The sequence below is a fragment of the Adiantum capillus-veneris genome, chromosome 26 (assembly GCF_014529385.1).
Source record: "Adiantum capillus-veneris isolate H3 chromosome 26, ASM1452938v2, whole genome shotgun sequence".
NCBI classification, from domain to species: Eukaryota; Viridiplantae; Streptophyta; class Polypodiopsida; order Polypodiales; family Pteridaceae; genus Adiantum; species Adiantum capillus-veneris.
In genome coordinates this window covers 46,655,306-46,727,394 of record NC_140956.1, presented here as the reverse complement: position 1 = coordinate 46,727,394, position 72,089 = coordinate 46,655,306, and the positions used below count along the sequence as shown (strand labels likewise).

General features: G+C 42.1%; 3 protein-coding genes across 4 annotated transcripts; 2 read left to right on the top strand and 1 right to left on the bottom strand.

Moving 5' to 3' along the window:
• The first annotated feature begins 40,422 nt into the window (after positions 1-40,422).
• Positions 40,423-44,014, top strand: LOC147423374 (uncharacterized). Its single transcript, XM_086501421.1, has one exon. It carries the CDS (start codon positions 42,450-42,452, stop codon positions 43,710-43,712), a length of 1,263 nt encoding a protein of 420 aa, XP_086357547.1. The 5' UTR covers positions 40,423-42,449; the 3' UTR covers positions 43,713-44,014.
• Positions 44,015-56,507: 12,493 nt separating this feature from the next.
• LOC147423373 (splicing factor-like protein 1) lies at positions 56,508-60,211 on the top strand. Its single transcript, XM_086501422.1, has one exon. The coding sequence runs from the start codon at positions 58,187-58,189 to the stop codon at positions 58,844-58,846; it is 660 nt and encodes a 219-aa protein (XP_086357548.1). The 5' UTR covers positions 56,508-58,186; the 3' UTR covers positions 58,847-60,211.
• A 13-nt stretch (positions 60,212-60,224) lies between these two features.
• Positions 60,225-61,869, bottom strand: LOC147423372 (DNA polymerase delta small subunit-like). 2 transcript variants are annotated; one of them, XM_086501423.1, is made up of 4 exons: positions 61,675-61,869; positions 60,905-61,018; positions 60,648-60,824; positions 60,225-60,491 (listed from the first exon to the last, which is right to left on the bottom strand). In XM_086501423.1, the coding sequence occupies exons 1-3, from the start codon at positions 61,709-61,711 to the stop codon at positions 60,667-60,669; spliced, it is 309 nt and encodes a 102-aa protein (XP_086357549.1). In that variant the 5' UTR covers positions 61,712-61,869; the 3' UTR covers positions 60,225-60,491; positions 60,648-60,666. The 2 variants fall into 2 exon arrangements, with proteins under 2 accessions (XP_086357549.1, XP_086357550.1); XM_086501424.1 differs by having other exon boundaries at positions 60,648-60,821; positions 61,675-61,866.
• Between the last annotated feature and the right edge of the window lie 10,220 nt (positions 61,870-72,089).

The window sequence follows — 72,089 nt, the reverse complement described above, 5'->3', positions numbered from 1 at the left end:
GACCATATCCCAAGAGGTTTCTTGCTCTTCTGCTCTATCCTCTGATGTCACTTCAACCTGTATAGCATTCCCAAACACTTCTCTATCTTTTATTTGTGAATCTTGAAGATTCATAGCTTCATCTGCAGAACCCCAATCCTCATGCAGAGAATGTGCATCTGTCATTCCTTTTGTTGGCTCTTTCTTCTTTCCTATTGTAGACTCCTCCATGAGTACTTCAGGTGGAGATGCTCCTTTTGTTGAGGGTGTTTGAGAAGGCATTGAGTCGCTTCTTCCCCCACTTCTAGAAGCTCTTTTTGATGGTCCTTCATCAGCATTCTCACGTCTGCGCTTCTCTTCTACAATTGCCTCATTTTGTTGGCATTTTTTAATGTAGGCATGCACTGACAATGAGTCCACTGGATCATTCCATCCTGTTTCTAGACGAATGCAATCACCTGCTTCATGTAGAATCTCTTTTGTAAGCTTTCCCTTTTTAGCTAATTGCATGACATTTGGCCAAATTTGACCATGATGGTTACTCACCTCTTCATCACAAAAATGTTCAATTTTTACTCCATAAGTAGCTGCCTCAACTGAAGAGGTGGCATGCTTGGTTGCCATATCTTCAACTAAGGTTTGCATTCCCCCCTTCCCAAAGTTAGTTCTCAAGGGTAGACCTGTCTCTCTTAAGTGGATTTTACCATCCTTAAAAAAGACAACATCTTTTGACAAAGCATCACTAAAATCATCACAATCCCTTCTTACATGGTTTGTACTATCACACCAAATACATCTATTAACAAACCCTTCTTTGGGCTGTTGTCTTTGCCTAGGAAGTGGCCCTGATGGTTGGCCTTTTTCTTCAAGCTTTGCAAACTTCACCTTCAAGTCACGCATTCCCTTCACAAGCTCATCTAGCATGGACTCATCAAACTTAGGAGCGATAAAAGTAGGCTTTACCATTTTGTCAGAAGTTGAGGTGGAAGGACTTGTAGTGTTTACTACCATCTTGTCCCTTCTTCTTTGTCGTTTGGCAAGCAGTGAGACAACACCTTCAACCTCATTCCAGTCGGTCTTTAGTCCTTTCTCAGCATCTTTATCTTCAAGAAGAAGCTCCAAATTTTCTTGAAACTCTTTACCTGTAGCTTGTAAGAAAAGATCTGTCTTCTTTGCATCTAGTGTGGCCCTTTCTGTCCTAGTGAGTTGTGCATAGCGCCGCTCAAATTCCCTAAGTAGCTCTGTTATTGATAGTCCTTGCTTTGGCTTGACTACCCATTCTAAGAATGTCCTTTTGGTCACTCTCTCAGAGTCCTCCATGAAATATTCCTCCTTTAAAGCTACTTTGAGTTCTTCCCAATTTCTCCCATGCCCATCTTTAATTGCCCTAACATGCTCCCTAATTTCTGGAGCAACAACTAGCTCAAAGCTTTGAATCATCTCACCTTCTGACACGCGATGCAGCTCCATCTCCTTCACATACTCGCGTAAGTACTTGGTTACATCTTTGCCATTGAACTGATCCATTCTGTTGACGACCGCTTGTATGGCCTTCGTTGCTGAAATCTCCCTTCTTTCAGTAGCATGTTGTTGTTGCATGAACATTGCAAATGCTTGAAACATTTGCATTGTTGCTGGGTCAAAATGCATACCCTGTTGCTCAACATGATCACCCATGGTTACCCACAAACTCTCACCCTAGCAGATTCGCGTCGGGTTCACCAAAAATGTGTCGAGAAATTTGCGGTCTTGCCAGGAAAGCACCGGGCTTATGGCTGTGAGAGTTTGTGAGAGAACTCAACAAAAACTATATGAAGGAGTTAAACCATAGATGCCATGAAGACTAGGGTTTGGAAAGAAGTGCAATCAAAGAAGACTCACTCTTTCTCTCTTGCATTCACACACACAAAGAAAGAACGCAAAAGAGAATGTCAAAACAATACGAAGATGAAAACATCAAGGCTATGGTCATATCGTATCATGGGTAATTAATATGAAAGGGTTAATGGATGCGTTAATGGCATTCAATCTTGGCTGACCAAATAGGCTACGAATCGTTCTTTGGAATTGTAGTTTTGTGCTTACCATAATATATATATTTTGTCTAGTGATTGGGATTAATTGTGTGTACAAATCCTCTTGGTTCATAGCAAGATAACTACGCTTACATCAAAAGAAAAATTATAGTCTATGAGAGGTAGTATGATGGGATCCGGTGATAGAAGTATTTCATTGAGCCTTTCAGGGCCAAAGAGAAACACTATACGTTGTTGAAAGTGTATTTTACGGCTAATCCATACGTTAATTCTAATAGATTGTACAGAGTGAAAGCGATAGAAATGATCATCATGTGGGTTATTCATCTAGGATAGTATGTGAGAAATGTAGATATGAGAGAAGTGAAGAGAAGTTTCCCTCCCAAGCCCTATTCTTGCCCGTAGGCAATAAGGATACTGCGGGGAGAGATGTACCTGTAGAAAAGAGAACCTAGAATTTGCAGAGAGGATGAATTACTAAGAATGAGAGAGATAGGTTTGCTTTAGGAGATGATATTAGATACATATATATATGTTGGATTAGAGATGAAAAAGGAAACAACAACAAATCAAGAAAACATAAATGTAGAACACATCTTACTTGACAAACCCTTTGGCACCATTATTGATGGAGAGAGAAGAAGAGTGGATAATTCCACTTTGATTGATACACCAAGTGCAAGACCTTCTTTGATTAGAGTTGATCTTCCAAGGTTAGCTTGTTGCAAGAATGGCTAGTCTCCCTCTAGGAGAAAGTGTAGGCTTGGGCTTATGTTAATGGCTAAGTACAATTAGGCATTACTACTCACTCCTTCAAGAATTCCTCTCATCAATGGCTTGAATGCTTGAGTTCTCCAAGGAAGAAGAGGTCCCCTTTTATAGGTGAAGGGAACCCACAAGGGTTTACACAAGAAGAGAGGAGCCAGTGTGAACAGGAATTGGAAAAGTTGGAAATGAGCTGTCCCTGCATGATGTGGGCAGACTGGGGTCCAGTATTTTTATCATATCTCCTCAACCGTAGCTCCAAATAAAAAAGTAAAAATATGGGCAGAAACTTCAGCTCATTAGCTACGATTTTCATTTTAAAATCATTCTCCAATTCGGATTGGAACCTTGTGTAAAAAATTCATCAAAATAGGGTCCATTTATGGCAGCAAAAGTCTTCATGTGGTCTCCTTAGCCTTGACTTTCATTTAATTCCCAAGGACACCTCATGCCATATGAAAGCATGACATTTCTCCTTGACAAAGTTTTGTAACCATGCTTGTAATAATGCATTAAAATAAGTGTATCTTTGAAATCATGCCACCTAGTGTCCCACTAGGATTTGATTCTCTCCTAGTAGCTATTTAAAAAGAAATATAAGAAAAATATAAAAAATACATAGAATATATATATATTGGAAATTACCATAGATATAGGATCTAGATAGGGTGTGAGATAATAATGAGATGGTAGAAATAAAGAATCAATGCTTTTTGCCCCAAGGTAAAGAGGCGGAGCTATTGATGCTTTTCCCATAGTATTTTCTGATGGTAAAGTAAGAATAGGTTACCCTTGAGAAAAATAATAGGATGAGATAGAAAGCTTATTATTATACTTAAATATGCATATGTACTCTATAGGAAATATAATTATGTATCTAAAAAAATACAAGATAACTCTTGTAGCATGCGTTCCCACTATGTACGTGTCACAGCACGACATCCACCCCCTCTAAACCTGCACATCCTCCGGCATGTGCCAACCTCATGGTAACTTGTGAAAGCAATTGTATCCCCTGTCATCCCATGACCTCCTCCAGGATCATATGGGTAACTAAAAAACTTATATTGTACTAAGCATTGAGATTCTCCGCATCTTTTAATTGCTCTCGGATCAGAAGAAATTGTTATATACATCTGTCTCCAAAACATCTGTAACAAATCTCCATTATGCGCAAAATCTTCATGACGTAGAGACATAAGTTCCTCATCCTCCTCTTCAAAAAACACTTCCAGGCTTCCTGTAATATACTTGAAAGATTTTTGAAACTGCACTTCAACCTTCTGACCAACCTGTAAATCCATATGTACCTCTTTCGCATAGAAGTCTGAATCTGCATCTTCATTCTCAAAAGAATCCTCTAGATAGCCTTTCTCAACATCGAGAGAAACCTCAGAAATGTGCATGGTAAACCTCTCATCAATTCTCTCACCTTTTACCAAATACCTCTCCAACTTTATAGCATAAAACTTTGCATACCTCTCAAATATGGTGTCTAATTCCCTTTCCAAATCATCCTGGTAGGTATGCTCCCGGTCACTTGTAACCGACTGCTCAAAAACCTCCTTGGAGTTAGTCTCTGACACAATATCTTCACCCCTTCTTCGTTTTTGACTCATCGCTAAATTATCTTCAATTGAATCATGTCTCCACTCTTCTGGGAAGAACCCTTCTTCATTACATGGCTCTGGTGTCAGCGTAGAGCTAGCATCCTCTTCTTGCTTCAAGGAATCACCATGTATACCCTTCCTATCCATAGCAGATAGATGCTCACAAACCTGCTTGCAATTTATACCGTGTGACACAAGACCTAAATCCCTTTTATACCTCAGATATTGTTTGCATACCTGCAGGCAACCCTGTATAGCAGGCACTTTATGGCAAGCATCTTTATTTGCATCTTCACACAGATAAGAAATATCACCCCAATCACAGACCATATCCCAAGAGGTTTCTTGCTCTTCTGCTCTATCCTCTGATGTCACTTCAACCTGTATAGCATTCCCAAACACTTCTCTATCTTTTATTTGTGAATCTTGAAGATTCATAGCTTCATCTGCAGAACCCCAATCCTCATGCAGAGAATGTGCATCTGTCATTCCTTTTGTTGGCTCTTTCTTCTTTCCTATTGTAGACTCCTCCATGAGTACTTCAGGTGGAGATGCTCCTTTTGTTGAGGGTGTTTGAGAAGGCATTGAGTCGCTTCTTCCCCCACTTCTAGAAGCTCTTTTTGATGGTCCTTCATCAGCATTCTCACGTCTGCGCTTCTCTTCTACAATTGCCTCATTTTGTTGGCATTTTTTAATGTAGGCATGCACTGACAATGAGTCCACTGGATCATTCCATCCTGTTTCTAGACGAATGCAATCACCTGCTTCATGTAGAATCTCTTTTGTAAGCTTTCCCTTTTTAGCTAATTGCATGACATTTGGCCAAATTTGACCATGATGGTTACTCACCTCTTCATCACAAAAATGTTCAATTTTTACTCCATAAGTAGCTGCCTCAACTGAAGAGGTGGCATGCTTGGTTGCCATATCTTCAACTAAGGTTTGCATTCCCCCCTTCCCAAAGTTAGTTCTCAAGGGTAGACCTGTCTCTCTTAAGTGGATTTTACCATCCTTAAAAAAGACAACATCTTTTGACAAAGCATCACTAAAATCATCACAATCCCTTCTTACATGGTTTGTACTATCACACCAAATACATCTATTAACAAACCCTTCTTTGGGCTGTTGTCTTTGCCTAGGAAGTGGCCCTGATGGTTGGCCTTTTTCTTCAAGCTTTGCAAACTTCACCTTCAAGTCACGCATTCCCTTCACAAGCTCATCTAGCATGGACTCATCAAACTTAGGAGCGATAAAAGTAGGCTTTACCATTTTGTCAGAAGTTGAGGTGGAAGGACTTGTAGTGTTTACTACCATCTTGTCCCTTCTTCTTTGTCGTTTGGCAAGCAGTGAGACAACACCTTCAACCTCATTCCAGTCGGTCTTTAGTCCTTTCTCAGCATCTTTATCTTCAAGAAGAAGCTCCAAATTTTCTTGAAACTCTTTACCTGTAGCTTGTAAGAAAAGATCTGTCTTCTCTGCATCTAGTGTGGCCCTTTCTGTCCTAGTGAGTTGTGCATAGCGCCGCTCAAATTCCCTAAGTAGCTCTGTTATTGATAGTCCTTGCTTTGGCTTGACTACCCATTCTAAGAATGTCCTTTTGGTCACTCTCTCAGAGTCCTCCATGAAATATTCCTCCTTTAAAGCTACTTTGAGTTCTTCCCAATTTCTCCCATGCCCATCTTTAATTGCCCTAACATGCTCCCTAATTTCTGGAGCAACAACTAGCTCAAAGCTTTGAATCATCTCACCTTCTGACACGCGATGCAGCTCCATCTCCTTCACATACTCGCGTAAGTACTTGGTTACATCTTTGCCATTGAACTGATCCATTCTGTTGACGACCGCTTGTATGGCCTTCGTTGCTGAAATCTCCCTTCTTTCAGTAGCATGTTGTTGTTGCATGAACATTGCAAATGCTTGAAACATTTGCATTGTTGCTGGGTCAAAATGCATACCCTGTTGCTCAACATGATCACCCATGGTTACCCACAAACTCTCACCCTAGCAGATTCGCGTCGGGTTCACCAAAAATGTGTCGAGAAATTTGCGGTCTTGCCAGGAAAGCACCGGGCTTATGGCTGTGAGAGTTTGTGAGAGAACTCAACAAAAACTATATGAAGGAGTTAAACCATAGATGCCATGAAGACTAGGGTTTGGAAAGAAGTGCAATCAAAGAAGACTCACTCTTTCTCTCTTGCATTCACACACACAAAGAAAGAACGCAAAAGAGAATGTCAAAACAATACGAAGATGAAAACATCAAGGCTATGGTCATATCGTATCATGGGTAATTAATATGAAAGGGTTAATGGATGCGTTAATGGCATTCAATCTTGGCTGACCAAATAGGCTACGAATCGTTCTTTGGAATTGTAGTTTTGTGCTTACCATAATATATATATTTTGTCTAGTGATTGGGATTAATTGTGTGTACAAATCCTCTTGGTTCATAGCAAGATAACTACGCTTACATCAAAAGAAAAATTATAGTCTATGAGAGGTAGTATGATGGGATCCGGTGATAGAAGTATTTCATTGAGCCTTTCAGGGCCAAAGAGAAACACTATACGTTGTTGAAAGTGTATTTTACGGCTAATCCATACGTTAATTCTAATAGATTGTACAGAGTGAAAGCGATAGAAATGATCATCATGTGGGTTATTCATCTAGGATAGTATGTGAGAAATGTAGATATGAGAGAAGTGAAGAGAAGTTTCCCTCCCAAGCCCTATTCTTGCCCGTAGGCAATAAGGATACTGCGGGGAGAGATGTACCTGTAGAAAAGAGAACCTAGAATTTGCAGAGAGGATGAATTACTAAGAATGAGAGAGATAGGTTTGCTTTAGGAGATGATATTAGATACATATATATATGTTGGATTAGAGATGAAAAAGGAAACAACAACAAATCAAGAAAACATAAATGTAGAACACATCTTACTTGACAAACCCTTTGGCACCATTATTGATGGAGAGAGAAGAAGAGTGGATAATTCCACTTTGATTGATACACCAAGTGCAAGACCTTCTTTGATTAGAGTTGATCTTCCAAGGTTAGCTTGTTGCAAGAATGGCTAGTCTCCCTCTAGGAGAAAGTGTAGGCTTGGGCTTATGTTAATGGCTAAGTACAATTAGGCATTACTACTCACTCCTTCAAGAATTCCTCTCATCAATGGCTTGAATGCTTGAGTTCTCCAAGGAAGAAGAGGTCCCCTTTTATAGGTGAAGGGAACCCACAAGGGTTTACACAAGAAGAGAGGAGCCAGTGTGAACAGGAATTGGAAAAGTTGGAAATGAGCTGTCCCTGCATGATGTGGGCAGACTGGGGTCCAGTATTTTTATCATATCTCCTCAACCGTAGCTCCAAATAAAAAAGTAAAAATATGGGCAGAAACTTCAGCTCATTAGCTACGATTTTCATTTTAAAATCATTCTCCAATTCGGATTGGAACCTTGTGTAAAAAATTCATCAAAATAGGGTCCATTTATGGCAGCAAAAGTCTTCATGTGGTCTCCTTAGCCTTGACTTTCATTTAATTCCCAAGGACACCTCATGCCATATGAAAGCATGACATTTCTCCTTGACAAAGTTTTGTAACCATGCTTGTAATAATGCATTAAAATAAGTGTATCTTTGAAATCATGCCACCTAGTGTCCCACTAGGATTTGATTCTCTCCTAGTAGCTATTTAAAAAGAAATATAAGAAAAATATAAAAAATACATAGAATATATATATATTGGAAATTACCATAGATATAGGATCTAGATAGGGTGTGAGATAATAATGAGATGGTAGAAATAAAGAATCAATGCTTTTTGCCCCAAGGTAAAGAGGCGGAGCTATTGATGCTTTTCCCATAGTATTTTCTGATGGTAAAGTAAGAATAGGTTACCCTTGAGAAAAATAATAGGATGAGATAGAAAGCTTATTATTATACTTAAATATGCATATGTACTCTATAGGAAATATAATTATGTATCTAAAAAAATACAAGATAACTCTTGTAGCATGCGTTCCCACTATGTACGTGTCACAGCACGACATCCACCCCCTCTAAACCTGCACATCCTCCGGCATGTGCCAACCTCATGGTAACTTGTGAAAGCAATTGTATCCCCTGTCATCCCATGACCTCCTCCAGGATCATATGGGTAACTAAAAAACTTATATTGTACTAAGCATTGAGATTCTCCGCATCTTTTAATTGCTCTCGGATCAGAAGAAATTGTTATATACATCTGTCTCCAAAACATCTGTAACAAATCTCCATTATGCGCAAAATCTTCATGACGTAGAGACATAAGTTCCTCATCCTCCTCTTCAAAAAACACTTCCAGGCTTCCTGTAATATACTTGAAAGATTTTTGAAACTGCACTTCAACCTTCTGACCAACCTGTAAATCCATATGTACCTCTTTCGCATAGAAGTCTGAATCTGCATCTTCATTCTCAAAAGAATCCTCTAGATAGCCTTTCTCAACATCGAGAGAAACCTCAGAAATGTGCATGGTAAACCTCTCATCAATTCTCTCACCTTTTACCAAATACCTCTCCAACTTTATAGCATAAAACTTTGCATACCTCTCAAATATGGTGTCTAATTCCCTTTCCAAATCATCCTGGTAGGTATGCTCCCGGTCACTTGTAACCGACTGCTCAAAAACCTCCTTGGAGTTAGTCTCTGACACAATATCTTCACCCCTTCTTCGTTTTTGACTCATCGCTAAATTATCTTCAATTGAATCATGTCTCCACTCTTCTGGGAAGAACCCTTCTTCATTACATGGCTCTGGTGTCAGCGTAGAGCTAGCATCCTCTTCTTGCTTCAAGGAATCACCATGTATACCCTTCCTATCCATAGCAGATAGATGCTCACAAACCTGCTTGCAATTTATACCGTGTGACACAAGACCTAAATCCCTTTTATACCTCAGATATTGTTTGCATACCTGCAGGCAACCCTGTATAGTAGGCACTTTATGGCAAGCATCTTTATTTGCATCTTCACACAGATAAGAAATATCACCCCAATCACAGACCATATCCCAAGAGGTTTCTTGCTCTTCTGCTCTATCCTCTGATGTCACTTCAACCTGTATAGCATTCCCAAACACTTCTCTATCTTTTATTTGTGAATCTTGAAGATTCATAGCTTCATCTGCAGAACCCCAATCCTCATGCAGAGAATGTGCATCTGTCATTCCTTTTGTTGGCTCTTTCTTCTTTCCTATTGTAGACTCCTCCATGAGTACTTCAGGTGGAGATGCTCCTTTTGTTGAGGGTGTTTGAGAAGGCATTGAGTCGCTTCTTCCCCCACTTCTAGAAGCTCTTTTTGATGGTCCTTCATCAGCATTCTCACGTCTGCGCTTCTCTTCTACAATTGCCTCATTTTGTTGGCATTTTTTAATGTAGGCATGCACTGACAATGAGTCCACTGGATCATTCCATCCTGTTTCTAGACGAATGCAATCACCTGCTTCATGTAGAATCTCTTTTGTAAGCTTTCCCTTTTTAGCTAATTGCATGACATTTGGCCAAATTTGACCATGATGGTTACTCACCTCTTCATCACAAAAATGTTCAATTTTTACTCCATAAGTAGCTGCCTCAACTGAAGAGGTGGCATGCTTGGTTGCCATATCTTCAACTAAGGTTTGCATTCCCCCCTTCCCAAAGTTAGTTCTCAAGGGTAGACCTGTCTCTCTTAAGTGGATTTTACCATCCTTAAAAAAGACAACATCTTTTGACAAAGCATCACTAAAATCATCACAATCCCTTCTTACATGGTTTGTACTATCACACCAAATACATCTATTAACAAACCCTTCTTTGGGCTGTTGTCTTTGCCTAGGAAGTGGCCCTGATGGTTGGCCTTTTTCTTCAAGCTTTGCAAACTTCACCTTCAAGTCACGCATTCCCTTCACAAGCTCATCTAGCATGGACTCATCAAACTTAGGAGCGATAAAAGTAGGCTTTACCATTTTGTCAGAAGTTGAGGTGGAAGGACTTGTAGTGTTTACTACCATCTTGTCCCTTCTTCTTTGTCGTTTGGCAAGCAGTGAGACAACACCTTCAACCTCATTCCAGTCGGTCTTTAGTCCTTTCTCAGCATCTTTATCTTCAAGAAGAAGCTCCAAATTTTCTTGAAACTCTTTACCTGTAGCTTGTAAGAAAAGATCTGTCTTCTCTGCATCTAGTGTGGCCCTTTCTGTCCTAGTGAGTTGTGCATAGCGCCGCTCAAATTCCCTAAGTAGCTCTGTTATTGATAGTCCTTGCTTTGGCTTGACTACCCATTCTAAGAATGTCCTTTTGGTCACTCTCTCAGAGTCCTCCATGAAATATTCCTCCTTTAAAGCTACTTTGAGTTCTTCCCAATTTCTCCCATGCCCATCTTTAATTGCCCTAACATGCTCCCTAATTTCTGGAGCAACAACTAGCTCAAAGCTTTGAATCATCTCACCTTCTGACACGCGATGCAGCTCCATCTCCTTCACATACTCGCGTAAGTACTTGGTTACATCTTTGCCATTGAACTGATCCATTCTGTTGACGACCGCTTGTATGGCCTTCGTTGCTGAAATCTCCCTTCTTTCAGTAGCATGTTGTTGTTGCATGAACATTGCAAATGCTTGAAACATTTGCATTGTTGCTGGGTCAAAATGCATACCCTGTTGCTCAACATGATCACCCATGGTTACCCACAAACTCTCACCCTAGCAGATTCGCGTCGGGTTCACCAAAAATGTGTCGAGAAATTTGCGGTCTTGCCAGGAAAGCACCGGGCTTATGGCTGTGAGAGTTTGTGAGAGAACTCAACAAAAACTATATGAAGGAGTTAAACCATAGATGCCATGAAGACTAGGGTTTGGAAAGAAGTGCAATCAAAGAAGACTCACTCTTTCTCTCTTGCATTCACACACACAAAGAAAGAACGCAAAAGAGAATGTCAAAACAATACGAAGATGAAAACATCAAGGCTATGGTCATATCGTATCATGGGTAATTAATATGAAAGGGTTAATGGATGCGTTAATGGCATTCAATCTTGGCTGACCAAATAGGCTACGAATCGTTCTTTGGAATTGTAGTTTTGTGCTTACCATAATATATATATTTTGTCTAGTGATTGGGATTAATTGTGTGTACAAATCCTCTTGGTTCATAGCAAGATAACTACGCTTACATCAAAAGAAAAATTATAGTCTATGAGAGGTAGTATGATGGGATCCGGTGATAGAAGTATTTCATTGAGCCTTTCAGGGCCAAAGAGAAACACTATACGTTGTTGAAAGTGTATTTTACGGCTAATCCATACGTTAATTCTAATAGATTGTACAGAGTGAAAGCGATAGAAATGATCATCATGTGGGTTATTCATCTAGGATAGTATGTGAGAAATGTAGATATGAGAGAAGTGAAGAGAAGTTTCCCTCCCAAGCCCTATTCTTGCCCGTAGGCAATAAGGATACTGCGGGGAGAGATGTACCTGTAGAAAAGAGAACCTAGAATTTGCAGAGAGGATGAATTACTAAGAATGAGAGAGATAGGTTTGCTTTAGGAGATGATATTAGATACATATATATATGTTGGATTAGAGATGAAAAAGGAAACAACAACAAATCAAGAAAACATAAATGTAGAACACATCTTACTTGACAAACCCTTTGGCACCATTATTGATGGAGAGAGAAGAAGAGTGGATAATTCCACTTTGATTGATACACCAAGTGCAAGACCTTCTTTGATTAGAGTTGATCTTCCAAGGTTAGCTTGTTGCAAGAATGGCTAGTCTCCCTCTAGGAGAAAGTGTAGGCTTGGGCTTATGTTAATGGCTAAGTACAATTAGGCATTACTACTCACTCCTTCAAGAATTCCTCTCATCAATGGCTTGAATGCTTGAGTTCTCCAAGGAAGAAGAGGTCCCCTTTTATAGGTGAAGGGAACCCACAAGGGTTTACACAAGAAGAGAGGAGCCAGTGTGAACAGGAATTGGAAAAGTTGGAAATGAGCTGTCCCTGCATGATGTGGGCAGACTGGGGTCCAGTATTTTTATCATATCTCCTCAACCGTAGCTCCAAATAAAAAAGTAAAAATATGGGCAGAAACTTCAGCTCATTAGCTACGATTTTCATTTTAAAATCATTCTCCAATTCGGATTGGAACCTTGTGTAAAAAATTCATCAAAATAGGGTCCATTTATGGCAGCAAAAGTCTTCATGTGGTCTCCTTAGCCTTGACTTTCATTTAATTCCCAAGGACACCTCATGCCATATGAAAGCATGACATTTCTCCTTGACAAAGTTTTGTAACCATGCTTGTAATAATGCATTAAAATAAGTGTATCTTTGAAATCATGCCACCTAGTGTCCCACTAGGATTTGATTCTCTCCTAGTAGCTATTTAAAAAGAAATATAAGAAAAATATAAAAAATACATAGAATATATATATATTGGAAATTACCATAGATATAGGATCTAGATAGGGTGTGAGATAATAATGAGATGGTAGAAATAAAGAATCAATGCTTTTTGCCCCAAGGTAAAGAGGCGGAGCTATTGATGCTTTTCCCATAGTATTTTCTGATGGTAAAGTAAGAATAGGTTACCCTTGAGAAAAATAATAGGATGAGATAGAAAGCTTATTATTATACTTAAATATGCATATGTACTCTATAGGAAATATAATTATGTATCTAAAAAAATACAAGATAACTCTTGTAGCATGCGTTCCCACTATGTACGTGTCACAGCACGACAACGGGACATCAAAAGAACTATGCTAAGTTAGCAAAAAGGTACTATGGTCCCTTCCAGATTCTTAGACCAATCAATGACATGGCCTATTACCTCAAGTTGCCCAGTCATTGGCTCATACACAATGCTTTTCATGTGAGCCTACTAAAGCCTTACAAAGGAGAGCCTTACTAAAGCCACATCAAGAACCAACTATTGAAGACCCACCGGAGATCGAGGACCAAGAAGAGATGTTGTAGCCCGAGTCCATTCTCCGACATGAAGACAAGGTATTAAGAGGCGGTAAGACTATCCGATGGTATCTTATTAAGTTTGTTAAGAATTATCCTTTTGAAGATGCTAGATGGATGAAAGGCATACAATTAAAGGATAACCTAAACCTTGTCAATGGGATCCTCTACCCGCTAGAAAAAGGACTAATGAATAGACTTTATCTTCTCTACCCCATAGTCGAGGAAGATTATGATTTCAAGAGAGAGGTAATGTCATAATAACTAATATCTAATTCTCCTAAATGATTTTCTCATGTTAAACTAATCATAAAATATGGGGAAGTACAAGGGGAGAAAAAGCTAGATTATTGGTATGGCTAGCAGACTGGTCACAGTAGGGATCCAAAGAAGGGAAAATAGAGATCCAAAGGGGGACCATCTGCAGAAGAGCAATGTGCAAGCAATGGGCTTCGAAGACCTAAGGTTCAGCCCATTAAGACTTCCAAAATGCTAAGGTTCCAAAATTCAAAGGTTAAGTCCATGGTCAATGCTTAGGAAAATTGGATGCTTGATAGTGTACAAAAAGTCTTTGTTGCAAGCTCCTAAAGAGGAGGGGGCGAACCCTTTTAGTAGGGGATGAGAGAGAAACACACACATACTCACTCATGCAAGCCCCTTTACACAAAGGGCATAGTGGACACATGTCAGCTCCCTAGCCCAATTGCTCACAAGGTGCATTCAAATCCTATTGGATGGCCATTGAGCTGGACCAATGAGAATTAGGCTAGAGTAATCTAGTTTAATTCATTTAAAAACACTTAATAAAAGAACCAATAGAATTTAAGCTTTCTAGAAGACTGTATGATAGTCTCCCAAGGGGTTCAATGAGCATTCAGCAGCCCAATGACTTGCCTAATTCCTATTGGACAAAAGAAAAACGGGTCCTTAACTGCATTAATTAAATGCCTAAAGCTCTCACAAAAGGGGAAAGGGGGACACATGTCAAAAGGCAATCACTTATGCTTCTCAATCATCATTGGCTAAGCTTTGAAGGATCCAAAGAGGGGCCAGCATGAGTAAAATCCAAGAGGGGTCGACCAAGAGAGAGAGAGAGAGTGGGCTGCTTTTTGCAAGGCATTATCACACACACTCTCACACAAGCTCATGTGTGAAGCAAGAAGACTCTGTATCTCCTTCTCAAGCTTTAATGGAAAGCTCATAATCTACTCCAAGCTTGTGAGAAGGGAAGCCTACACCAACAACTCTTGGCTTTGTGATGCAAATCCAACCAAGAGCCAAACTTCAATGCATGTTCATCTCCTCTACCATGCTCATCGCCTCCATCCCTCCAAAGTGAAGTGCAACGGCAGCTTCGTGATAAATGGGATTCTCCAAACTTCCCACCAAGAAGAGAGAGTACCTAGGAAGCCTCCTTGGGAGACTTCCAAAAGAGGCCTCTCTCCGATTCGAGAAGAAGAAGAGGATCCGTATGAAGGGCCCAAAAATCTACTACTTGATGACGCATCTCCTTCCCAAAGGAGAACTCAAGAACCCCGACCAAAAGAATGAGAAAGAAGTGAGTCTCCTTCCACCTCGGTGGAGATGGCTCCACGAAGACGGCAGGCAAAATGCTCTCCAACACCCCCCCAAACGGAGAAGACCATCACACACTTCTCCACACCATAATATAAAGAGGGATGACAAAAAACAAGAGAAGAAAAAGGCGAGAAAGAGGTCACCCTCTTCTCCATCTTCTTCATCATCTTCCTCTTATGAAGAAAGTGATGGTGCAGACAAGGAGGACCAAGGCAAGAAAAAGGCGAGAAAGAGGTCACCCTCTTCTCCATCTTCCTCAAATTCTTTATCTTTTGAAGAAAGTGATGGTGCAACTTTTGAACCACAAAAAAGAAGAGGCCATAGGAAATCCTATGCCGGGTGGAAGAGGTCGTCCAAGCTCAAGAAGTTCAAAGAGGGAGGAAAGAACATCTCTTTCCTTACCTACGATGGCACCTTTGGTACTACGGACAAAGTCTTGGCTTTCATCCAACAATTCGATGCGGCGTTTGGAGATGAGGGCTTCACGGAGTCCTCCAAGCTATACACCATGTAGCTATGCATTTCCAAAAGTCCACCAGGCAATGTTGGTCTAGTCTACGGGCAAACGATGAAGCCCCACGAACATGGAAAGCTTTAAGAGTTTCCATCATGAAGCAGTTTTTTTCTACTGATGCCAAAGACAAAGTACTCACCGAATGGCGAAGCTTGAAGCTCTCTCCTTACGAATCTATCCACAAATATGTAGACAAGTTTTGGGACTTACATCTCAAAGCCACTGTCTTCAAAAAGATGGATTTTGGAGAGCAAAAACAACAATTTTGTGCGGGCTTAATTGAAGATATGGCAGAATATGTCAACTCCCAAAGGCCACGCACCATATATGTGGTCATACACCATACCATAGTGGCTTCACAAATCAATTGCCAAACAGGGGCTAAGAGAAATCTTAAGCCCATGGAGAACAAGGACTGTAACAATGAGCCTAAGGGGAAGGACAATGTCCAAAACTCTCCTAAGGGCAACGCCAACAACAACAAAGCTAACGAGAAGGGATTTTATAAAGGCAAAAATAAACTCTCTCCTGAAGAGCTTGAATGTTATCGTAAAGATAACCGTTGTTTCAAATGCGGCGAGCAAGGGCATGTGTACCGTGCTTGCCCCCAAAAGAACAACCACCATGAGCCTCCTAGAGCTACCTTGATCAAAATCCAAGAAGAGGAAACTCACCACAAAGGATCTCCTCTATGCCATGCTTGGGGAAAGGTAAGAGAATATGATGCTTTTATTCTATTTGACCCTGGTTCTACTCACAATTTTCATATCCACAGAGTTGGCCACCAAGCTAGGCATCCAAGCCTATGAGATGGGAGATGTCCTACCCGCCAATGGTGCTTTCAAGGAGCAAGAAGCTTTAGTGACTCCCTTAAGCGGGAAATTGAGGCTCCATGTACAAAGCTATGTGGACAAAGAGGACTTCTTTATCTCTCCTCTCAAGCATGAGGATGTAATCCTAGGGGCACCATGGTTTGATTGCATGGTTGCCAATGTTAAATTCACTGAAAGGAAAATCTACTTTAGGTTCAGGGAAAAAGATATGTACATAGATGCCAAAGAGTTGGGTAATACCATACCCATTGTACATACACAAGCTTTCAATAAGTCAATAAAGAGCTCTATTTCCGTGTACATGATTTTTGTTAAAGAATCTCAAAATGAACCTAATGCTTTAGCAATAGAAAATATAAACAACGACGATATGCAAGGCACTTTGCTGAGTATTTCAACAATAATAGGATATTCAAGTATTTCAGTTTATTTATGTGGGTTTCTAAATCCATACATAAACTAACCTTACAGGATTCTAAAGAGGGATCTTCGAAAGATGAAATTTGATGCAACAACAAGGTTTCCTATCAATAATGGCATGCATGTACAGGCAAGATCTATGGCATGTAAGGCAAAGATGCTCAGCATTGTTGACTAGTTGTTTCTATTTATGAAGCTAACATAAATTATTATCTCTAGTTCAAAGTTTTGGATTTGCTAAAGCACGGCTCTTAGGCAAGTTTTCCAAACTCAAAGCGGTCATGTTCAACCCATTATCTACAAGGCAAATTCAACATGATTCAAGGATAATCGGCAAGAAATATTGGACAACACAGGTATAGCTTGTCTGTGTAATTACTATAGATATTTTTATGCTTTGAATACGATACTCTACTCAACAAGGTCAAGTATCGACGGGGTAACTCTATCTCGACTTTGACAAGGTAACATATGGGTGTTTTGACAATGCACGGGTCATCAGTTGGGAGTACAACTCCGTATGACCAACGTACATTGATCATGTTTTGACTATGGAGTACGACTCCATATGAGGCTAACCATGATGATTATGGGGTACGATTCCATATGAAGGCTCGTGTAGACCTCTGGTGTTGACCAATAGGCTAGAACAACGTTCTGATACATGCAAGGCATGTCATTATGTCCTAATTAAGGAGCAAGGCTCCATATTTATATATGCATTAGATGCATAATCATGCATAATCACTTCAAAGCCATTGTACCTTGCCAATAGGTACGGGAAGTACATTGAAAAAGCAATCATGCCACAAGATTTTCCAACTTACGATGCCAAGGATATTGGTTACAGAGTAGAGATTGGCCATAAGATGAAGTTTGATAGCTAAGCTTCCTGAGCTATATATTTCAAGATTGGGCAATCTAAGAATTCTCAATAAGATCTAAGAATTCTCAATAAGATATATGTTTTGGCAAGGCCGATTTATGAAATCTCAACAAGGTCGATTATCTTTTTGGTTTTAATACATGTGTGTCACCAGGAGCACTTGTTAGCTATGAGCACTCATGCTGCGTTCTGTCTCATCTTTTTTATGAACTTATGTGAATCAAGGCTTCACTTTTGGGCATTTTGCATAGACGCTTCCAAAGTTTGGAATATGCTATTAGCATATGGACTTCAAGAAACTTAGCACTATGTCTATCTGATTTTCTCTTGGAGGTCAATATGATCCAAACCACGATGGCATGTTGGCCGGTACATCGACAACTCTAAATTTCACAGCATATATGGCTACAAGCCAGCTCAAGCGAAGATAACCACTCTCAAAGAGGCAACAAGGTTAGCAAATTTTAAGTTATGCTTGTTTTCGATGTAATTTAATCTTTTATTTGCAAAGGATTTCTCTATTGAGCAAAGCAAAGTGCTTTGCCAGCTTTCATGCAAAGCAAGGCTTCTATCCTATACCACCGTACTATCCATTGACTTCAGATCAAGGATAATGGTACGCATATTTTACACTAAGTGGATATAAGCTCACAGTTTGCGTTTGCCAACGACGCACTGTGATGTATCCATGCTAGTGCCATTGTGCAAGGCACGTATAGCAGTAGCTCACAAGGTTGAGACTATCATTGAAGTCAAGGGCTTATCAATCTATTTTTCTAAGATGCATGCATTCAAAATAGGATGGTAGTACGTCTACTCCATCATTATTTATTCTTTTGCAATAACATTAGATACTCTATCCAAGAAGATTTGAGACTGGTAGATGGGCTTCCGATCGTTGTATACGTATACAACTGTGAGCACTACACATCATTGGATCTATGCACAAGGTGAAACTCTATGGGTAGCAAGTAGGCATGGCCTAGCTATCAAGTAATTGATTCATGGGAAGACATAAATAGATTAAGAGAGCCTCCGTGCAGGTAAACTCTTGTGTAAACACCTGAGGAAATTTAGTATGACTATTTATTGTTACCATATACATGTGGTAGTGATGTGTGTGAACACACTAGGACCGCCGGGGCATTTTTTCCCTCTTTAGGAGGTTTTCTCCCCCGTGCATTGTATATACGCCCATCACTCTAGGGCTATCTATCTTTCAATTGCACACTAAGTAACACACTCTCTATTGTGTGCCTTGAGCTTCCTTCATCTTCTCCAAGCTGTGTGTGTTTCTCTGCAACCTTAATTCCAACAATTGGTATCAGAGCAGGTCACGTCCTCCCGGGCTTAGTCGCCAGCTGCTCCAGCACACGCCTGCTCACTTTCTCCGATTTCAGTGAGCTTTGGCGAGCATTCGCAGGTCGATAAATTTTTTGGGAGAACTCGTAGAGCTAGGTCTGCTCGGAATTTTGATTTGGGCTCATTTCGGCCTCTGTTTCCACTACAGGCAGTACTGCACAGGCTATTTTGTCATTTTGTACAGTTTTTTGTCGGTGCCGTTTTCTGCATAACAGGTGCCTTATAGTCTTCTACGGTTTGTGCTATATAGCACAGGTTGTTCCCGCTCCATTTCTCCTATTTTCGGGCAGTTTTCACATCAGGTGCAGCATTTACCATGGCTGACAACAACAACACAGATGTGTTCAAGATGTTTGCTGTTGAGGAAAGGTTGGATGGGGACAACTACCCTATGTGGTCTTATATGATGCAACATGTTCTTGTGTCAAAAGGTGTCTGGAACATTGTGCAGGGCATTGATGTACGTCCTGGTTCTGAGGATGTAGGCAATGTTGAGGATGTTGCAGGTCTTGCTGCAAGGATTGCAGCTGCTAGAGTTGTTTTTCCTACGGCAGAACAAGCTCGTTGGGATGTTAAGGATGCGCAGGCTCATGCATTGATTGTGTTGTCTGTGAAGCGCACCATTATTCCTCACATCCGTTCAGCAAAATCTGCAAAACAGGCTTGGGATATTCTAGCAGGTCTTTATGCAAGCCGCAATGAGGCTAAAATTGCTTTGCTGCGTAAAGAGCTGGAGTCGAAGATTATGCATGAGGAAGATGATATGGACACTTTCCTTGCTAGTGTCAAGGATATCAATGAGCAGCTTATTTCTGCAGGTGAAGTCATTTCAGACAGTTCCCTTGTGCAGACTGTTCTTCATGCCTTACCAGATTCCTACAGACTTTTGCTAGTACTTGGAGACTGATGACCCAAGGAAATCCTGAAGTTGTCAAGTTTGATGTATTATGCACATTGCTGTTGCAAGAGTCACTTTCTAGAAAAAATACGACTAGGCAGCGTGCAGTTGAACAGGCTTTTATTGCTTCTCAAAGAAAGGGTGGTAACAGTAATGCAGCCACTTCTTACGGTTCTGCTGCGAGTGGAAAAAATTCTGTTCCTAATGCTTCTGCTGGCAGCACTTCGTCTGGAAATTCTGGTGATAAGGGAAAAAAGAAGATGCCTTGCCATTATTGTAAAGCTAATGATCACTTGATCAAGTCGTGTCCTAAGTTGAAGGCCAAGGAGGCTAAGAAGAAAGAGGGTGGTTCCACTGCAAATGCTGGTTCCACTACAAATGCAGCCATTGTTGAGTCTTCTGTGAAAGGAGATTGTGATGCTGATGTTGATGCAGAATGGGCTTTTAGCACAGAGTGCACTTACAATCCTGTTGTCCATGATGCATGCTTGTCAGTTGCAGCAGATTCACATGTGTGGTATTTCGACAGTGGTGCTACAAAGCACATTACCTCACATCGTGAATTGTTTACCTCTCTCGAGTCTGTCCCTCATGGGAATTCGGTCACTTGTGCCAACAATGCCTCTTGTCTGGTTTAGGGAGTTGGAAAGATTGTTCTTACTGCTGCAAATGGTAGTTCTTTCACACTTATTGATGCACTTTATGTATCTGTGATCAAGAAGTATCTTTTGTCTGTATTTGCACTTGCTAGAATTGAACTTGTAGTCAAATTTGTGGATGACAGATTACAGTTCATGATCTCAGTTTTGGTGATGAAATTGTTGCATCTGGGCTTTTGTGCCGTGGGCTGTATAAGCTCACTTTGTATGACAAGTGTGGACAAAATTTTGCAAATGCTGTTGTAGATTCAAGGGCTATTTCAGATGAAAAACTTTGGCATGCACGTTTTGGTCATCTGAATTTTGCCAGTTTGCTGCGTTTGCAGAAATCTGATATGGTTGCTTCTTTGCCGCCTCTTGAAGCACCTGTCAAACATGTTTGTGAAGGCTGTATTTTGGGTCAGATGCAGCGTTCTAAGTTTCCAAAGGATGGTTCAGTTAGGGCCACATGCAGGTTGCAGCTTGTGCATAGTGATGTTTGTGGGCCCATGCAAACTCCGTCCTTGGGCAATTACCTGTACTTCGTGACTTTCACTGATGATTACTCCAGGCATGCATGGGTATTTCCGCTTAAAGCGAAGTCCGAAGTTTTTATGTGCTTCAAAAAATTTCTGGCTATGGCTGAAAATGTCTCGAAATGTACTATGGGCACCCTCCGTTCCGATCGAGGGGGGGAGTATATGTTTCATGAATTTAATGCATTTCTGGCTAGTCGTGAGATAAAGCACCAATGTACAGTGCCTTATACACCTCAGCAAAATGGTGTTGCTGAGAGGAAAAACAGGTCACTTACGAAAATGGCACGATGTATGGTCAAAAGTCAAGCTTTGCCACATTCTTTTTGGCTTGAGGCCATCATGTGTGCCAATTATGTACTTAACAGGTGTCCTACGAAAGCTTTGCAGTCTATTACTCCATATGAATCATGGCATGATAGAAAACCTTCTCTTCAGCACATGCGTGTTTTTGGCTGTTTGGCATATGCTTTGGTGCCACAAGTGCAGCGCATAAAATTGGATGATAAGGCTGTCAAATGTATTTTTGTTGGTTATAGTGCTGAAAGCAAAGGTTACAGGTTGTATCATCCGCAAACAAAACGTATTCTGGTTTCATGGGATGTAGTGTTTGTGGAAGATTCTGTTCAGCCCTTGCTGTCATGTACTAGAGACAGTAATGTAAGCTCACAAGACATTTATGACACTTTGTTGCCTCTTTTCAGTGGTGGAAATACGAATGTAAGTTCCAATGAGGCAAATGTACAGCCTATGGGGGTTTCTGAAAATGTTTTAGAACAGCCTATTACTGATGCAGATGTACATGATGTACTTGATGAGGAAAGGGCTGAAAATGAGCAGGCTAGAGGTATGCCAAAATGGCTGGTGCACACTTTGCGTGACAGTAAATTGGATGCACCTTTGTCTAGTCGTACTCGTTCAGGCTCTCGCCATGTTATGCATCAGATTGTTATGCTTTGGATGTGTCTAGTTTACATGATGTTGAGGAGCCTCTGTCTTTTGATGAAGCACAGAATTCAGAAAATTGGATGGCTGCCATGCAATCAGAATATGATGCACTTATAGAAAATGACACATGGACTTTATGTGATTTGCCTCCTCGCAAAAAGGCCATTGGTACGAAGTGGGTTTACAAGTTGAAACGCAAGTCAGATGGTGAGATCGATCGCCATAAGGCTCGACTTGTTGCAAAGGGTTATGCACAACAAAAAGGCATAGATTATGAAGAGACTTTTGCTCCCACTTGTCGTATGACTACTGTACGTTTTCTATGTGCATTGGCAGCTCATTTTGGTTGGGATGTACATCAATCAGACATTGTTACTGCTTTCTTGAATGGTGACATATTTGAGGAAGTTTATGTAACGCAGCCTCGCGGTTTTGTCATAAAAGGACAAAAGGACAAAGTGTGCAGATGTAAGAAGGCTTTGTATGGGTTGAAGCAATCTCCTCGTGCTTGGTATGAGAAAGCTGACACTCATTTGGTCAAACAAGGCTTTCGTAACAGTCCAACAAAAAGCACATTGTATGTAAAGCGTGAGGATGATGTATTTCTCATTGTGGTTCTTTATGTTGATGATTTGATGATCACTGGACCAAATGACAGACATATTGCTGAATTTAAGGCTGATTTGAATGCTACTTTCAAGATGAAAGATTTGGGGCTGTTGCATCATTACTTGGGTATACAGTTTAAGCAGTGTGATGGTGGTATTGCCTTGTGTCAGAAAAGTTACAAAGAGACATTGCTATGTAAGTTTGGACTTGAGGATTGCAAACCTATTGCCACTCCCATGGAAACAGGTTTGAAGTTGAGTCTACATGATGTTGGCGATCCTGCTGATGTCACTCTTTACCAAACTGATGTTGGCTGCCTCATTTATGTATGCAACACGAGGCCGGATATTCAGTTTGCAGTCTCACAGGTCAGCAGATTTATGCATAGCCCAGGGTCTAAGCATTGGCAGGTTGTCAAGAGGATTTTCAGCTACCTTAGTGGCACTTTACATCTTGGCTTGTTTTATCCCAAGGGGGGATCATTGCCGCCAGACTTACATGCTTTTTCGGACTCAGATTGGGCTGGTTGTTTCGACACGCGAGTGTGCACAAGTGGTTTTTGTTTCATGCTTGGCAGTTCATGTATATCATGGTTGAGCAAGAAGCAACCTACTGTGGCCACTTCGAGTTGTGAGGTTGAGTACAGGGCAGTCTTCACAGCTACGGTTGAGTGTGTATGGCTCAGACGCCTTATGGCTGATTTGGGTGTTGGACAGGACACTGCCAACACTATCTACACTGACGTTTGAGCGCATTAACAGTTGCGAGGAACCTAGTTTTTCATGCTCGCACAAAGCACATTGAGGTGCATTACCACTATGTCAGGGAGAGGCTCTCAGCAGGAGAGATCAGCTTGGCTTATGTGCCAACATAGGACAACCTTGCAGATCTTTTCACAAAGGCATTGTCTCATGAGAAGCTTGAAGCTTTCCGCAAAGCTTTGGGCTTACTCCCCTTTGTGGACAAATCATGTCCTCAGGGCATGGCACTTCCCTTTACATATGTGCTAGCTCTTGTTCACCGCATCACTCCAGGGGGGATTTGTTACCATATACATGTGGTAGTGATGTGTGTGAACACACTAGGACCGCCGGGGCATTTTTTCCCTCTTTAGGAGGTTTTTTCCCCCGTGCATTGTATATACGCCCATCACTCTAGGGCTATCTATCTTTCAATTGCACACTAAGTAACACACTCTCTATTGTGTGCCTTGAGCTTCCTTCGTCTTCTCCAAGCTGTGTGTGTTTCTCTGCAACCCTAATTCCAACATTTTTTGCTATGTTCATGAAGGAAGAATATTCTTCCATGACTTTGTTGTGAATAAGATTTGTAATGCAAAAGATATGTTGCTTAGTTTGCAACATTGCTTATGTCTCTAGGGGTGGTATTTTTAGGGGTATGACCCACCTTATACACACTCACTCCATAGGTGTTGAGAGTCATGAGTTAAGCTCAACACATTTGTACTTTCAAGGAATGCAATCCACAATCTACCAAGGGGTAATGGACAAATTCAACTTTCTCAGTTGATTCCACACACTTTTGACCATGGTAGACTGTGTTCGTCACTATTGGCTGTAGTTTTCTTGCAAAGTCTAACCAAGTGGTTTGACATTACAGCAGCTAACCAAGAGGTTTGGATTGCAAAGAATAGCCTCGAACTCTTTCATCCATTTTTCTCTTCAGAGACATGACAAGATCATGTAAGAGCAAAAAAAATTGGGCCGCACTGTCCCAAATACATTTCTGCACAATTGTTGCATTATGTAGTTATAGACCTATATGTAGGGTTTTCTTTGGCACCTGCCATCACATGGGATACAACATGGTCTGGGAACTCAAGGAGTTTGGTTTAGCCAATGTGGAGCAAGATTAATGAGGGTCTCTCTCGCTTCCATCATAGAGTGTTTGCAGTTACCTCCACACACAAGTACATCTCATACTTGAAGGATGTTCTTTTCTCAAACATCCTTCGTTGAGACATATTCCACATGTGGAGAATATGAGTCTCTGAGATTGACATTGGAGCCCGTTATTTAAATTATGTGTCATGACAAAGTCCCTAGGTGCTGGTCAATCCATTTGATAGACCATTTTCAGTACGTCGTATCAGAAACAATTTTACTAGCCACAGATTGTCGAAAACTTAGAACAACTTGTTAAATTTACAAGTGTTGCTAAACAACATTAAGGGATTGTTGTTTATGCATATAGCAAGGCTATGTGTTGTTAATGAAAATGTTCATTGTTTGTACCTAGAAGTGACTTATATTTCACACACTATTATGGTTCAAACATTTCAGCAAGGCTTGCAAATGATTACAGTAAAAAGTATTTAATTTCATCTCGGATGTCATAATTGTTACCATATACATGTGGTAGTGATGTGTGTGAACACACTAGGACAGCCGAGGCATTTTTTCCCTCTTTAGGAGGTTTTTTTCCGCGTGCATTGTATATATTCCCATTCACTCTAGAGCTATCCATCTTTCTCACATTGCTGGCAAGCATAATCAAGTAGCCGATGCACTCTCAAGACGACCGAGAGTGAATGCGGATTCCATAGCTTTAGGAGGGTTTTTTCCGCGTGCATTGTATATATGCCCATTCACTCTAGAGCTATCTATCTTTCTCACATTGCTGGCAAGCATAATCAAGTAGCCGATGCACTCTCAAGACAACCGAGAGTGAATGCGGATTCCATAGCAACTCACAATGATCTATCTTCTATGATAGATGAGTATGCTATTGATCCCGATTTTAGAGATGTGATATCAACCCTTGCACTAGGGAAGATGGTTATCTTCTCAATGGCAATAGACTACGCGTTACCAACTCACTACGTGAGAAAGTAATGTTCGAATCTCATGCTCCTCCTTATGCGGGGCATAGAGGGATTCAGTATACCCTCAAAGGGATTGAAACATATTTCTATTGGCCTACCATGAAAGCAAAAATACAAGAGTATGTTTCTAAATGTGTGGTATGCCAAAAGAAAAATTTTGATAGAGGAAAGCAACCTGGATTGCTTCAACCTTTTCCAATCCCTATTTCAACATGGGAGAGCATACCCATGGATTTTATCTTTGAATTGCCTAAGTCTATCCATGGGAATACGGGAATATGGACGATAGTAGACAGGTTTAGCAAACAAGCTCATTTTATACCTGTCAAAAATACTATTAAAGCCCATCAAATGGCGACCCTCTTCATATCACAAATCTTCAAGTACCATGGCTTGCCGATGTCCATAGTGTCAGATAGAGATCCTAGAATGACCAGTAATTGTTGGAAGGGTCTCTTTGAAAATTTAGGGACAAGGCTAAGCTTCTCTTTGGCCTATCATCCGCAAATGAATGGCCAAAGTTAACCTAACAATTCTTGATCTACTAAAAGCCATGGAACGGAAGTAGATCAAAGGTCCCAATGGGAGAAGTACTTACCCTTAGTGGAGTATGCCTACAATAATATTGTACGTACTTCCATGGGAAAAACACCTTTCGAGGTAATTGAGGGAAGATCTAAAAGTCCCCTACTTTAGGTACACGGGAGATCTTCACTGCAGATGAGTATAGCCGAGACCTACAAAAATCTTTCCAAAAGATTAAGGATGCTATCTCTATCTCACAACAAAGGCAAAAGGTTGCTGCTGTGATAAGCACAGAAGAGCCCAAGCCTTTAAAGAAAATGATTGGGTCTTGTTTAAATTTGCCAAGGCTCGATTAAGGTACACAATGGGCAAGAATCCTACGGGACACCGCGTGCATTGTATATATGCCCATCACTCTAGGGCTATCTATCTTTCCATTGCACACTAAGTAACAGACTCTCTATTGTGTGCCTTGAGCTTCCTTCGTCTTTGTGTGTGTTTCTTTGCAACCCTAATTCCAACAATTGGTATCAGAGCAGGTTACGTCCTCCCGGGCTTAGTCACCAGTGCTTGAGCTTCCTTCGTCTTTGTGTGTGTTTCTTTGCAACCCTAATTCCAACAATTGGTATCAGAGCAGGTTACGTCCTCCCGGGCTTAGTCACCAGCTGCTTCAGCACACGCCTGCTTATTTTCTCCAATTACAGTGAGGTTTGGCAAGCGTTTGCAGGTCTATAAAAATTTCGGGAAAGCTCGTACAGCTACCTCTGCTAAAACTTTTGATTCGGGCTCATTTTAGCTTTTGTTTCCACTATAGGCGGGTCTGCATAGGCTATTTTGTCATTTTGTGCAAAAAAAAAATCAGTGGCATTTTCTGCATAACAGGTGCCTTACAGTCTTCTACGGTTTGTGCTATATAGCACGTGTTGTTCTTGCTTCATTTTTCCTCTTTTCGGGTAGTTTTCACATTAGGTGCAGCATTTACCATGGCTGACAACAACATAGATGTGTTCAAGATGATTGTTGCTGAGGACAGGTTGGATGGGGACAATTACCCTATGTGGGCTTACATGATGCAACGTGTTCTTGTGTCAAAGGGCGTCTGAAATATTGTGCAGGGCATTGATGTACGTCCTAATTCTGAAGATGCAGGCGATGTTGAGGATGTTGCAGGTCTTGCTGCAAGGATTGCTGCTATTAGAGTTGTTTTGCCTATGGCAGAACAATCTCGTTGGGATGTAAAGGATGTGTAGGCTCATGCATTGATTGCGTTGTCTGTGAAGCGCACCATTGTTCCTCACATTCGTTCATCAAAATCTGCAAAACAGGCTTGGGATATATTGGTTGGTCTTTATGCAAGTCGCAATGAGGCTAAAATTGCTTTGCTACGTAAAGATCTAGAGTCGAAGATTATGCATGAGGAAGATGATATGGACACTTTCCTTGCTGGTGTCAAGGATATCAATGAGCAATATATTTCTGCAGGTGAAGTCATTTCAGACAGTTCCCTTGTGCAAACTATTCTTGATGCCTTACTAGATTCCTACCAGACTTTTGCTAGTATTTGGAGACTGATGACCCAAGGAAATCCTGAAGTTGTCAAGTTTGATGCATTATGCACATTGCTGTTGCAAGTGTCACTTTTTAGAAAAAACGAGACTAGGCAGCGTGCAATTGAACAGGCTTTTATTTCTTCTCAAAGAAAGGGTGGTAGCAGCAATGCAGCCACTTCTTATGGTTCTGCTACGAGTGGCAAAACTTCTGTTCCTAACGCTTCTGCTGGCAGAAATTTGTCTGGAAATTCTGGTGATAAGGACAAAAAGAAGATGCGTTGTCGTTATTGTAAAGCTAGTGATCACTTGATCAAGCAGTGTCCTAAGTTGAAGTCCAAAGAGGCTAAGAAGAAAGAGGGTGGTTCCACTGCAAATGCTGGTTCCACTACAAATGCAGCCATTGTTGAGTCTTCTGTAAAAGGAGATTGCAATGCTGATGTTGATGCAGAATGGGCTTTTAGCACAGAGTGCACTTACAATCCTGATGTCCATGATGCATGCTTGTTAGTTGCTGCAGATTCTAATGTGTGGTATTTTGATAGTGGTGCTACAAAGCACATTACCTCACATCGTGAACTGTTCACCTCTCTCGAGTCTGTCCCTCATGGGAATTCGGTCACTTGTGCCAACAATGCCTCTTGTCTGGTTTAGGGAGTTGGAAAGATTGTTCTTACTGCTGCAAATGGTAGTTCTTTCACACTTATTGATGCACTTTATGTATCTGGGATCAAGAAGTATCTTTTGTCTGTATTTGCACTTGCTAGACTTGAACTTGTAGTCAAATTTGTGGATGACAGATTACAGTTCATGATCTCAGTTTTGGTGATGAAATTGTTGCATCTGGGCTTTTGTGCCGTGGGCTGTATAAGCTCACTTTGTATGACAACTGTGGACAAAATTTTGCAAATGCTGTTGCAGATTCAAGGGCTATTTCAGATGCAAAACTTTGGCATGCACGTTTTGGTCATCTGAATTTTGCCAGTTTGCTGCGTTTGCAGAAATCTGATATGGTTGCTTCTTTGCCGCCTCTTGAAGCACCTGTCAAACATGTTTGTGAAGGCTGTATTTTGGGTCAAATGCAGCGTTCTAAGTTTCCAAAGGATGGTTCAGTTAGGGCCACATGCAGGTTGCAGCTTGTGCATAGTGATGTTTGTGGGCCCATGCAAACTCCGTCCTTGGGCAATTACCTTTACTTCGTGACTTTCATTGAGGATTATTCCAGGCATGCATGAGTATTTCCGCTTGAAGTGAAGTCCAAAGTTTTTATGTGCTTCAAACAACTTCTGGCTATGGCTGAAAATGTCTCGAAATGTGCTATGGGCACCCTCCGTTCCGATCGAGGGGGGGAGTATATGTCTCATGAATTCAATGCATTTCTGGCTAGTCGTGAGATAAAGCACCAATGTACAGTGCCTTATACACCTCAGCAAAATGGTGTTGCTGAGAGGAAAAACAGGTCACTTACGAAAATGGCACGATGTATGGTCAAAAGTCAAGCTTTGCCACATTCTTTTTGGCTTGAGGCCATCATGTGTGCCAATTATGTACTTAACAGGTGTCCTACGAAAGCTTTGCAGTCTATTACTCCATATGAATCATGGCATGATAGAAAACCTTCTCTTCAGCACATGCGTGTTTTTGGTTGTTTGGCATATGCTTTGGTGCCACAAACACAGCGCAGATAATTGGATGATCCGGTTGTCAAATGTATTTTTGTTGGTTAAAGTGTTGAAAGCAAAGGTTAAAAGTTGTATCATCCGCAAACAAAACGTATTATGGTTTCACAGGATGTAGTGTTTGTGGAAGATTCTATTCAGCCCTTGCTGTCATGTACTAGAGACACTAATGTAAGCTCACAAGACATTTATGACACTTTGTTGCCTCTTTTCAGTGGTGGAAATACGAATGTAAGTTCCAATGAGTCAAATGTACAACCTATGGGGTTTCTCAAAATGTTACATACCAGCCTATTACTGATGCAGATGTTCATGATATACTTGATGAGGAAAGGGCTGAAAATGAGTAGGCTAGAGGTATGCCAAAATGGCTGGTGCACACTTTGTGTGACAGTAAATTGGATGCACCTTTGTCTAGTCGTACTCGTTCAGACTCTCACCATGCATCTTATGCATCAGATTGTTATGCTTTGGTTGTGTCTAGCTTACATGATGTTGAGGAGCCTCTGTCTTTTGATAAAGCATAGAATTCAAAAAACCGGATGGCTGCCATGCAATCAAAATATGATGCACTTATAGAAAATGACACTTGGACTTTATGTGATTTGCCTCCTGGAAAAAAGGCCAGTGGTACAAAGTGGGTTTACAAGTTGAAACGCAAGCCGGATGGTGAGATCGATCGCCATAAGGCTCGACTTGTTGCAAAGGTTTATGCACAGCAAAAAGGCATAGATTATGAAGAGACCTTTGCTCCCACTTGTTGTATGACTACTGTGCGTTTTCTATGTGCATTGGCAGCTCATTTTGGTTAGGATGTACATCAATCAGACATTGTTACCGCTTTCTTGAATGGTGACATATTTGAGGAAGTTTATATAACACAGCCTCGCGGTTTTGTCATAAAAGGACAAGAGGACAAAGTGTGCAGATGTAAGAAGTCTTTGTATGGGTTAAAGCAATCTCCTCGTGCTTGGTATGAGAAAGCTGACACTCATTTGGTCAAACAAGGCTTTCGTAACAGTCCAACAGAAAGCACATTGTATGTAAAGCGTGAGGGTGATGTACTTCTCATTGTCGTTCTTTATGTTGATGATTTGCTAATCACTGGACCAAATGAGAGAAATATTGTTGACTTTAAGGCTGATTTGAATGCTACTTTCAAGATGAAATATTTGGGGTTGTTGCATCATTATTTGGGCATACAGTTTGGGCATCATTATTTCAAGATTGCAAACCTATCGCCACTCCCATGGAATCAGGTTTGAAGTTGAGTCTACATGATGCTGGCGATCCTGCTGATGTCACTCTTTACCAAGCTGTTGTTGGCTGCCTCATTTATGTATGCCACGTGAGGCTAGATATTCAGTTTGCAGTCTCACAGGTCAGCATATTTATGCGTAGCCCAGGGTCTAAGCATTGGTAGGCTGTCAAGGGGATTTTTTGCTACCTTAGTGGCACTTTACGTCTTGGCTTGTTTTATCCCAAGGGGGGATCATTGCCGCCAGATTTACATGCTTTTTCGGACTCAGATTGGACTGGTTGTTTTGACACGAAAGTGTCCACAAGTGGTTTTTGTTTCATGTTTGGCAGTTTATGTATATCATGGTTGAGCAAGAAGCAACCTACTGTAGCCACTTCGAGTTGTGAGGCTAAGTACAGGGCAGTCTTCACAGCTACGGTTGAGTGTGTATGGCTCAGACGCCTTATGGCTGATTTGGGTGTTGGACAGGACTCTGCCAACACTATCTACATTGACAGTCAGAGTGCATTGACAGTTGTGAGGAACCCAGTTTTTCATGCTTGCACAAAGCACATTGAGGTGCATTACCACTATGTCAGGAAGAGGCTCTCAGCAAGAGAGATCAGCTTGACTTATGTGCCAACACAGGACAACCTTGCAGATCTTTTCACAAGGCATTGTCTCGTGAGAAGCTCAAAGCTTTCTGCAAAGCTTTGGGCTTACTCCCCTTTGTGGACTGATCATGTCCTCAGGACATGGCTCTTCCCTTTACTCATGTGCCAGCTCGCGTTCACCGATCACTGTAGGGGGGATTTGTTACCATATACATGAGGTAGTGATGTGTGTGAACACACTAGGACCGCCGGGCATTTTTTCCCTCTTTAGGAGGGTTGTTCCCCCATGCATTGTATATACGTCCATCACTCTAGGGCTATCTATCTTTCCATTGCACACTAAGTAACAGACTCTCTATTGTGTGCCTTGAGCTTCCTTCGTCTTCTCCAAGCTGTGTGCGTTTCTCTGCAACCCTAATTCCAACAATAATAACTAATATCTAATTCTCCTAAATTATTTTCTCGTGTTAAATTGATCATTTAATATGGAAAAGTACCAGGGGAGAAAAAGCTAGAATATTGGTTAAGTTGGCAGACCAGCCACAGTAGGGATCCAAAGGGGGGGGCATCTACAAAAGAGCAATGTGCAACAATGGGCTTCAAAGACCCTAAGGTTCAACCCATTAAGACTTCCAAAATGCTATTAAGGTTCCAAAATTCAAAGGTTGTGTCCAATGGTCAAGTTTAGGGTAAATTGGATGCTAGTGGGAAGACTCAAAAGTCTTCCCACATCCCTATTCTTCAGGGGGCGAGCCTTTTTTGTAGGGAATGAGAGAGAAACATGCACACTCTAGCAAGATCCCCTTACACAAAGGGAATAGGGGACACATGTTAGCTCCCTAGCCCAGTTGTCTCCAAGGTGCATTCAATTCCTATTGGATGGCCATAGAGGTGGACCAATGAGAATTAGGCTAGAGTACCTTTAGTTTGATTCATTTTAAAACACTTGATAAAAGAATCAATAGAAATTAAGCTCTCTAGAAGACTATTGGACAGTTTCCCAAGGGGTCCAATGAGCATTCAGTAGCCCAATGGCTTGCCTGATTCTTATTGGCCAGAAAACTAAGGGGTCCAATGAGAGTATAATTGCATTAATTAAATACCTAAATCTCTCACAAAAGGGGAAAGGGGGACACATGTAGGCGATCACTTATGCTTCTCAATTATCATTGGCTAAGCTTTGCAGGGTCCAATGGGATGCCAGCATGAGTAAATTGCAAAAGGGGTCGACCGAGAGAGAGAGGGGGGTGATTTTGGGAAGGCATTATCACACACACACTCACACAATCTCATGTGTGAAGCAAAGAAGACTCTCTCTCCTTTTCAAGCTTTAATGGAAAGCTCATCATCTACTCCAAGCTTGTGAAAAGGGAGGCCTACACCAATAACTCCTGGCTTTGTGATGCAAATCCAATCAAGAGCCAAGCTCCAATGCTCATCTCCTCTACCATGCTAATTACTAAGCTATGCTAAGCTTTTATGAGTGATTATGTGAGGATTATGTGAGGAGATATACTTCTCTCTCATAAGAATACTCCTTCTTCCTCTCACTATACTCTCATACCCTGCTAGCTCTCACCATCTTCGAAGATGTGTGAACGGTCTTGGGTCTGAGACCGTGAGGGAATTGATGTTGTGTTTTATAAGTGTGTGCATGGTGCTTGAAGCTTCCATCTTCATTGCACTAGCAAGTTATTAAAGACCACAAAGTATTGTATTGTAAAATGTTTCCCTTGATGGGGGGAAACCTATAATACAAAGCCTTTTGGAGGGGGGACCGGCTCCATGTGAATCTGGTCCTCAACTATTGTCAATAGCTTAATTTCATGCCTATCTAACTAGGTGTTATGCTTTTTGTTGCTCTCTCCATCCAAGCACTCTTGATATGCTCATTATGAATCTATTCTAATGAAATTCTCACTATGTTTATGCTATTTTCCGCTACACACAAGTTACTAGGCCATTAAATGTTACATTGGTATTATGTGAGGAGATATACTTCTTTCTCGTAAGAATACTCCTTCTTCCTCTCAATCTACTCTCATTCCCTGTTAGCTCTCACCATCTCCGAAGGTGTGTGAGGTCTTGGGTCTGAGACCGTGAGGGAATTGATGTTGTGTTTTATAAGTGTGTGCATGGTGCTTGAAGCTTCCATCTTCATTGCACCTGCAAGTTATTGAAGGAACACAAAGTATTGTACTGTAAAATGTCTCCCTTGATGGGGGAAACCTATAATACAAAGCCTCTTGGAGGGGGGACCGGCTCCATGTAAATCCAGTCCTCAACTGTTTCAATAGCTTAATTTCTCTCTCTTTTGAAGTATTGTTCATGCCTATCTAGCTAGGTGTTATGCTTTTTGTTGCTCTCTCCATCCAAGCACTCTTGCTATGCTCATTAATCTATTCTAATGAAATGCTCACTATGTTTATGCTATTTTCTGCTACACACAAGTTACTAGGCCATTAAATGTTACATCAGAACTATTTGCACTCCTCTTTTATGTGTGCTATGAGCATCACATTCGCCATCAGTATTGGAATTATGGTCATGGATATGCAGGCTCTGATCTATCTTTTCTAAATGCATGCACACTAGGTGTTATGGGCCCTAGTGTTTAGCAAAGGCTGATTTGGAGTGGCATGCACATTCATGACATAGATCTAACAATCACCAATAGAGGTCATGGACCGGTTTGGGTACTTGTGGATCTTTCAAGTTAACAAAGATGGTTATTTATAACATTGTTGATTTCTCAGCCATGTTGTAAGGTATTGTGATCCCTATTTACCAGTCATTTTGGAAGATTGTTTGTAAACAATGGGGAAACACGCCTCAGTACTGTCATTTATCCACAGAGGATAGGTAGATTGCAAATGTAAACTTGTGCTAAAGGATATGTGAAGCACGTATGTTAGCACCAAGCAACCCAATCAGCAAGCATATATTACTCTAGTTGGAGTTTGCTTACCATAAGGCAAAGCATGTTTGCGACTAGGTTTAGTCTCTTCATGTTTAAGTCGGGTTCTCAACCTTGAACACTAGTTATGGTGGGGTTGTTTACTGATGTGATAAGATAAGAAGTCAAGGAATTATACTTTTTTAATGAATTACGTCAGTCACTTTCATGGAAAGTGAAAAGAGTACTCATTCGGGTACACCTTAGTTGTGATAACTTGTTTATCATGCTCAAGTGAGTTCTAAATGGAGTCTACACTCTATGTTGAATATAGGCCGATTAACAAGACAGTTGTAAAGGACAACAATGTGAAAAATCAAGATGTTATTCTTAATTTCATTGAACCTCCTACTGAACCGTGTTCTGGTAAAATGAACACCTAGATCTTGAAGGATGCCACTATGAAAAACATTAGTGTTCTTATGAAGATACAACCACTTTTGTTTCTTAGGACGAAAACGCTTCTCCAAGAGGAGAGTAGTGTCATGCCAATGGCAACCCTGGGGGTCAAAGACTGGGCCAAGGGCCAGTTGCCAGTGGGAAGAGAATCCTAGGTTAGGTGGTTATACAAAGGGAGGTTGGCCAGAGGATTCACTTGGGCAGTTTCCAAAGCATTATACTCCCCCACCTGCAAGCTCGTCAACATGATCGACAACAAATATATGTGAAACATGGACAGTACAGATAACACTACATCCTCCTCCCCAAACCACATATTGAAATTATCACCATCCAGCTATTGCATGATGCTCATCACCAACCCCCGGTGCATCAACATCACCCCCTTCAACGATGTCGAGTAGAGCTATTGAGAGAGAGAGAGAGAGAGAGAGAGAGAGAGAGAGAGAGAGAGAGGTTCACACATCGAGAGACACATCCAAAGACAGATCAAAATGTTCTTCCATCCAACGGCAGAGTAGAGACAAGACCACTTAAACATAAGACAATAACTAGAAGAGGGCTTACCTCATAGGAGCCTGAAAACTGGTGTTTAGAAGACTGATTACAAGAAAAAGAATTGTTACAAGACAAGATCTAGGAGAGGATGTACCTTGCATGAGTCTTGTGTTGGCAAGACTGAAGGGCTTATAGCCCAAAACCCCTATTTATACTAGGGGATTTAACATTTGAGAGTTTTTCATTTCAAGTTTTTTTGACCATTTCATCAAACTTTTGCGTTTTTTAAACCAAACATATGTCATAGCATAAAGTATCTATCTAATGTAATTTTCAATCATCATAAGACTCCTCAAGGAGGCTTGGGATGAGGGAACGCTCCCATTGACGGAGTAGGTTGCAACAGAAGATCAGATTTATATGGGTAAGACATGGGGGCTGTGTTGTGCAGACTCTCACCATGGAGGACATCAATAACCATCATGCAGTGACAGATGCAAGCCATTGGATATCCACCATTTTGTATCTGTTCTCTGAGATACACACCCACTTTTTGTATATGAATCTCTCACGCTCTTGATACCCACCTTTTATAGCTCTAGTAGTATTTTTGTTTAGTTAGTTTCTTTCTTTCATTTTATCGAGACCTTGTATCAGATTCACCATGATGTAACTCTCTGGTCTCATAGGTCACTATGGCCTTTAGAAGACATTAATAGAACATTTCATCTCTCTCTCTCTCTCTCTCTCTCTCTCTCTCTCTCTCTCCCCCCCCCCCCCCCATGGCTCTAGTGGGCGTTATTTGGATTGTGAATAAACTTGTGTTGGAATTTTTAATGTACAGCATAGCCGTTGTTGGAGTGATCCTACAGGTCTCCATGGCTCTAGTGGGAATTATTTTAATCGTGAGATATTTCAAAAGTAGACTCAAAGATGTGCCTTGTGGAGGCAATAATACGGATGACCTAGTTGTGAACACATCTAGGCATGAAGCAACACTAGTTGAAGAATTACTACAACCCTTAATAGAACCCTTCGCTAATGTCTCCCTTAGTGGAAGGGATGAGATTTGGAAGAATATCATGTAGAAATGAATATAATAGAGATCAAAGGAAATTCATTTGGTCATGGGGGTTTTGAAATGATTAAGGGAGTACCCGATAGTAGACCTAAGACGCACCTGATTATTAAGTAGTTGTATGTGTCGATGTTCATATGATCATAGATCGCTTTCACAACATCTTCTCAAATGAGGTTCCAGCCTTGGCTCTGTTGTTGTGTTCTCTTGCTCGCAGCAACTTTCTTGGAGCTTTCTTGTAGCCAACCTTTTCAACAATTCAAGATATGTATGTGAGTGTGGCATAGAGGCAGCAACACAGAGACACTTACTTGAGTAGTAGATGGGTTCACACAACGAGTTGACAAAGATATTGTTGGGAGAGTGGGAGACCGGTTGTTTGGACAATTCAACAATTCCTCACAAACATCACAATCAACTTGTCACCTTCTCTCCCAAATCCAAGTACACACACACCTAGACTAGACAACACACACACACACACACACACACACACATAAAGAGAATAGATTTGACAAACACAAAGTGTAAGAGATTGTAAGAGATGTAGATATGATTAGAGGGTACACATCATGATTTAGCATAATCTAAGAGAGAAGAGCAGAGAATCTTGCAAGTCAATGGCATAAAATCATAGCTCCAAACTCCACGCACCCCTTCTTGTGGAGTTTGGTATTTAATTTATTATTTAAGTTTTTGGGTGCCAAAATTTGAGGCCCCTCTTTTACATCTAGTTCACTTTAGTACTTGAATGGAGCACATCAGTTATTGCATGTTTCATAAGGGTGAGTTCTCAATAGAGAAATTTACAAGCAGTCATAGTGGCTTATTGAATAAAAGTCTAAAATATTTTACAAATGTAAAATGGCCAAGAGGGTTATTATTTGCAAGCGCCTCCTTTGCAACTCCCAGAATTCCAATCTACAAATCATCATCAACTCACTATTAGTAAAATCAAATAGACATCACATAATTAACCATTACGCCAGCTATCCTGATTGCAATTAACCACATACAACAAGAGGGTGTCCAATCTTGTAACATCTTTCCCACTAGAGATAACAATTGTCCACGGTTCTTCAAAAGAGAATCAACTGGACCGTGAGTGATGGAAAGTGTGGAAAAGGTCTGGGAAGTTACGAAAAAACTTTTCAAGCATCCATTTGGCATCCTCTCTAGGTAGCCTTTGAAAGTCAAGGGACATTGGTCATAAACCATGCATGTGCGTGTGGTGGTGGTCTTGTGATCAACTATTTGTGCAAGGATGAGTTGTTCTTCTTGGTCCACAAGTGAAGGTGGATCCTCTGAAAGGTCTTAAAAGACTAATGTGGAATGCATTGTGAATGTGCCAATGTGAAGGTAAGTCTAAACAAAATGAAACATCATTGATAACAGCAGAAATTTTGAATAGACCATAAAAACGAGGAGCAAGTTTAACAAAAATATTAGTATCAACACTTTTGATCCTTCGTTTTTCAATGCGAAGCATAACATAATCAGCTTCCTTAAATTGGTGTGTCTTGTGGTGATTGTTAGCATGCTTAGTGTAAATGTGAATGTTTAATGATAGAATACACACTTGTAAACATCATTAAAATTAGCAGTAAAATCATCAACGGTACGCACAACATTAGAAAGACGTGAAGCAAGAGTAGGAAGAGAGTGACCATACACAATTTCAAATGGAGATTTACATATGACGGTGTGAGTGGTGTTGTTATATGCAAACTGTAGAATATGCCAGTAAACATTCCATTTTGTGGGTTAAGAAGAAACACAAGCTTTTAGCAAGTCAATGATAGTGCGATTAGTGACTTCAATTTGACCATTAGTCTCAGGATGCAATACAAAAGTCAAATCAAGTGTAGTTCCAAGATTTTCAAAAACATTAGTCCAAAAAGCACTACAAAAATTGAAATCTCGATCATATATTATGACTTTAGGCAAACTATGATGTGAAAAGACATCTTTAAGAAATAGAAGTGCAACTTGATATGTTGTAAGTGTTTTCTTACAAGGAATGAAGTATGCTTATTTAAAAAAATGATCAATAAGAGTCTGAATCATACCATGCTTGTGAATAGTGAGTGAAAAACCAGTAACAAAATCCATTGAAATGTGTTCCCAACGTTTTTAGGAATGGAGAGAGGGTGTAAAAGTCCCAATTTTTTACATGCTGCTTTGATCTTTTGGCAAATCAAACAAATTGAAACATACTGTTTAACATCACTTTTCATAGCAGACCAATAGAAATTATGACATAAATTTTAAAAGGTAGCAACAAATCCTCTATATCTAACATAGGGTGATTTGTGCAATTCTTCAATGATTGATGAACTTTTTTAAAAAAATTGTATTTCAAAAATGTGTGCACATAATTGTCAAACATATGAAACCATGTGGTTTTGAAATCATCATCTTCTGCATAAGTGTCAGGCATAGAATCAAATGAAGTACCAATAATGGTTGATAGATTATCAAGAGAGGGTCTTTGACTCAAAGCATCAGCTACAACATTTTCCTTACCAAGTTGGTATTGATTGTTGGGTTGAAAACTTTGAATGAAGACAGCCCACTTAATATGTCTATAACCTATTAAGAGTTAAAACAATAAGTACTTGATACTTTGTTGATCACTTTTGATGATTAAATCAACACCCATCAAGTGATTTTTCCAAAATTTTAAAGCATGTACCACAACAGTCAATGCTTTATCATAGGTAATGAACTTTGATTCAGAAGGTTCAACTTTCAAAAGAGAGTGGATGGTTATCTTGCATAAGAACTGCACTGATATCTTTTCCACTAGCATCAGTGACTACCACAAAGAGCGATCTATCAAAATCAGGCAATTGCAATACAGGTGCATTTATCAAAACATTCTTGAGTGCATTTAATGAACTTTCTTGCAAGTCAGACCATGCATAAGGAGAATTTTTCTTTAACAAGAGAGTGAGGTAATGGATTTGTAAGCAAAGTTAGAGACAAACTTTCTGTAATAACTGCATAGACTAATAAAAGAACGAAGTTCATGCAAATTTTTGGATCTAGGACATGACTGAATGGCTTCAATTTTCTTGGCTCTACATATATTATATCATAATAACTAATATCTAATTCTCCTAAATGATTTTCTCATGTTAAACTGATCATTTAATATGGGAAAGTGCCAGGGAAGAAAAAACTAGAATATTGGTTAAGCTGACAAACCGGCCACAGTAGGGATCCTAAGGAGGGAAAATAGGGATCCAAAAGGGGGGCCATCTGCAAAAGAGCAATGTGCAACAATGGGCTTTAAAGACCCTAAGGTTCAACCCATTAAGACTTACAAAATGCTAAGGTTCCAAGATTCAAAGGTTGTATCCAAAGGTCAAACACTAGGGAAATTGGATGGTTTGTGTGTATACCAAAAGTCTTTCAAAACTCCTACAAAGGAGGGGGAGAGCCTTGCAAGTAGGGGATGAGAGAGAAACACACACACACACACACACACACTCACAAGCTTCCTTTACACAAAGGGAATGAGGGACACATGTCAGCTCCCTAGCCCAAATGCCCACAAGGTGCACTCAAATCCTATTGGATGGGCATGGTGGACCAATGAGAATTAGGCTAGAGTAAATCTAGTTTAATTCATTTAAAAACACTTAATAAAAGAACCAATAAGAATTAAGCTTTCTAAAAGACTATTGGACAGTCTCCCAAGGGGGGTCCAATGAGCATTCAGCAGCCCAATGGCTTGCCTGATTCCTATTAGCCAGGAGACAAAGGGGTCCAATGAGAGTTTAGTTGCATTAATTAATTATCTAAAGTTCTCACAAAAAGGGAAAGGGGGACACATGTCAAAAGGCTATCACTTATGCTACTTAATTCTCATTGGCTAAGCTTAGAGAGGTCTAATGGGGTGTCAACATGAGCAATTTGCATGAGGGGTCGACCAAGAGAGAGAGAGGGGGTTGAATTTTTCAAGGCATTATTCCACACACACTCACACTAGCTCATGTGTGAAGCAAGAAGACTCTCTCTCTTGAATATACCAAACACATCCATTAGACAAGAATATACATTCCATCATACAACATCAAAATTATGGTGTAGATTCATTAACAGAAAAAACATGATTGGTAAAAAGTGATAGCTAACAATTTCCAAGATTGGCTACCTGCCTTTACAAATTTGATACAAGATAGGATAAACAAAGATCCTGCAACTTTCATGATTGCAAGTATAGTATGGCAGCAGATAGAGAGGCCTCATTTTAGTGTAACTTCAGTAGCAAGAATGAAAACATATATGAGGTTGTAGCTCTCTGGCTAGAGTTGTTGTGCCAGGAGCCCCCCATCCTCTCCCTGCCTCCTTTCGGCTAGTAGATGCACTGTTTGGCATAGTTATTTCTTAGCTTAATGTTCTCCCTCTTGGGAATTTGAAAATATTGTATTGAGAGCATCAAGGGAAAGGAAAAAAATGCGCTGTAATTTGTGGAAAATACTATAAATTACACAACATTTGAGTCTATCAACTTTTCTTTAGAAAAAGAATCTCTCTTCTAATGACAAAAGAATGTTCCATCTATATGTCGCTACACAAAAAATACTTTCACAACTATATATCTAAGTTAAATAATGTATACTAGAATGTTTTAACCAATTCATTAGAAATGAGTCAGTCTATAGGGGTTAGCCATCAAGATTATGTGCCCAAAATTCCCAAGAAAAGAGAGTAGCGGTTCCAAATGAGGATTATGTGGCAAAAATGCCTAAATTATGTTTACAACAAAAGACCATTGGTGCTAAATCAAGTGTTTATTTTGGTTCAAGCCTTTTTTATTATTTGTTTAAACCTTTGTACTAAAGACCAGCCTATGTAGGAGAGCGTTTTTAGCAATCAAATGAAATGAAATCAAAGATGAGAGGCATTTTTGGGAAAGACTTTTCAGGAGAAGGTGGATTGTCTTGAGACGCTGCCTCTTGGCAAACGTTAAGAGTGGCAAGTAGATTGTTGGTGAGATGTTGTTGCCTTATTTTAGTGATATTGGTGACATTTCTTAGCTTCTTGAGAAGCATGTAAATGAGAGGTGAGATAATTCGTGGGTGTTCTGAGATGTTCGTGACGTTTTGAGATGCAAGGATGAGATGTTGATGCCTTACTTTAACGATTTTCGTGACCGTCTTGAGACGCGAGCCAACAATGGATGACAATTTAGAGAGCATTTTTCTATAAAACTAGCCTTGCTTGGTTGGTCTTGCGATTAGTAATGAAGAAGAAAATTTCAGAGTATAAATAAAGATTTGAGATATAAATAAAGGGAGACCGAAGAGGATATGACGTGGTTACATGTAGAAATTTAGATTGAAAAGCATACGATGTGGGTACTTCGTTTTGACGGCTAAGATTTAGGTTATGTGGAGCAACCTCTGACAACATTGTACAAAACCAAGCAAATAAAATTTCATGCATTACAATTTACAAAACTTACGAGGAATTAATGCCAAGCTGACTGTAACTTACATAATGTAATGTCCATTAATATCACCACCACCTTACATGAACGTCTCCACTACCTCCTTACGTGGCTTGGTAGCTGTTAGCTATCCTCTTTGTACCATCGTAACCATCCATGTGGTTATGATATCTTCTATATCCATCCTTTGTCATGATCTCTTCGTCCTCCATACCTTCTCTCATATCAATCATGTCTTCGGAGATCCCCATCATTGTGTAAATGGTGTCTATTGCAGCTTTCAAAAGCTTAAACAGTATACGGTGCACCTGCAGACGTCGTCCAACATCGTTGGATAAGTGGAAATAGGGTTAGGTGCACGGAGAGGGAGTTGCTTCAGTTTAGGTGTGCTTCGACCGCCGTGAGGCCGTGAGGAGGGAAGACGTGCCCATGGGAGGCTTGCATTAGAAATTGAGCTGGTTCGTTGTGCTCGTGATGATGATTATGGCAGCCTTTTGGCCTTGGCAGATGAAGAGGAGAGGAAGGTATTGTTGCACGAGAAGGCCGTGCTAGATCCCGAGTTCACGGACGTACGCTACTAGGAGCGATGAAAATTTCTTTAAAAGCCTGCGACGATGGACGTAGGTTGATGTGTGCAACGCACGCTGCTTACATTGCTCTTCTTAGTCGATATTGTTGACGTTGCTCCCACAAAATCGGAAAAGTCTAAGACGATGGATGTAGACTATTGAGCGCGACGCAAGTTGTCTTAGGCGACGCATGCATAAAATAAAGCAGGTGGCGGCTCTACAGTGAATGAGAGAATCTCAAGCAGCTAGAGCCATCCAATGGTTGATATTGAGCTACGTGGGCGATTGAGACGGCTCATTTCAAAAAAAACCCTTAGGCCGCCGATCAACTAAAAATATATAATATCAAAAGCCAAGAAAAGCAGATTGTGAAAAAGGCGTTTGTACTTTCTTGAATCCCATTCTCCTCCTTGCCTGCACCCTCTCTGCGGTCCACAGCAATGGAAGCGCCCACAGTAGAGCCTTCACCAAGCGAATCCACCATACTTTTCTTCGCCTCCTCCCCAATGGCACCGTCTATAGAAAACTTGGAGGATATTCCAATTAGGCGCACTCCTGGAGGGTCCAAAACAGTAGAATTTAGGAGCACAGACGTGGATCCATTGTCAACAGGTGCTGCGAGAAGAGTGTTAGAGAAGCGGGGCGTCCATCACAAGACTCTGCTAGCATCAAGGGTCCGAGCGAGGCGTCGGATTTCTACCTCTGCAGATTCATCCAAAAGACCCAAGTTTGACGACTCTGATGGTGTGATGAAGGAGCTCCGGGCTCTCAAAGTCCTTGTTGAATTCATTCCATCAATGAAGAATCGCTTGGACAAGCTGGAAGCTGCAAATCCTGATCTGTACACTCCCCTCGCTATCAACCGTGAGTTAGCTGTAACTAATTTGATTCATGCGTGTCTTAGGACCCTGGATGGTGTTGTTTGTAACGTGACAAATGCAGACCAAAGTTTAAGTATACTGGTTGGAAAGGGAAGCCCGTGGCCTAGAAAGTCACTTAGAGAGTTGAAATATTCAAACCTTTGGTGGACGTATTATAATCAAACCATCCATGACCCAACAGTCCCTGTGGAAGCATACTTCTCAAGAATTCTAGGTGTTCAAATTGCCGCTCCTGCTTCATCTACCTTTCAATTTGTCAGAAAATCAAAATCTCAGCAGGATATGGTGGTTGACACTATCATCCCTAAAGTTATGCAACCTGCGGAGGAAAGGGTTATTGCTTATTTGCTACCGAATGATGCTTTTGATCTCAGAAATCTAATGGGCTGCTATCTTTCTATCTACAAGGGCCTAAGGAATGAAAGCATCCACCTCTTTGAGAGGATGTTGAGTTTTGGGAGTGATGGACAATGGGTTCCCAACAACGCTACACCAATCCAGACAGCATTCCTGCTTGATCAATCTCTTTCAATGAAAGATTTGGAGGCTTTGAGGGCAATACTAACTGACATTATAGAACATCTTGATGGTTTGGGCCCACTCCAACCATTCCGGCCTTTGGTGAAGGCTCTTGCTGAACGGCTTGAATTTTTAGTTGTCAAGGATATGGGGAGACCGGATGGATGGGAGCTGTGCCCTGGAATGCCAGATTATTTTATCTCTCCAGATGAGTGGTTTTATTACAACCGCATGAGCGGGGAATTCTTCACAGTATCATCTGATGGGACACTCGTGCCGTATGCCTTTGAAGGCCCTTGCTGACGGCTTAAATTCTTAGTTGTCAAGGATATAAGGAGGCCAGATGGATGGGGACTGTGCACTGGAATGCCAGCTTTTTTTCTCTCTCCAGATGAGTGGTTCTTTTACAACCACATGAGGAGGGAATTCTTCAGAGTATCATCTGATGGGACACTTGTGTCTTATGATCCCACTATTTAAGCATGTTGCTATACTCTAGGGCTTTAGCCAGAACATTAGTTTCATCAAGGTATTTTGTATCTAGGTGTCTGAATAGTATATCTTGTTTTGCTTTTGTTTGAATGTGGCTCCTGGGCTATGGGTCATCCGTCAGCTGTATTGTCTATTTTAGAGCGTCTTCTCATCTATGTAACTAATTAGAATCACCTGCTCCTACTCTGTCATTTGCACCAAATATTTGGAGAATGCTCTTGCTAGAATTTTTATCTTTGGATATAAGATTTTTTATGTTTAGGATATCAAAAATTAGATTAATCTATTTTGTGCACATCAAGATGAATATTGAGAAGATGCGAGTGCTAAATTTTATCTTCAAACATTGTGTAGTGCGTAGTAGATGATACTGGAGTCTGTGAACAAGGAAATTAAGTAATTTGCAGAAGAGGATCAGGTTCAAGCCCTCTTTTCGATGCAAAGACGTGGGAGACCTTCCTGGACATACTCGGCAAGACGTTGGTGATGTTGTCCTTGGAAGGGCCACGGCATGCTCTGCCATGGCTCTTCTTTGCAATTGATCGCCCCTCCTCTACAATTTGCTTTCGATTTGTGAGTGTCATCCTTGTGCAAGGGCCATTCTAATTTTTTATTTGCAGGTTGTTAATTTGACTGCAACTTTTTTAGAACCTTGATTGCTTCTGTTTCCTCGTGGGCTCTTTTGAAGGGATGATGCCAAGTGTTTTAATCTCCGTGCGGTCCCACTTGCGGTTTTTGGAGCTGAGTTCTTTTGGATCAACAATATACAATGCATGCCCCGGATTCATGTTGGGTTTCTGAAGTCATGCATAGTCAGTCCTGATTATAGGCTCTTTTGGTTTTCATGTGTCTTTCCATGGCGATACTATTGAGGTGATTATCAGCCTTTTCGTGTCCCACCCGGACTTTAGATAGCGCTATGCAAATGAACAATAAGGCATCTGCCACGGTAATGGAGCCACCTCTTGTTTGTATGCTAGTTGCTTGAAATTGGTTATGAAAACTAAGGGCTCTTGCTTGTTTACTCTTAAAGCTCCTATTCTTACATTTATGCATGCTATGACAGTTTCTCTGCTAAGCTCAACCGCGCACTTGTCATTGTTTCTGGGACTATTCCGTAGGGCATTTGAAGATCATTCTGGAAAATTTGGCAGTGGAAAGTTTGTTTGCCCCAGTAGTACCTCGTCATCGTCGTCCTCGACATAGATCATCACTACCTTAGTACCCAGCATCGGTAGTATCAGTACCCATTAGCATCAGCATCATTGTAGTAGCATTTGTGCAAGAACAAAGAAAGTACTTGCTCTGACAACAGAGGAAGGGGACCCTTGAGGGTTGGGACCCGACATCCCTGTGCCGTCTCTTTTCTCTCTCTTTCTTTCAATTCAATTCACTTGTTTCAAGTAAAGCACAGTGTCCCTTGTGTTTGTGCGGAGTACTAGATCCGAGCAAAACCCTTATTCTCTTCTGCACCACCTGACATTGGTATCAGAGCTCTGTGCGTGCTTCGGCTTCGCGAACTCAAGGGAAGAACCAAAGAACCGCGAGAACCCAAGAACCCAAAGAACCTCTCTCTGTTTTTTCTTTTTTTTTTTTAGAATCTTTGAGTCCCAAACATGGACTTACCAGGTCCCATCTTCATTGCCATGTCTTTGAAGGAAGATCAACATCAGATACACGAAAACCTAGATCTTGAGTACCAAGATCTCCTAGCCTTGTATGCGGATATGGAAGGGGATCCCTAACTTCTTCTGCATTCGCATTCGCCTTCGCATGTAGGGTGCATCCATTTCCCTCGTCCTCATCGAACCTTTGGAAAGGACTCCAGAACCAAATTCTCAATCAATCAGCACCGCAGTCAGTGTTCGGGGAACAACTCTTGCTACAGTAGGCTCAGTGTTCGGGGAACAGCTCTTGCTACAGCAGGCAGAGTCAACACTATCTGGTATAGGGCCGAGGTTGATATTCGGCAATCGTAGTAAGGCTGGACAGTGACCCTTACACGGTGTTTGCATTGCAAGCAGTATCCACAGCACCCACAGTACCATCAGTCCCTAGTTACTGCATTGATTTGTGCATCCACAGCATCAAAAGCGTTCATCAATCAGCATCAGAAATACAAATAGAACTTTGGCAACTGTGTCTCACGTTTAACAGGGGGATGTCACGTGTGCACTTACACTTGCGCCATGTGGATACGCTTGTGTCATAGTCTAGCGTCAGTCTTAGCGTAGGACCTAGCCTGGCACTTTGTAAGCCTTTAGCAAGACGTCACAAGACAGGCACCACGTGCCAATAAAAGAGAACAGACTAAACATACTTTTAGCACTTCAATAACAACTGAATTGAAAGAGAGACGGAGTGGCGGAATTCCACCCCAGAGAGTATTGGCCCCAAACCTTGGCACCCCTTTCGGTATTTCTTTATATTGCATCAACGCAGTACAGACCGGTACTCCAGACTCTGCACCTTCTCCAGGAAGCATGTGCCAAAGAATGAGCCCTAGCCTCGTATTTAAAGGCCCTTGGCCTAAAAAGCAGTTACAATGAAAACCTTCAAACTCAAAAGCAACTGTCCAAAAGCGATGCCCAAAAGCTACCAACGTAAATCACAAAAATCCATACAACTACCACGTCAGCACTGTCAACACGTTTCGCGGAAATCTACCACGTCACCGCTATCAACGAAAAATCGCGGTTGTCCGTACAACTGCCACGTCATCAATTCTACGCAAGTGAGGGTCCAGCTTTATTTTTAATTCCTTTGTCACTTGGGCCCATCGAACGGGGTCCCATAAGTTGGTAGGACTTCTTCTTCTGTTGTTGCTTGTTCTTCTTAGGGTTTAAGCCCTTTGGTCGAGACCTGCAAGTCGGCTCCGCTCATCAGTGGCTTGACACCTCAGCAGTTTGTGACATCCCCCCTTCTTGAAAAAAAAGTAATCGTCCGCTATAGCATATCTGCAAAACAATTCAAGTTAGCTCAAAATTTACGAGGGTCATTCCAAGCGACAATCCGAGGGACAATCAGTTTGCTCTTTTCTTGTTTAGGAGTTGGCTTCTCCTTTCGGCTCTTTTGTTAAGGAGTTGGCTTCTACTTTCGTCCAAATCGAAACTCTTAATATTCCGATGTAGTAAAATTAGCCATCACACCCAGAACGCAATGATCTTCTACAAGTGTCTTGATGCACTAAAATTACATACCCAGTCAATCTCATCCAATTAGGAATATCCAGTGGTTGGCACATCACAATGCAACACAAATGCTCACATATGCATGTTACAAGACACAACAAACAGTGCCACAGAGCACTCCCACGAGACAAACAGTCTGCGGTATGAAGCTACTCAACGACTACCTCGTCATTGTCCCCGCAAATAACCTAAAAAGGTCCGGGCCATGAGCTCAGAGGACTGTACAACCAAACGCTCCCCAGACCGCAATCTGCGTCGCTTAGAGGTTCAAGTATACAACCAAATGCTCCCCAGACATCGACTTGCGTCGCTTGGAGGTTCAAGCATACAACCAAACGCTCCCCAGACATCGACCTGCGTCGTTCGAAGGTTTCTAGCATACAACGAAAAGCTCCCCAGACATTGGCCCTGCGTCATTCCAAGGTTTTCAAACATACAACGAAACGCTCCCCAGACATCGGTCTGCGTCATTTCGAGGTTTTCAAACATTCAACGAAACGCTCCCCAGGCATCCGCCTGCGTCGTTCTGAGGTTCAAACAATACCAAAACAGTATTTCTCACTTCTCCACCCGAGAGTAAAATCACTAATCAATGAAACCAGTATTAAAACCAGAGTCAAACAGTTCAAATCGGCACCAAGACAGGTTCAAAACAGATACCATCCATTTCAAACAAATTTCGAATAAGATCACCAAACAAGTTCAAACAAAACTCAAACTTTAAAAGAAAAACTCGACATCAACCGAGCTTGAAAAGTCGACTGACTTTCCATCCTGAAACCTGCATCAAAAATTAGGGTTACGTTCGTTCCATAAGGTCGTAGACAACCACAGCATGGTCCATAAGCTCTTGGACAGAAAGTGTTCCTCTGGCAGCGATGGTAGTCCCAAGACATAGCAATCACATTGAACCTCCAAGGTTATCAGCTCGAGAAGAGACACCTACTGAGAGATGTTGAGAAATTCAAGTTATAATCTGATAGGGTTTCCATGGCAAGCATTTCACGATACCCCACTCTCCCAGAAGTTGCACTCCGAAGGAAGATGTCAGAAACCATATAACTTCGGACAATAATTTTCTTAAAAGCTTGCCAAGTCCTTGGAGTGTGCGGCTTGGTAGCTATAGACATCAACATCTGCATGGCACTGCTTTTGAGAAAAACAGTGACTCCAAACAAATCTTGGATCCTTCTTTTGTAAGTAATCTTTTTGGCTTATGCCCTGTAAGACATGAGCCGTGAACATGGGAGCGCGTCTGATGCGCAATGTATGGAGGTTGGGAGTGGCTAAAAAGTCCGCGCTCGAGCTCGAAGATACTTCAAAAAAAAATCCAGTAGTCTCTGTTTGCTCTGTCTACTCTTTTTTAGGACCGGTATGCTTTCAGAAAAGCACACACTTGATGCTCTCATACCACTATCACAAGACGGGCACCACGTGCCAATAGAAAAGAACAAACTGAACAGACTTTTAGCACTTCAATAAGAACTGAATTGAAAGAGAGCACACGCAACATGGAGTGGCGGAATTCCACCCCAGAGAGTATTGGCCCCAAACCTTGGCGCCCCTTTCGGTATTTCTTTATATTGCATCAACACAATACAAGCAAGTACTCCAGACTTTGCACCTTCTCCAGGAAGCGTGTGTCAGAGAATGAGCCCTAGCCTCGTATTTAAAGGCCCTTTGTTTGCAAAGCAGTTACAGTGAAAAGCTTCAAACTCGAAAGAAACTGGCTCAAAAGCTGCCAACGTAAATCACGAGAATCCGTACAACTGCCACGTCAATAGTTTCTACGCAAGTGAGGATCAAGCTTTATTTTTAATTCCTTTGTCACTTGGGCCCCATCGGACGGGGTCCCATAAGTTGGTAGGACTTCTTCTTCTAATGTTGCTTATTCTTCTTAGGGTTTAGGCCCTTTGGTCAGGACCTGCAAGTCGGCTCCGTTCTTCAGAATACACATTTTTCACTTTTTTATTAATAAGTGACTTTTGTTGGAAAAGTAAGTAGGGCAAATTGCTAAGGAAATATAAAAGAAACCCAATAGTCACTCAATAGAAGCAGAAGGACCTCAGGCAACTTGCAGTGCATCTTCTCAGCAAGATTAGCAGGAAACCATCAGCATTTTTAGCCTTCAGTACCCAAACCAGCCAACGTTTTCAAATCAAACCAATCAGTGTTTTGCAGTTTTGAGCCAGATTAGCTTGACGTTTTTGCATTGCAAAGCCGCACCCTCATCAATAGTTGCAGATCAATCTGTCGCGGTGCGACAGTAGCAAAATCCCTAGAGTTTTCAGTTTCAGCCTTGACGCCATCATCATCGACACCATCGTCGTCGTCATCATCGTCATCGTCATCGCAGTCCCGGTCTTCGACACAGAACCATCGTCGACCTCCCGGTCTTCGGCAACAAAACCGTCGTCGACTTCATTGTCTTCGACATAGACCTCGTCGTCGACCTCACCGTCGTCGACAAGAACCTGTTGTTGACATCTCCGTCTTCGACATAGTCCCCAGCAGTACCTCGTTGTTGTCGACATCGTCGTCCTCGACATAGATCATCGGTACCTCAGTACCCAGCATCAGTAGTATCATTACCCGTTAGCATCAGCATCATTGTAGTAGCATTTGTGCAAGAATAAGGAAAGTACTTGCTATGGCAACAGAGGAAGGGGGCTCTTGAGGGTTGGGACCCGACATCCTTGTGTCGTCTCTTTTCTCTCTCTTGTCTCTCTCTTTCTTTCATTGCAGTTCAGTTCAATTCTTTCAAGTAAAGCAAAGTGTCCCTTGTGTTTGTGCGGAGTACTAGATCCGAGCAAAACCCTTATTCTCTTCCGCACCACCTGACATTGTATGCTCGGGGTGATACAAGAATGAGAATGCATAATACTAGCTAGCTCCATCCTGTACTAATATGGGGACGTAGTACTTGGTACACGGGTCGGTCTAGGGTGAGAGCCGCTCGTATGAAAGCCGCTGGGTCCGCCTGCATCTGGGCTCTCTTCTCCTGTAGGGCCTTGTGGTGCCGAGTATGGGTCTCCTCAATATAACCGGCATGTACAACGTAGAGGGCGGTACTATTTCAATTACCTGTTAACTTTACACAGAGCACTGAGAAGGAAAGAGAACACAGTTGCGTCCAATGACTAGAATGTGACTGCGCACACGGGACCGACAACCTGTAGGCCCCAAAGACTGGCGCCCCTTTCGGTATTTCTTTATTCAAATTAAGGTAGACGATCCGACCACTTAGCACAAGCTTTCACAAAGCTCTCCAAACCTAGCGAGGGCTGAAAACATAGGTTTTCGACCTGATTTTGGCAACATAACGACGCTAAAACCCCTGTAGGTCAAAATCACCTGTCTGGGACGGATTCCCTCACTATCTGGAAGCTTTCTGGTGAGCTGTCATAGAAATTCAGCGGCTGTAATTCTCTGTTTTTCACTGCCGGGTGCCCAAAAGCCTGTACACACATCCCAAGGCTCTCACGAGGCTCCCCCGGTGTTCCCTTGCAGTTTAGGTGCGAAACCCTAAACCTGCAGAAAAACACAGCAGGTTGTAATTCCCTGTTTCAGATCGTTTTTAGCGGAGCAAACACGCCTGCGCGTGTCCCAAGGGCTCCCGCACACAATGGGACAGTTCCCTTGTGAATTGGACGAGTTTTCACGCGAGAAAACTCTCCAAACTCGCTATCTTTCCGATGGAATTGTGCGTGCCTGTGGGGGATTAGCAATTAGCTAATCCGGTTCCTGTTCAGAAGGCTCTTGCCTTGGCAAACGCACATAAACCCCCAGAACTGTACATGTTCATCTAAGTAACCCAACTAATAGGGCATTACCATATGTGCCAAAGGGGAGAGAGAGATGCACGAGAGCAAGTCATCGCGCTACATGAGACAGAGGAGAAGGCAAGCTTTCCATTAAAGCTGCAGACCTGCACCCACTACTCACACACACATTGTAGGTCACTTCAAGTCAAAAATCAGCCTCCTCTCTCAAATTGGGCGCCTCATCTAGCTGAGGTGTCCTGCAGGCAGCTCTCCTCCTGCCAAGTGTCCAATTTGCCCCTTTGAGTTAATTCTCTAGTTCCCACTGACACATAAGATTATAGGTGACTTTTCGAGTGCCCAGACTTCATTTGGCGCACACAAGCTTCCATACTCACCAGAACTCAGTGCTAACTGGCCCAACCAGTCCCAAACTGACCGACCTAGACTCCCGATGCGAGAAACTTGTTCGGCCGCAGCCGTTTCACATTGGCCATGCAATGTCCACTTGCACGTTTTCAAGGGTTCCGGGGAAAACAAGTAGAAATAAAAATAAATAAAAATATCTAGTACTTATTGATGGAAGACAACAAAAAAATACCCCTCCTGGTGAGACACCCCACCCTTGAAATACTGCAAGCGATCTCGCTTGCATGCCAATAATACATGCGGTATCTCTTGATATCACACATATTCTATGATGGGAATCCAAGATATACATGCTTCCGGAAATGTAGCGTTGGACGATTAAACAATCCCACCAACCTGGCTATGACACATATATCAAGCATAGAAGTCTTCTAGTGTACTCTCAAGCACAAACTTCTCTTGCTAAATTCTGTATGGAAAGAGTAGATACAATTGCTTAACTACCCTCTTGAGCATCATGAACCATGCTCTTGCCTTGCTCCAAAAAGGCTACATCAAGTCACTGTGGGTTGCATCTGAAAGGCTTCAAGATACAATTGCAATAGCTGAGGCGAATCAACCAATTCAGACTCTTCCATCCATTTGGCATCCAACGATAGATAGTTCTTGAACTTCACCAAATAGCGTCTTGCAACCTTTCCTCTAACCTTTCTTTCTTTATGTGCCAATATCTGTTCAGGAACAAGGATCTCATCCAATTCTTCCACTTCGGGTTGTTCCTCATCAAGCATATTCTCTGGCACATTACCAACAAAGGGTCTTAGAAGGCTTACATGAAAAGCATTATGTATTTTCCAGCCTTCTGGTAGCTTCAACCTGTAAGCTACATCACTGATCTTTTCCGAAATCTGAAAAGGACCATAATATCACATACTGAGCTTAGGAAACAAACGTTCTTTGCCTTTCCTTTCCTTAACCTGGCCTTTTCAAAGCGCAAAAGCACCCAATCACCAAGTGAAAATACAAGTTCACGACGGTGACGATCGGCAGCTTTCTTTTGCTTAGCCCGAGTCTTCTCAAGAGCAATCTTTATCTTCCTGTATGTTTCATCATATCTTGCACATACTTGTCTGCCTCCTTCCACTATCTCAAATGGTGCCTTACTTGTTGACGTATGCGCAGTGTTATTGTAAGCATATTCAGCCAATGGAAGATGGTGTTCCCAAGTTGCCTTGTGCTATGACACATAACATTTGAGCAAGTCCAGGACAATAGAATTTGCCTCTTCTGACTGTACATCAGTTTGTGGATGAAACAAAGAAGAGAACTTTAACGTAGTGCCCATATTCTCAAACAATGCTTTCCAGAAAAGACTCGTCATACGTGGATCCCTGTTACTGACAATTGACTGAGGCATCCCGTGATATTTAAAGATATTGCTCATAAATATCTTGACCATGTGTTATGGCTTTATTTTCTTTCTCACAGGAATGAAATGGGCCTTTTTATTGAACCTACAAATGATAGTCCAAATCCCATCATAGCCTGTTTGTGTTCTTAGAAGATCAAAGATAAAGTCCATTGCTATGCTTTCCCATGGCCTATCAGAGATCGGCAATGGCTGCAACAAAACCGGTTGCTTTTGTCTGTCAAATTTGACTTTTTGGCATACTAAGCATGATCTTAAAAATGTGTCAACATCTTGATGCAAAGTTAGCCAATAGAAGAATGCCTCAACCCCTTTGACTGTCGCATCAATTCCACGATGCCCAACATAAGGTGGAGTGTGACTTTCCATCAAAATCTTTGGCCGTAACTGTTTAGTAATGCATAACTTTCCATGCATCATGAGAAAATCATTTCTTAAGCATATAGTGCTCATGATGTTGCCCATCAACAAGCTGGTCATAAATCCTTGCAAAATCTGAATCTTCAACATATTGTGTCTTCATTTCGTCTAGTTCACAATGGTACGGAATTGACACTGCTGAAATTTGGGGCTTTCGTGACAACGCATCAGCCACCACGTTCTTTTTCCCTTGCACATGCACAATCTAAAAATGGAACATTGACAAGATGTTTGCCCATCGCATGTGCTTCTCAGACAACTTCGTATGTGAGAAAATATCGCAAGGTTTGATGATCATAGTGTTTCCAACTAGTGAGAGCATGAATTACTGCCAACAATTCTTTCTCATAGACTTGCAAGTTCCTTTCAGTCTTCAAAAGAATTCTACTCTCATATGCAACTACTCGGCCATTCTGCATTAGAACTGCACCAAGACTATGGCCACACGTATCACACTGAACCACAAGGTTTCGGAAGATCTGGCAAAATGATTACCGGATCTGAAGTCAGCTTCTCTTTCAAGTGTTTGAACGCTAAAATTTCCTTGGCTGTCCACTTGAAAGTTAACTCCTTTTCCTTGCAGTGCATGGAGTGGAGAAGCAATCTCAACAAAATTTCGGATGAACCTCCTGGAGTACATAAGCATAGAAAGCTTCGAATGTCATGTACGGATTTCAAGTCTGGTCATGACCTAATTGCTTCCACTTTAGCGGGATCCATGCGTACCCCATCCTTTGAAACAATGTGCCCAAGGAAGTGAATCTCTTGCAAAAAGAATTCACTCTTCTTCGCATTAATGAGTAGCATGTTCTTACGTAACTCATTGAAAACTGCAGTCAAGTGATCCCTATGCTCCTCTTCAGACTTCGAGTAGACAATCATGTCATCAAAGAAGGTACCCACGAAGTTTCTATGTGGTCTAAAAATTATGTCCATCATTCTATTAAACGTGGCAGGAGCATTTGTGAGACCAAATGGCATGACGAAACTCATAGAGACCAAATGTTGTCCTGAAAGCAGTCTTATGGACATCTTCTGGCCTAATGTGTATCTGATGGTACCCACTCTTTAGGTCTATTCTTGTAAACAATGACGCTCCCTCAAGCCGATCAAGAATGTCATCTATCCTCGGTATGGGGAACCTGTTCTTGATAGTATTCTTATTCAAGGCGCGATAGTCAATGCACATGCGCCATGAATCATCCTTCTTCTGCACTAAGAGTACAGGGGAACAAAAAGGGGATTAACTGGGCTGAATCAGTCCCTTCTCTAAAAGCTCGTTGACCTGACTCATAATCTCTTTCTGCTGGGCTGCACTAACCCTGTATGGTGGTCTATTCAGTGGACTAGAACCTGGCACAAGATCTATGGTATGATCCTCAGGTCTCTCAGGAGGTCACTCCCCTGGCACTGAAACCACTCAAAAAAGTTGACCTGTCTTTATCTAAGGTAGACAAATTAGATACAACTTGAGGCACTTCTTTTGCAAAGATCAAGTACGCAAAAAGATGATTCTTTATTACAGATGAAATAGCAGAAGCAGAAACAACTGGAACAGACTCGCCTTTAAGCTTTACATCAAGGACATAAGTCTTTCCTGTATGTACAAGGGTAATCTTTTTGTTATAAGTATCCACCATAGCATGCAACATGTAACACCATGGGATACCGAGTAACACATCACAACCCTCAAGTGGCATAATATGAAATTCTTCTACATCGACATAACTCTGAATGTGCAGACGAAGCTTCCCCAAAATGGGAGTAACGAGCTCTGAATGACCTGGGCATGCCAAACCTGCTTCCCCTGTCATACTCATCTCCTCTGCACGAATGCCCAACTTTGATGCCAATTCCAGTGATGAAATTTGCACGGGCTCCAGGATACAAGAAAACCAGCATTGTCTGGTCTCTAACTTTGCCCCAAGCTCTGCACAGCTCCGTGGCATCTGTGTTTGGCTGGTCTCCAACCAAATCTGGAACAAGTCTTGCACTCGGCTTTGGCTTCTTCCCTTTATGGTCTAACTTGTCCTCCTTATTCTGTGAGTTTTTCTGTGGGCATTCATTTGCAAAATGTCCTTCCTGTTCACAAATATAGCATTTCTTGGCCTCCCTAAGAGCTTTCCTTTCTTCAAAAGTTTTGCCAGAAAAATGCCTTTTTTGTCCTTGTCCTTGTCCTCCTCCCGAAGAAGACTTAGATTGCTTCTTGGACGTATCACCTTCTTCAGTGGAGGGCTTCTTTGTGGGAGGCTCAGAAAGGCATTTCCCTTGGCTGAAAACTGTTTGCCTTGGGACCCTTTCTTGTGGCTATTAAATCCATCGGAATCTCCCTTCGACAGATTGTTGGCCACTCTTGCATTCTCAATCAACTGAAACATGTTCATGACAGTAGTCTTTGTGCAATAGTCCCTGATTTTCTTCGGCAATCCGCAACAGTATTCTCAATCTGTTCTGACAATGGCACAAACCTGTAAGAGGTGACTAGCAACAGTGCGGCCCAAAACAGCGCAAAAAGCTGTTTGAATTGGACCCACGTTGTTGGGGCTTGACCCTGGTTCAACAATGCAGTCCACTATTGAAGCGCATTCTCTTTCAAGAAAGTGGCAGCCTTGCGTATCTTTGAAGATTCTGTGAAGTTTCCTCCAGCATAAGCTGCATCGAACTACTGTATGAAGGTCAAAGCCTTCAATTGATCCTCAGTTCCTCTGAAAGTTTCAAACTTTACTCCCTGTCCACCTTCCTTGTAATCCTTAGGCTGACTCATAGGAGCCACATTATCATAAACAAGTGCCTGTAACAGTGGTGCTCCATGATTGTTCATTCCAGCACTCGCATCAACTGTTTTACCTGTCATATCTGCATTTGGTACGTATGGCTGCGAAAAACCAGCCATACCAAATTGTGTTCCAGGCGCTCGAAACTGGCCATAGGCAGCCTGAAAACCTGGTTGGACACCCATGTTCGCGTACATAGGGTTACCCATGCCTGTTTGCATTGTCCCGAACACATTCCTTGGCATATAACCTGTGGAAGGTCCAGCCATAGCTTGAAACACTGAATCACCTCCAAAATAACCAGGATAAGTATTAGGTAATGGAAGGGTCTGACGCATAGCCTGTTCATTGCTCCCTTGACCATTCACAAACGGTTCCTGTCCAGCTAAAGCAAGTTGCTTTGGATCATTGGAGACCGCTAGTTGCTCAACCACATGGGCTTTCCCTCGAGCATCATGAGTCCTCAGCGAATTGGAAATCTCCTTTTCCTGCAACGGCTCAGTCATGCCTTGTGTAGGAGACTGAAAAGCTTGTGTCGGAGCTTGTAAGAACTCCTGCATCCTTGGGTTGTTAGCCAACTGCTGAAACATGTCCATGCAGCAACGCAGTTGAGTTCTAAACAACCTGTCCTCTTCTTGAAGAGTTGAAGGAATTTTCTATGTGCCATGTGAGGAAGATCCCTCTTCAGGTACTTGGTCTCTCTTCTCTGCCATAACGACAAGCTCTGTGTTGCTTTCACCCACAACAATCCACGCCGCACTTTTTTAAGAAAAAGTGACTATCCCGTCGATGGCACCATATAACCGGCCTGTACAACGTAAAGGGCGATACTATTTCAATTACCTGTTAACTTTACACGGAGCACTGAGAAGGAAAGAGAACACAGTTGCATCCAGTGACTAGAATGTGACTGCGCACACGAGACCGACACCCTATAGGCCCCAAAGACTGGCGCCCCTTTCGGTATTTCTTTAATCAAATTAAGGTAGACAATCCGACCACTTAGCACAAGCTTTCACAAAGCTGTCCAAACCTGGCGAGGGCCGAAAACGCAGATTTTTGACCTGATTTTGGCAACATAACGGCGCAAAAACCCCTGTAGGTCAAAAGCACCCGTCTGGGACGGATTCCCTCGCTATTTGGAAGCTTTCTGGTGAGCAGTCATAGAAATTCAACGAGCTGTAATTCTCTGTTTTTCACTGCCGGGTGCCCAAAAGCATGTACACGCATCCCAAGGCTCTCACGAGGCTCCCCCAATGTTCCCTTGCAGTTTAGGTGTGAAACCCTATACCTGCAGAAAAACACAGCAGGCTGTAATTCCCTGTTTCGGATCGTTTTTAGCGGAGCAAACGCGCCTACGCGTGTCCCAAGGGCTCCCGCACACAATGGGACAGTTCCCCTGTGAATTGGACGAGTTTTCACGCGAGAAAACTCTCCAAACTTGCTATCTTTCGCGACGGAACTGTGCGTATCTGTGGGGGATTAGCAATTAGCTAATCCGGTTCCTGTTCAGAAGGCTCTTGCCTTGGCAAACGCGCATAAACCCCCAAAACTGTACATGTTCATCTGAGTAGCCCAACTAGTGGGGCATTACCATATGTGCCAAAGGGGAGAGAGAGATGCACGAGAGCAAGTCATTGCGCTACATGAGACAGAGGAGAAGGCAAGCTTTCCATTAAAGCTGTAGACCTGCACCCACTACTCACACACACATTGTAGGTCACTTCAAGTCAAAAATCGACCTCCTCTCTCAAATTGGGCGCCTCCTCTAGCTGAGGTAATCTGCAGGCAACTCTCCTCCTGCCAAGTGTCCAGTTTGCCCCTTTGAGTTAATTCTCTAGTTCCCACTGACTTATAAAATTATAAGTGACTTTCCGAGTGGCCCAAACTTTATTTGGCGCACACAGGCTTCCATACTTATCAGAATTCAGTGCTAACTGGCCCAACCAGTCCTAGACTGACCGACCTAGACTCCCGATGCAAGAAACATGTTCGGTCGCAGCCGTTTCACACTGGCCATGCAATGTCCACTTGCACCTTTTCAAGGGTTCCGGGGAAAACAAGTAGAAATAAAAATAAATAAAAATATTTAGTACTTATTGATGGAAGGCAACAAGAAAAATACACCTCCCGCTGACACTCGATCTGTCTAGGTGAAGTGTAGGGACTTTGTATCCTGGGCCCGAGAGAGAAATGAAATGAAATGTCATATTAACGTCTTCAAAAGGCCAAAGTGACCTATGAGACCAGAAAGTTACAATGTGGTGGATCTGATACATAGTCAGAGAGAGAGAGAGAGAGAGAGAGAGAGAGAGAGAGAGAGCTACCAGATGCAAGAGCCATGTGGGTAACGAACCTGTATAAAGGGCTACAACATCAAGTCAACATGAGGCGTAGATCACTGGAGGTGGGAACACATCTCTTTGCATCTTATATAATTATATTCCGTCTATCCCACCCATGCTTGTATACAATCTCATCGGGTGAATTATTGGCTCTAGGAAACCCACAGAAAAGAATGGAGAGGGAGGCAGGTGCCAAAATTGTGATCAAGGGGGAAGGATCTGCAAAAAAAGGAAAACTACTCCAAAAGTGGGACATGCGGAAAGATCCACGTGGAAATGAGGAATTGCATGTGCTTATTGAAGCTGATAATGCAGTTTCTCTGGAAAAGGCAGCTGGAATGATCAAGAACCTGCTTGTTCCCATTGATGTGGTGGTAAATCAGCGCAAAAGAGCTCAGCGTCGTGAGCTTGCTGCTTTGAATGGTACCATTCGTGACGATGAGATTTTCCGCCTTTGTGGGGAGCCTGACTATCGGCAATATTCTTGCAGTGCTCGTAACTCCATTTTCAAGAGTCATGCGACATGCAAAATATCTGATTGTCAAATGAAGACTTCGTGTTGCAACAATATGTACAATAAGTACAAAAAGCTGTTTGCAGCACTAGGTGGTGGAGTAGACTCTACTAATAGACCAGGTGCCAACAATGCTAGGTGAAGTGCTCAATCATGTCCAACTCTATGAGAGAGCTTCATAAAGAGAGAGAGATCATCCATCTATAGTAGATAATGCCATTCTTCAACAACGTACCCCAAGGATAACTACGTTGAACCCTGAATATCTTCTGAAGTCTTCATGTAGAGCTCAGGTGTAACACATATGACCATAAATGTTGAGTGGCATGCATCTACGATAATGGGATTGTATATGTCCAAGTTTGCTCTCTAGTTACCTCTTTCGATTAATATACTTCATATTGTTACCTGTTTTCACGTAAGCATTTCTTATACGACACGCTTCGAGGACGAAAGAGACAGAAGGTAACAATCCCTCGTCTGCATTAAAGATTGTAATTAAAAAAAGCCCATCCAACACACACGAGAACACACCACAATAAGGTAAAATTTTGCAAAGGTGGCAAGCATACTGTCATCTGCATAAGAATGCCCGCCACCCTTGTAAGAAGCCAGAAAAAGACCTTCCTAAGTGACATCTAATACCTCTACCACTCTCTGAGATGATCCTGCTGACAGCTGTAGAAACCAAGCAAGTAATACACCTCTTCTGCAATCTTTAATATAGGTGTGAACACCTAGGCCAACCCTACACTGCTGACATCCCCACCTGAGTTAGCCATCTGAATGTCAATTGACGACCATGATGTGCAGTCTTACACCTAAACAGGGTGATCATCTCTGAGGTTTGTGAGTATCCTACAGCTTTGCAGTATCCTAAAATGCTATCTTCAGCATGAATAATAGGGTATTTTGTTATGATCTCTGCTATCTAGCCTCATTGTGTACTACCATGATGTGCAGTCTTACACCTAAACAGGGTGATCGTCTCTGAGGTTTGTGAGTAACCTACAGCTTTGCAGTATCCTAAAATGCTATCTGCAGCATGAATAAGAGGGTATTTTGTTATGATCTCTGCTATCTAGCCTCATTGTGTACTACAAAAATTGATTTAAGCCACTATACTTGCCAATATCTTAGAGCAATATGTTTTGATGGCTAATCAGTCGAGCATGCAAAATGGAATGAAATGATTTTTAGGAGCTTTCCCTCCACTCCAGATAAAAGACAAGTCAGGCCCTGCAACCATGAGGAAAACGTCAAGTGGGGCAGGGGGCAGCAATCGCACCACCCTTGCAGAAAAAGAGAAGGCAAAGAGGGGTAGTCAAATATTACGTCGAACTGAGCAACAACCAATGATTTACCTGACTCCATCAAGCTCAAAGCAATGGGGATTTGTGGCAGTATAAAATATACTGTAGACTGAAGCCCCTGGAAAAAGGCACGTATGCAAGGCCTAGCCCAGTCGTAACAGGAGATCAGTGGAGAGCAACAAGGATCAAGCAGAGTCTCCATGAGAAGTCGCAAAAAAAAGAAAGATTTCAGAAGTCAGGCATAACGTCTACTGGGACAGCAGCTGCAAGCTGATTGATCCAGTATTTCAATCAATCTTAGAATTTGTAAGACTTGAAAATTTGTGGACTTTTCAAAGTAACCTGTGTTAATACCATATCAACCAATTTACGTTGATCTTTGGAAGACATTGACTGCAAAAACATTCCCAGGATCAGCTCATTGCTGGTAAATCCAGGAAAACTGTTTTACTTGCTGCCGCAACAGACCGGTCACTGCTGTCAAAAGTTTCAGTATAAGTCTCTAACTAACATAATCTGTCAGAAAATTATATTGCATATGCACAGAATCTCCAGCAATTATAACATGAACAACTTGAGCCACAGAGCTTTGTTCTGTCCAGAAAAAAACCACTTTACTGATAAGTTTACCTCGGGGTCAATCAATCCGTCAGCTACATAAACAACTCAAATTATGTGATGCAGTATGCCTTCTCATCTCCCACATGTCCTGTAAGGTAGTCAACAAGAAGTTGAAACTGGAGAGGATTAGCCTTGCTAGCACAAATTCTCCGTCCGACACTAAGGCCACATACTTGTCTTCACCTGCTACATCAGTAAAAGAGTCATCATAAGAGCAAGGCATCAGACAACAGTTAGCTCCTCACGAGTTCAAGAACACCCCAAACCTGAAGTCCTGTGTGAGAGCAGTGGCTCTTGAGGAGGTAAACCTGGTTCTAGAATGTGCTGAACCAAAAATTCCCCATCACTACCTTCTCGTCCATAAACAGCAACAACCGCACCTGAAATATTAAACACACAAAATTAAAAAAACACTAGAGTTAGCTGGTGTTAATCAAGCAGAGAGACAACTATGCCTGGTGACACTTGGCTTTCATCATATGCTAGTGGTAAGCTGGTTGTTATCAGCAAACAATCTAAAGATATGAGGCATAATTTTCTTCCTATTAAAACTTGAGACTTGAAATCTAGCAGATTAAAAAAACAAGGATCCCAGGAGGTAATGAATTGTTTGAAAAGGCAGAAATCTCAAAACACCAAGAGATACATCCTGGATATCTTTCCAAGACGTTTCGATGGCAGCTTCAAAATTACTTTGACTTTGGAGAGATGCATCAGTCTTGAAGTGAGGAAGCAATACCATAAAACATCAAAATTGTGGGCGATTTTGGATGTGGGAGACGTGAAAGCTGAAACCCTAGAGTTTTTGGGTCCATGCATGGATGTAGTGCAACTCTACCCTCACAGAAATCTATACTAGAAACAAATTCTCTAAACAAAATGTAGCTGTACTTGGAAGCCCACAGTAAAAACATCTCAAAGGTTGCTTGGACAAACAGCCAATGCACGGGCAGGGATGAGGAATGCCAGTAGATTTAAGGCATTCCTTCAGCAACACAGTGACTATGATGAGCAATAACACCAAACTCAAACTCACCCGTTACATATGCTTTCGCAGAAACCGTCTCGCCCATCAATCAGATTCAATCTGATTCGACCACTTTCATCTTCTAGAATCTAATAATCATTGGCATGGACAAAGTTATGAGGTGATACTAACGGAACAACAGGTCTCTGCAGTAGTGTGCCAGGCCAGGGCTAGAAAAATACTTCTTTTCTAACAGAAGAAAATAAGGGCAAACTTGAAATTCTACCGGTTTTTAGGTCAAAATTTGAAGCTTTGCCGATACTTACACTAAAACTTGTGAAAATTTCCCGGTTTTCTTAAAGGCAAGCTCAAAATCTAACCGGGATTTTGGGATTTCAGCCGGTTCAAATACACTAGACCCCGGTGATACTAACGGAACAACGGGCCTCTGGAAGAAGCTCAACTTGTTAGTAGCGTGCCCTACACTCAGTTCATTTGAGGACAAACCCCACCTTCTTTTAACTAGGACAATGTATTACCTCCATAAGGCTCCACATAACAAATAAAAACCATCGCATAAGGGAAAGGGCACACTACAACACTAAATGAAGATATCGACGTGCTTATATCGACGGCCATGCTTTTTCACGCGTATATCGACGACATTAACGGGCGTCGCTATACGCGTCGCAATGTGCGTCGATATACGCGTGGAAAGGTTTTATTTGCCACGCATATAGCGACGCGTATATCGACGCCAAAAAAATTAGGAAGAAAAAGCGAAACCCGCACGTAGGGGCCATTTTCGCTTGCTCAGATCTTGGCCGAAACTTGCTGCGCAGGTATTATGTCCATCTCAACCCTCCCCAACCCCTCTCTCTCTCTCTCTCTCTCTCTCTCTCTCTCTCGTGTGTGTGTAGGAGAGAGAGAGAGAGAGAGAGAGAGAGAGAGAGAGAACGGTGTGTGTGTGTAGGAAAGAGAGAGAGAGAGAGAGAGAGAGCGATGTGTGTGTGTGTGTAGGAAAGAGAGAGAGAGAGAGAGAGAGAGAGAGAGAGAGCGGTGTGTGTGTGTGTAGGAAAGAGAGAGAGAGAGAGAGAGAGAGAGAGAGGTGTGTGTGTGTGTAGGAAAGAGAGAGAGAGACAGAGAGAGAAATGTGTGTGTGTGTGTAGGAAAGAGAGAGAGAGAGAGAGAGAGAGAGATGTGTGTGTGTGTGTGTGTGTGTAGGTAATCAAAGAGAGAGAGAGAGAGAGAGAGAGAGAATTAATGTATGCTTAGGAAATTAAAAATAAAGAAAAAAAAATTAAAGAGAGAAATGAAATGAAATGTTATATTAACGTCTTCGAAAGGCCAAAGTGACCTATGAGACATGAGACAAGAAAGTTACAATGTGATGGATCTGATACAAAGTCAGAGTAAGAAGATGACAAAATAAAATATTATGGAATCCTAAACTGCTGGGTGTGGACTAAACGACTAAACGAGCTAGTTGGGATAGGTAGATCTCCTCCATGGTCAGTACTCTGACCGGACGTTGTGCATGTCGAGCCAAAGTGACCTAGCTAGATCCTCTGATGCAGCCTCTGTCGATGTTGTGTAGTCCTCCGCAGTCGTGGGCGTCTAGATCTTCCTAGATCAGCTGCTCGTTCGATCATTAGAGAGATAGGGAAGTAGAGAGAGAGAGAGAGAGAGAGAGAGAGAGAGAGGTAAGTAGAGAGAGAGAGAGAGAGAGATAGGAAATAGAGAGATAGAGAACGAGAGTTATATATATATATATATAGAGAGAGAGAGAGAAAGAGAGAGAGAGAGAGAGAGAGAGGGAGAGAGAGAGAGATAGGGAAGTGGAGCTCCAGGAGTTATGGCAGAGAAATAGAAAAATAGAGAAATAGAGAGAGACAGGAAAATAGAGAAAGAGAGATAGCGAGAGCGAGATCGAGAGAGAAAGAGAGATAGCGAGAGCGAGATCGAGAGAGAAAGAACGAGAGATAGGGTACGTAGACAGAGAAGAAACTATGGAACTAAAAGAGGCAAAGGGGTTTTGCCTACTACATGCATTGCCATGTACACCTAGGAGTGCACGTATGTGTCTACCCATATAGGATTTGACCAATAAAGACGAGATTTTGACCCGGTGGTCCTAATCTCCGTACACCTCTGGACCGAGGTGTACGGAAATTGGGCAAGACTAGAGAATGCGAGGTAGTTTACATTGTGAGGAGTATATTTATATATATTGTGAGGCGGAAGTGAAAAAATAGACCCGGTGGCCTCTACACCAAGACTATGCACAATGGCCTCATCATGGGGAATACACAATAGGGGCACCACCTAGCAAGATATGCGGCTAGGACGCATACATATACACAATGAAGCATGCATGGAAAACAATTTCAAGATCCACGCCCAAATGTGGAATGGGGTGGTCGGAGAATAAGGTGAGAGGAGTGGTGAGTGAGTGAGAATGGGCTCGCTACGCGTGCATGTAGTAAGGAAGATAACGAGGTCAGGTATGGTGGCGAATCCGCAAACCTTTACATAAGCAGAAAAAAAGGCAAGGAACAAGCATATACCATACTCACAATGAGATGTATCCAAAGCGACACAAAGTATGGCAGTAAGATGGAGTGTGTTGATTACTTGCAAAAGATGAATACAATAGGTAGCGTATGGCAGGAAAATGAGAAGAGGACAAGATCGTAGGAGGCATAATGGAGAGATGGGAGTTGATGGCGAGGAATATCATGAGTGTGTCCACCCTTCTTCTTCTTGAAATTGTGCCTTCAACCCTTAATTACAAGTGGTGTGGAGGTGTGGTGCTCATCTTTTGTGCATGGTGATGGTGATGATGATGGTGTTGTGATTATGTGATTAGGGTTCATGCTACAAGCATGTAGCACAAGAGTGTGTATGGATAGGTGTGTGTGTGTGTGTGTTCTCTCCCTCCCTCTCATATTCCTATCATCTTGCTACTTCCATCTTGAGGTGTGCGGATTCGCCACCTCTTGTATGATAAGTGAGCATACTCGCAAGTTTCCCCTACCTCATTATCTTCCTTACTAACATGCACGAGTAGCAAGCCCATTCTCACTCATTCACCACTCCTCTCACTTTATTCTCCAACCACCCCATTCCACATTTGGGCGTGGATCTTGAAATTGTTTTCCATGGCATGCTTCATTGTGTATATGTATGCGTCCTAGCCGCATATCTTGCTAGGTGGTGCCCCTATTGTGTATCCCCCATGATGAGGCCATTGTGCATAGTCTTGGTGTAGAGGCCACCGGGTCTATTTTTCACTTCCGCCTCTCAATATATATTAAAACAACATTCATAATCATTGTAGATGGCAACGTCATCAACTAACATGGAGGAAAAGATTGCATGATCGTGCACGCTCTGCAAGTATCAAATCCTGCGCAAGCGTAGGATATGTAATGAGCATGTGCACAAGTACGGAGAGTTTGCTAGAGAAACCGTACAAAATTTACGATACGACTCCTACGGAACGGGCATTGATTTCCGCGACATAGCACCTACATCTGAGAGAAAGAGAAAAAAGATTATGCGTGAAGGTCCGACCAATATAGAGCCACGGATGGAAGCAGAAAATGGCTTACAGACAGAAGACGACGGCATGGAGGAGATGCTGGATGCCTTCTTTCAGACAAGCGAGGAGAGCGCGAACGAAGAAACACCAGAATCCGTGCGCCTATCTCCTGAAGACATGTTGAGAAAGTTGGCACGTCAACCAATCTATGAAGGCGCCAAAATATCTGTGCTTCGAACTTGTCTGGCGTTTTTGAATCTTCAGTCAGTGTACGGGTGGTCAGATGCAAGCGTCACTTCTTTGTTTAGGTACGTAATTTACAAAAGAGTTTTTTCGATTGCAACGGTGATGTGCTCGGAGAGCTTTAATTTTAATTTAATGTGGCTTAAACAGGTTATTGCGGGAGAAACTTCTCCCGGCTGGCAATGAAATGCCTCCCTCCAGGCCAGACGCAAAGCAACTTCTGACCTAAGTTGGCTTGGACTACAACAAGATTCATGCATGTCCAAATGATTGCATTCTTTTTCGCAATGAATTCGCAGATTGTCTGTCGTGTCCTAAGTGCGGAGCAATGCGCTACAAACAAGATGCAGTTGGCGAGACAGTGCCAGCTAAAGTGTTGCGGCATTTCCCTATTATTCCTAGGATAAAAAGCATGTTTCGTTGTGGTTCCATTGCAAAGTTGATGTGGTGGCATTCTACGAATAGATCCACTGACGCAACATCTAGGGTGCCCGCTGATTCGAAGGCTTGGAGGCACATTGAAGATACCTGGCCGCATTTTAAGAGTGAACCACGCAATTTGCGTTTGGGCATGGCAATGGATGGAGTCAATCCATTTGGCTTGAGAAGCTCGTCATGGAGCACTTGGCCTGTGTGTCTTATCAATTACAACCTCTCGCCGTGGCTTGCTATCAAGAAGGGTCATTTGATTTTAAGCTTGATTGTACCTAGTAAGTTCAAAGCAAAAAACATGGATGTTTATCTAGCTCCACTAGTTGACGAGCTCCAGGAGTTATGGCATGGGATCGACATAGCAGATGAGGTTGAACCAGTAGGACAACAGCATGCAAGTATCCATGGACTTCTTATGTGGACTATGCATGATTGGCCAGGATAAGGAGAAGCTTCTGGTAATGGTTATTGATTTACAAAATTCTCGTTATTCGCAAGTCCTTTGCCTTGGCCTGATTCATGCTTTGATATATGCAGGACTAACAACTTCGAGATACAATGCATGTCCAATTTGTGGGCAGTCTTTGGATGTGCGCTATTCTACCTCTCTTCGAAAGACAATTTATCAAGGCCACCACCGTTATCTTCCATATGGCCATCACTTGCGCGAAGGCCAGCTTGGTCGCGTCGAATGTCGTCCTATGCATGTACAAGAGTGGCGTCGCCGATGGGAGCAACATGAGGGGCAACCTGTTCCAGGAATGAAACGTTTGTCCATTTTCCATACGTTGCCGTACTGGGGTAATCTACTAATTAACCATTTGCTGGATCCAATGCATATATTCAAGAATGTGGGAGAGCTCCTCTGGAAGACAATCATGGGAATGAAAGACAATCGAGCTTCACGAGATGATTTGCAGTCGGTTGGAAAGATGCCAGAGCTGTGGCCTTTCACCAATGCAGCTGGTCAAACAAAACTTCCAAGAGCGTCATGGGTATTGCTAAAAAACGAAGAGCGATAAGTGAAAAGGGTGATTTCAGAGTTCAGGACGCCAACAGGACATATGCGATGTCTCAAGACAGCATTCACCCGTGACGATCAACTGTCAGGGTTGAAATCGCACGACTGGCATAAGTTCTTGCAATTCATTCTTCCAATTGCGATCAAGGGGTGTTTAACGGAGGAAGTGCGGACCTGCATATACAAGATTTCAGAGCTAGTGCGGTGGATCTCTTCCAAGGAGATACGGGAGGAATCTATTGCAGTCGCAAGGGCTAACTCCATTGAGGCAGTTTGCATGATTGAGAAGTATCTACCCACGAGCTGCCTAACTATCCAAATGCACTTGCTCGTCCATGTAGTAGATGAGGTTGCAGTGGCAGGTACAGTCCACAGCCGTTGGATGTTCTTTCTAGAGCGGTTCATGAAAACACTTAAGGGTTTTGTTCGCCAAAAAGCGCGTCCAAAGGGGAGCATGGCAGAAGGATGGCTGGTGCAAGAGTCTCTTGTATTGACGACCGAATTTCTATCCGTTTCTGACCCAGAAATGCCTCGACTGTGGAGCGATGAGGAGGATGCAAGACTGGTGGGAGAGGAGCCGCAAGGGCAAGGGGTGCCGAAGAAAATGAACCTGGCCATGCGAGAAAAGATCATGAAGTTCTGTATACTAAATTCAGCGCCGATGCTAAAATGGCTTGAAAGGTACGAAGAAGAGAAAGAGAGACGCAATCTAGAGCGACAGGATTTCAGGCGAATTCGAACGATTAGAGGCTTACCCTTGCCAGACTATCTCGCTCCTCTACCTGAATTCCCTACAATGGCATGGTTGGACAAGACAGTGAGAGCAGCTCGACAGATCAGAGAACCCATATCTCTAGAAGAGGAAGAGCTGGCTATTGGATGTGACTGGAAGTATCATACATACATGGCATTGTGGTCGCATGGAAAGCATTTCAGAACACAACAAATTGACAGGAGAAGAAACACGTTTGTCAGTGGGGTAATGGTTAGTTTCATGCAAAAGAGCAGGGCCAGTGCTAGAGACACGAATGAGAGCGCTAGCAACCTGGATACTGTGGTCTGGTGTCAGATATCCTGAAAGTAAGCTTCAAGTGGTTTGAGATGTTTTTGTTGGATGTGAAGTGGTTCAAGGTGATTACTTCTGGTTGCAATGCAACGATACGCAGAGATGGAAACAAACTTGTGCAAATAGATTCTACAAAGTCTTGGACAGATGCGAGCGGCACATTTGCTCTCCCCGAACATTGCGAGCAAGTGGTCTTTGTATCGGACCCTCGAGAGCGACAATGGTGGTTTGTGGTTCAGGTTGCTCCAAGAAATAAACAAGTATTTGAAGGGCAAGATCTCCTGGAGGAAAGTCAGTCACACGACGTCCATACTACTGTGACATTAGATGAGATGGACGAAGGTATGGCAAAGGAAGCTGACAGATATACGAGGGATGACGTAGACGAGCCAGAATTGACACTTGTAGATGAAGATGCAATGGATGAAGACAATCTGCCAGAACGAGTTGGGGCAGAGTTATGTTTGCAATTAGAGATAGATGATGATACGGTGCAAGATCTTATAGATGATGCCTCACTCGTCGAGGCCTAGGCCTGTAAGTGTTTGTGTGAAGACTTTGATTTAAAATTAAGTTTAAAGTTAATTTAAACAACTGTGTTCTGACGCTTTATTTTACTTTCTTTGTGCAGGACTTTAGTATGGTAGACGAGATTCCAGATCCCGCTTCCATGAGTGCAGATGCATTCATGGGCTTCGTTACACAGATGACGCCTGCTCAGATGGCAGAGGCTTCTTAGTACTGGGTAGCCAGAGGCACGGGTACTACGCCTCCGGGCTTCACACCCGAGGGTCCGACGCCTAGGGGGAGGGAATGCCTACGAGGTTCAGGACGCCTATGGGTACGGCGCCTTCTTCTCCCATCACGGCTACTTCGACACCTAGGGGTGGGGCAGAGGCGGGTATGTCCTCATCTCCGCAGCACAGGCGCACTCGCCGATCTCGACGATCGTCAGGTGGAGGTGGTGGTTGTTGTGGAGGAGGGTCCACAGATGTTTCGACCCCTCCTCGCTCACGACCCCCGTCTTACCCAGGCACACCTCTCGACACACCTCTTGGCACACCTCGGACACCTTGGGGGGCACACGATCCTAGTGCCTCCAAGCTCTATACTGTACGGGGAGATGGTTCTGTTGACATGGATAGAGTCGGGACTGAGATGCGGCAGCGGATTCGCCAGCTCGTGGAGCTGCAATTTTCGACCAGCATTCTGACGTCTTGGGATCAGTAAGAAAAGGAAAAAGGCACTTACATAGTGGAGACCATCCTGAGAGAGTACCAGCCTGCTCTAGGTTCTTCCGTTGTTTCGGCGCGGTGGATCAAGGGTGTTGCACGGGACACCATCAAACATCGACGAGATGTAGCTCGGAAGGCTTTCAGGACCGGCTCGTCGAAGCCTTCGGGCATCCCACATGAGACGTGGCTGCAGATCAGGGAGGATGAGCGGACAGCGGCCACGTGGTTCAGACAGCAGCGTGAGGCCGCGCAGGTACGACAGATGACTAGGGGGACATCTCATCTTGGCAGCGGAGGCTTCGACACCTTTCGCTATGAGTTTGTGAGTTTCTAATCCAATCTTAACTATGGCGTTTTTTAAAATGCGATGAATCATGTACTCTTATTACTTTGATTTTTGTATAAACGCAGAATCTTGCGATGCATCGAGCTCCATCACGCGAGGAGGCGTCAGATGGATATCGCAGAGGTATCTATGAAGTACTGAATGATCTTGAAGGTTTAGGAGAGCTTGTAGACTGGGAGGCCTTATAGTCTCGCTGATCGCTTGAGGTGAGACATTAATATGTGTGAGTTGATTTAATTAAGTCAGTATATGTGAAGTAATATCAATACAAATTTTGTGAGTTGTCCTATGTGCAGGTTGCGACACCTAGTCATTAGTGGACCAAATTTCATCTATATGCTTTGTGAGACACAGACACGCTTCTGTGTCTCTTTTTTGTACAAACAGATAGTGTTCAGACAGTTATTGTTTCCCTTATGGTTATGATTATTATCATTGTCATTGTATAGACAGTTATTGTTTCTCTTTCTGGTTATGCTTATGGTTATTGTTAATTTTGTTTATGGTTATGGTTATCTGCATTATGGTTTTAATCAAAGTGGTTATAGCCGGTTATGGTTTTAAGTTATGGTTATGCTTTTAAGTTATGGTTATGGTTAGTTATGGTTATGCTTTTAAGTTATGGTTATGGTTCGTTATGGTTATGCTTTTAAGTTATGGCTATGCTTTTCAATTGGTACGGTTGTCTTTCATTGGCCTTAAATCTCATGTGAGATCCTACATGGATAGCATGTAGGAGGCGTATACATGATATGGTTTTTTTTTTTGAAAAGTTTATGTAAAAACAAAGGGAACTCTGCCGAAATTTCTGCGCACGGGAGCATGGTTGATATTTTGGTGCTGCTCACTTTCTTGGGCAGAGGGCAGGAAGTCTGGCTGTGGCTGTGTCCATCTTTTAACTGGGCACAGGCCAGGCTACCTGTCCTCTGCCCAAGAAATTTTTTTTCTGCTATGGTCGTCGCTATGTGCGTCGCTATCCGCGTCGTTAATAGCGACTGGTTTCACAGCGACGCGGATAGCGACGGGCCGCGTCGATATCTGCGTCGATAACATGTTTTTTTGTTGTAGTGGCACTACATGTACATGAGTTGTTGTGCATGTTTTGTTCACAATTCCTAGGTAAGTTGTGAAAGAGAGAGACCCCAAAGGCTACTTCAACTTGTCAAGATTCTCAAGAAAATCTTCAAAAATGTAAGAAATCGAGCATTTCTTGGACTTGGGCGACTAAAATAAAACAAAATTGGTAAGTAGCCTAACCCTAAAACCTAAATATATCATTATGAAGCACCATGAATAATCATGATTATTCACATTTATACATGGTGAGGGTTCTGACCGCACAATTAGGCAGTACAAGTTGAGAGGAGTCTACTAGTGACATTTGGGCCAAAAGAAATAGACTTAAAGGAGATTAGATTATAAGTAATCTTAGTTTTCAAATTAGCACTATGGACAATTATCCCAAGTCTAATAAAGTTTTTGTGTGTAGAAAATTTTAGTGACACACGAGTCCACACATATGTATATATCTTCCATAAATAAAGAGCTACTAAAACTTTTTCCTAGAGGTTTGAGGACATAGAAGGAGTGTTGACAAATTTATATCAATATGCTGAGCTTGGACAATGCATTTTAGAGGTAAGAGTTTGAGACTAGGAAAGTTGTATGGATCAGAAGCTAGCACTATGACAGAACACAAAATAGAGTATTTGAATATGAGGAAGTGTGAATCAGACATCTCGCATAGAGCCAGTGGAGGCTTTAGAACCCATAGTAACAGACCATGTTTTTGATACTACCTCAGAGTATAGTTTCTATGCATTGATGTTTCATGTAATGGCTATAACATGGATTGTAGTGGAATTTAAATAACCATAGTGAGCATTTCCTTTAAGAGAGTTCTTTAAAGAGCATAAGAAGAGTACTTGATTAAAAGTAGCAAACTTACCATTACACTTAATTAACTTGGCATTGAACAATACTTGTAAAAGAGAGAGAGATAGAGAAATTTGACAACAGTTGAGGACCGGATTTACTTGGAGCCAGTCCCCCCTCCAAAAGGCTTTTGTATTATAGATTCTCTCATGTAGAGAGACTTGGTACAATACAAGATTTGTGTTCCTTGAGACCTCGTTGGTGCAATGAAGATGGAAAGCTTCATGCATCAAGATTATGCCCTTAACTATCTTACCAGAGCATTAACTTTTCCCCGGTCTCAGTCCCAAGACCTCAAACACCTTCGAAGGTGGAGAAAGCTATCAGGGAATGAAGGGTAGGAAAGAGGTAACATACAAGAAAGAAATAGACTCCTCACTTGATATTACTCTTGTTGCTTAGCATAGCATAATAGCATAGTAATGGAGATGAAGGAGATGGCAAGCATGCAACTTCGGAGCATGGCTCTTGCTATTCCATAGCCAAGAGTTGTTGGTGTAGGCTCTCAACTTCTCATGCTTGGAGGAGGAGCTGGTGTTCTTGCACAACACACTATGAGAATGAGAGAGTGTGTGAGTGAATGAGAGAGGGTATATGGTCAAGCACACGCCCTCCTTGCTTGGGTAGAACCCCTCTTCTAGCTCTTCCTTGTTGGTGATTGG

Excerpts from the sequence above, each read along its gene's own strand:
- LOC147423374 (XM_086501421.1), top strand. The coding sequence starts at position 42,450 with ATGGAAGCGCCCACAGTAGAGCCTTCACCAAGCGAATCCACCATACTT.
- LOC147423373 (XM_086501422.1), top strand. The coding sequence starts at position 58,187 with ATGTGGGTAACGAACCTGTATAAAGGGCTACAACATCAAGTCAACATG.
- LOC147423372 (XM_086501423.1), bottom strand. The coding sequence starts at position 61,711 with ATGGGCGAGACGGTTTCTGCGAAAGCATATGTAACGG. Across the intron at positions 61,019-61,674 it reads TGCGAAAGCATATGTAACGG|GTGCGGTTGTTGCTGTTTAT; the intron begins GTGAGTTTGAGT and ends TTAATATTTCAG. Across the intron at positions 60,825-60,904 it reads GCTCTCACACAGGACTTCAG|CAGGTGAAGACAAGTATGTG; the intron begins GTTTGGGGTGTT and ends TTACTGATGTAG.